This window comes from Spinacia oleracea, chromosome 6 (genome assembly GCF_020520425.1).
Source record: "Spinacia oleracea cultivar Varoflay chromosome 6, BTI_SOV_V1, whole genome shotgun sequence".
Taxonomy (NCBI): Eukaryota; Viridiplantae; Streptophyta; class Magnoliopsida; order Caryophyllales; family Amaranthaceae; genus Spinacia; species Spinacia oleracea.
Window position 1 is genome coordinate 49638895 of NC_079492.1, and position 72089 is coordinate 49710983.

At 38.0% G+C, this 72089-nt stretch overlaps 2 protein-coding genes across 6 annotated transcripts; both read right to left on the reverse strand.

Annotated features, from left to right (window-relative positions):
* Window positions 1-35099: 35099 nt before the first annotated feature.
* LOC110787424 (uncharacterized) lies at window positions 35100-53532 on the reverse strand. Of its 5 annotated transcripts, none has more exons than XM_056833562.1 (12): window positions 53242-53532; window positions 52900-52969; window positions 49649-49820; window positions 44192-44249; window positions 41807-42816; window positions 41479-41723; window positions 40933-41145; window positions 40758-40850; window positions 38438-38539; window positions 37882-38310; window positions 37713-37787; window positions 35100-35425 (listed from the first exon to the last, which is right to left on the reverse strand). In XM_056833562.1, the coding sequence occupies exons 5-11, from the start codon at window positions 42804-42806 to the stop codon at window positions 37740-37742; spliced, it is 2130 nt and encodes a 709-aa protein (XP_056689540.1). In that variant the 5' UTR covers window positions 42807-42816; window positions 44192-44249; window positions 49649-49820; window positions 52900-52969; window positions 53242-53532; the 3' UTR covers window positions 35100-35425; window positions 37713-37739. The 5 variants fall into 5 exon arrangements, with proteins under 5 accessions (XP_056689540.1, XP_056689538.1, XP_056689539.1 ...); XM_056833560.1 differs by having other exon boundaries at window positions 52896-52969; XM_056833561.1 differs by having other exon boundaries at window positions 52896-52982.
* LOC130463131 (uncharacterized) lies at window positions 45259-48792 on the reverse strand. Its single transcript, XM_056832179.1, has 4 exons — window positions 46418-48792; window positions 46031-46330; window positions 45846-45951; window positions 45259-45768 (listed from the first exon to the last, which is right to left on the reverse strand). Exons 1-4 carry the CDS (start codon window positions 48790-48792, stop codon window positions 45259-45261), a joined length of 3291 nt encoding a protein of 1096 aa, XP_056688157.1.
* Window positions 53533-72089: the final 18557 nt, after the last annotated feature.

The following is a 72089-nucleotide window of genomic DNA, read 5'->3' on the forward strand; positions in this document are numbered from 1 at the left end:
GTTGTGGCTCACACTTATGTTCCAATCCACAGGGACTAAGAAGAAGTAGAAAGTTAAGCAAGGGTGAAGTCGACCTACGAGTGGGAAATGGAGCACGGATTGCTGCATTAGCTGTAGGAACTTATTATTTGTCGTTGCCCTTCGGGCTAGTTTTGGAACTGGAAGAGTGTTTCCATGTTCCAAGTCTTACTAAAAACATCATTTCAGTTTCTTGCTTAGATGCAAAGGGATTTTCCTTTTTAATAAAAGACAATAGTTGTTCGTTTTATTTTAAAGAGATGTTTTATGGATCTGCTAGATTAGTCAATGGACTTTATTTACTAGATCACGACAAACAAGTCTATAACATAAATACCAAAAGGGCCAAAAAGGATGATTCAGATCTCACCTATCTGTGGCATTGTCGATTATGCCATATAAACTTGAAACGCTTAGAAAGACTTCAAAAGGAAGGAATTCTAGAACCATTTGACTTAGAGGATTATGGTAAATGCGAATCATGTTTACTTGGCAAAATGACAAAGCAACCTTTCTCTAAAGTTGGAGAAAGAGCAAATGAACTATTGGGTTTAATCCATACAGATGTATGTGGACCAATGAGTACAAATGCTAGAGGTGGTTTCAGCTACTTTATCACTTTCACTGATGACTTCAGTAGATATGGTTATGTCTACCTAATGAAGCATAAGTCTGAATCCTTTGACAAATTCAAGGAATTTCAGAGTGAAGTAGAGAATCAATTAGGCAAGAAGATTAAGGCACTGCGGTCTGATAGAGGCGGTGAATATCTGAGCTATGAATTTGATGACCATCTGAAAGAATGTGGAATTCTATCAGAATTGACTCCTCCTGGAACACCACAATGGAACGGTGTGTCGGAACGGAGGAACAGAACCTTGCTAGACATGGTCAGGTCAATGATGGGTCAGGCCAAACTTCCATTAGAATTTTGGGGACATGCACTAAATACAGCTGCACTCACTATAAATAGAGCTCCGTCTAAAGCTGTCGAAAAGACTCCATACGAATTATGGTTTGGAAAGCCTCCAAATGTGTCTTTTCTTAAGATTTGGGGATGTGAAGTATACGTCAAACGATTAATTTCAGACAAACTTCATCCAAAATCTGACAAATGTATCCTTGTGGGCTATCCAAAGGAAACAAAGGGGTATTACTTCTACAATACATCTGAGAACAAAGTGTTTGTTGCTCGAGATGGTGTCCTTTTGGAGAAAGATCACATTTCCAAAATGACAAGTGGGAGAAAAGTAGACCTCTAAGAAATTCGAGTCGAACAACAAACTCTAGAGAATGCTCAAGATGACATTCAGGATGAAACTCAGAGATCTTTAGAAGAATCTGGTGAGAATCATGGTCAATCTAGAAATGTTACCCCGCGTAGATCGCAAAGATATAGATCTCAACCGGAAAGGTACTTAGGTATTTTGACGAACGAGAGCTATGACGTTCTATTACTTGAAAGTGATGAACCTGCGACTTACAAACAAGCTATGACGAGCCCTAGCTCCAAGCAATGGCAAGAAGCCATGCATTCTGAATTAGACTCCATGTCTGAAAACCAAGTATGGGATTTGGTCGATTTGCCAGATGGCTACCAAGCCATTGGAAGCAAATGGGTTTTCAAACTGAAAAAGGACAAGGATGGGAAACTTGAAGTTTTCAAAGCTAGATTGGTTGCAAAAGGTTACAGGCAAGTCCACGGTGTGGATTACGATGAAACCTTTTCACCAGTTGCAATGCTAAAGTCTATTCGGATAATGTTAGCAATCGCTGCATATTACGATTACGAAATATGGCAGATGGATGTCAAAACTGCTTTCTTAAACGGCGTTTGAACAGAAACTGTGTTTATGACACAGCCTGAAGGTTTTGAGGATCCAAAGAATGCTAAAAAGGTATGCAAGCTAAAGAAGTCAATCTACGGATTGAAGCAGGCATCCAGGAGCTGGAATATACGTTTTGATGAAGCAGTCAGTGACTTTGGATTCATCAAGAACGCAGACGAATCTTGTGTATACAAGAAGGTCAGTGGGAGTAAAATTGCTTTCCTAGTATTATATGTCAAAGACATATTACTTATCGGAAATGACATTCCTATGTTGAACTCTGTCAAGATTTGGCTTGGGAAATGTTTTTCGTTGAAAGATTTAGGAGAAGCACAGTACATATTGGGCATCAAGATTTACAGAGATAGATCTAAAAAGATGATTGGACTTAGTCAAAGCACTTATATCAATAAGGTGCTTGATAGGTTCAAGATGGCAGACTCCAAGCGAGGCTACCTACCCATGTCTCATGGAATAACTCTAAGCAAGACTCAGTGCCCAAAAACACTTGATGAGCGTAGACGAATGAATGGGATTCCATATGCATCATTGATTGGTTCAATAATGTATGCTATGATATGTACACGCCCGGATGTTGCGTACGCACTCAGTGCTACGAGTAGATACCAGTCAGACCCAGGAGAGGCGCATTGGACTGCTGCCAAGAATATTCTGAAGTACCTGAAAAGGCACAAAGATGACTTCCTGGTCTATGGTGGAAATGATGAATTAATTGTTAAAGGCTATACGGACGCAAGTTTCCAAACCGACAAAGATGATTTCAGATCACAGTCTGGGTTTTTCTTCTGCCTCAACGGGGGTGCAGTAAGCTGGAAAAGTGCTAAGCAAAGCACCATTGAGGATTCTACAACTGAAGCGGAGTACATTGCTGCACATGAAGCAGCAAAGGAAGCTATATGGCTAAGGAAGTTCATAGGTGAACTTGGTGTAGTCCCCTCCATTAAAGGACCAATAGCCCTGTATTGTGATAATAACGGAGCTATTGCACAGGCAAAGGAGCCTAGACACCACCAGAGAGTCAAGCATGTATTTCGTAGATTTCACCTTCTACGAGAGTTCGTTGAAAGAAAAGAAGTCGAGATAAACAAGATTGGAACTGATGACAACATATCAGATCCATTGACTAAACCTCTGCCGCAGGCGAAGCACAACTCGCACACTGCAGCTATGGGAATCAAGCATATTGGAGAATGGCTTTGATATTCCTGTTTAATGTTTTAAAGCTTTAGAGTTTAAATCTTTGTAAAACATTATTGGTTAATCATTCACAATAAATGAAAAGAATTCATTTTTCCATTTAATTTGTGGTTTATTAAATGATGAGTCCCTTCAATTTGACAATATATTCAAGATAGACTGTCAGGACCAGTCCTGTGACTAAGAAATGTCTATCAAGTGAACTTGAATGTCAAAAGTTGAAAATGGTCCCTAGTCGGAGTTTTCTATAAAATTGGACGCATAGAAAACGTTAGACGATTAGAATGCTAGATGACTAGTAGTTCTGTTTCTTGAACTATGTGGACATGGCAATGTCATAATCATTTGCATAGATACTTACTTTGGGAAGACTACTATCGGACAAGACCTATGAAACTTTACTGTAAGAGATGAGAATCTGTCATAAGTAAATTTCATTAAAATTATTAGACACTAAATCCTCAATACCTGAGTGATTTGAGATTACTTGTTTGAGAACTGGTTGCTTTGACGTTGACCAACCGTCGCACCGTAAAAGGAGGCTATAAAGGCAACGCTCAGGTAATCACCTATCAAACGAAGTCTAATCTCAAGATCGCAAGATTGGGATTGTCCTCCCATAAAACGGGATGAGATGCTTAAAAGTTGTACAAGGCCACTCGGAGAGCTAGAAACTGTGAAATGCATGGCCGTGCTCGGATGAATCATAGGCTATGATTATCTGTTTATTTGATTAGTTGAACTCTGAAACCGAGGAACACCTCTGGACATAATAAGGATGACAACTCTTACCTTATGTTCAAGAGCAAGCATCGAGCGACAAAGGAATTAGGAAATGCACACTTGTCCCTAAGGACAAGTGGGAGACTGAAGGAAATAATGCCCTTGGTCCAAGTATGCATTCAATGTTAAGTCTAATAAATGCGGTTCAGTATTAATTAACAAGTTAATAATTCATTGAGATCAAGTGAGCTGAATGCCTAGCTAGAGGCCGCTTCAGTTCAAGTGGAATTAATGATATTAATCCACAGCTTACTCTTGACTGAACCCGTAGGGTCACACAAATAGTACGTAAAAGGATCAAGTATTTAATGGCATTAAATACTCCATCTATGGATATTCGGAATCGACGGATCTTGGTTTCAGTGGGAGCTGAGATCGTCACAGGCAAGAAATGAATACTCCGGAAACGATGATATTGCCGGAAACGGAAATATGGATCGTATCGGAAATATAAATATTATCCAAGTCGTAGATGTTGCCGGAAACGGAAACATGGTACGTATCGGAAAATATTATCGGAAATGGAAATATTGCCGGAATCGGAAATATTGCCGGAAACGGAAATATTGTCAGAAACGGAAATATTATCGGAATCGGAAAATAATTCCGGAAACGGAAATATTAAATATTGTTCGTATTGGAAATAAATTCCGGAATCGGGAATTTAATCGAAAGCGTATCGTACGAATTAGCATCGGACGAGGCTCGCTAGACGAAGGCCCAGCACGAAGCCAGGCCATCGCCCAGCAAGCCACACGCATCACCAACACACGCCAAAGCCTCGACCAGGCCCAGCGCAAGCCAGGCCCAGCCGAAGCCATGGGCGTGCGCGGACAAAAGCATGGGCCGAGCGCTGTGCGCTCAGCGTGGGCCGCAAGGCCTGCGCGGGTGTACGGTGCTCGTGCGATGCTCGTGTGCGAATCCTAAAGCTATCGGGATTCAATAAAAGATTAAATCCTAAACCTATTAGATAAAGTTTATTTAAATAGAGTCCTAGCAGGATTCTAATTAAATAAATTAGTATCCTAATAGGATTCCAATTCTCTTTCCATACCTCTATAAATAAGGGCCTAGGGTCATTGTTTATACATAAGTTTTCAAGTATTCAAAGCTAGGATTTTTAAGCACAAAATCAGCCATAACTCTTGCCCATTTAGCCGAAAATAAGTAGAACCTTAAGGGCGATTCTAGTTGGTCAATCTTAAGGCGGATCCGGACGTGCTGTGGACTATCTACGGAGGGACGACACTTGGAGTCCTAAAGACTTGTTCTTGTTCTGTTCGGGCGCAGCTAGGGAAGGCACGCAACAAAGAGTATGCATCTAAACTATGCTAAATGATTATGTGTAAATAATATGTTTTCCTGGCTTTATGGTTTTTCCGCATGATTTATGAATTGTCATATGTATCATAACCTAACAGTTCCTAAAGATGGTTGTTCCTAAAGAAGGTTGATCCTCAACGGCTGATCCTAAACAAGTTATTAAGGGTGTTCCTCATATATTATGAAGATCATCAATGTTTCGGAGAAGGAACAATGCATGAAGCGTTCAAGCAATTCTTCAAAAGGTGCCAACATAGAAGCTACAACATATGAGTTTATGTTTAGGTTTTATGTAAGTATTTTAAATATTGTTTATCCATAATATGGAACAAAAGGAATACGTGTTTTTTAATACGTTTTGAGAAAATAGTTTTTGTGATTAAAATAAAGTTTTATAAAGGAAAAATCTTTGGAAAATAAATTAAACGATTTTAATAAAATCAACATTGGATTCTGATTCGGAATTCCTTGTTTTCCAAGAAAAGGTTTTTACTTGTTCCTAAAACTACTCCCACTATTTTCTCTGAATTAAACGTGTTAAAAGTGGTTTCAAGAAGTCTTCCTGTTTCTCTCAATCAACGTGCACGTTACTGCTCCCAGTAACTGTTAGTGGCAGTTGAGGGGAACATGGGAAACTGGCCTAGGAAGTTCTTCTATAAAAGGAAAAGGATTTTCATTTCTCAAATCACAACTGACAACGTGCAATATTTCTAAAGAACTTAAGAGTTTTTATAAAAGTCAGTTTGCAAAAGAGCGTGTTCCTAAAGTTACTTTATTGTACATAAGCTTTATTAAATACTAGAGTTTTCATAATTCGAGTTGTAATTGTGGGGTTAAGGATCGAGTGATCCTTGAGTTGTGGGGTTAAGGATCAAGTGATCCTTGAGATTTGAGTGTAAGGGTTGAGTGATCCTTAAAGTGAGTTAGAGTCAAGTCAGTAAGAGTGTGTGAAAGGAGCAAGCATTGTAATCAAAGGGGATTACGGTGGGGAACTCGTGTTCAAGTGGAACTCGAGTTATTGAGTGTGTTGTATTCGAGCGATTACAATATATAAAAGAGTTTGAGGTTTTCTCTTCTTGATAAGGATCAAGAAGTTTCCTCAGTTTTCACATTCTTCGTATTAATTTGATAGTTGTTCCCTTAATTTCTAAATTCCGCAAAGGAACACCCTAAGTTCAACGAAACAATTAACCCCCCCTCTTGTCAGTGTTCCTACTGGAATATCAGTTGGTATCAGAGCAGAATCTCACAAAAATACAGGAAACCCTGTGGAGAAAAAGTTCCTGGAAAGTATGAACACTTACGAGAAACTCGAAGAAGGTTATTCAACTCAAAGACCTCCAATGTTCAACGGAAAATTCTTTACCTATTGGAAGAACAGAATGGAGATCTTTATCAAGGCAGAGAACTATCAAGTTTGGCGAGTTATAGAAGTCGGTAACTTCCAGGTAACAAAAACCAATGCTGAAAATGAGGTAGTTCCTAAACCTATTTCTGAATTTGTGAAAGAAGATTTTGAAAAATATGAAATCAATGCTATGGCTGTTAAGATTTTGCATTGCGGCCTTGGACCTCATGAACACAATAGAGTTATGGGGTGCAAGAGCGCAAAGCAAATCTGGGATCTCCTTCAAGTAACACATGAAGGAACAAATGAGGTCAAACGTTCTAAAATTGATTTACTGATGTCTAAATATGAACGTTTTGAAATGCATCCACAAGAAACAATTCAGGAGATGTTTACTCGTTTCACTAACATTACTAATGAACTTGTTTCCCTTGGAAGAATTATTCCCTCTGATGAACAGGTTAGGAAAATTCTAAGGAGCATGCCTCAAGATGATCGATGGAGAACCAAGGTCACTGCATTGTTTGAAACCAAGGATTTCACCAAATTCAACATTGAGCAACTAGCAGGATCCTTAATGACACATGAACTACATCTAGGATCAGCTGTTCCTGAGAATCCCAAGAACCGAGGTCTTGCTCTTAAGGCTGAGGAACTAGAGGATTCAGAACCGGATGAACAAGAGGCTGCCACTTTGGTAAGAAGGGTGAAAAGATTATACAGAAACCTCAGACCGGGAAATCAAAAAGGAAGGAACTCCGGAAGAAGAACAATTGGTTCCATATCCGACCAAGGATGCTTCAAGTGCGGTGATCAAGACCATCAAATCAGGGAGTGCTCTCAGTGGGAATATGAAAAAGGAAAAGGAAAGGATCAGCTCAAAGAAAGATTCAACAAACCCACCTTTTCTAAACCCAAAAAGGCAATGATTGCAGCATGGGGAGATGTTACAGACTCGGAGGACGATGATGACCAACCAGAAAAAGAAACTGCCAACCTGTGCCTCATGGCAAAGATTGATGGAACAATGCAAGATCCATCAAACGAGGTAAGTTCCACAACTTCTCAATCTTTGTCTAATAATAGGTTAATTGAATCACCGATTGAAACTCTAGTATTTTTTAAAAAGCTTAGTGTAGTAAAAGAACAAAGTAATAAGGCATTGGAGCCCAATAAAGATCACATGACCTACCTAAATAATGTTAGATATGAGGTACGAGGTAGGTTCTTGGAATTGCCTGGCAGGAACAACTCTCTTAAAGACACTTTTAGGAGAGTTAAAAATGTACATACTATTCTTGATGAAACTAATAATATTGATGAAGTTCAGGAACAAGAGGATTTCGAACTTGGTTTGATTCACTTTACAGATGAAAATAAAAGGATAGATGAACCAGTAATTCAAGAAATCAAAGCAAATCAGGGAGTACCTATGCAAGAGGAACAAGCAGAAAATAAAGGTGTTCCTATGCAAGAGGAACAAGTAGAAAATCAAGGTGTTCTTGTGCAAGAGGAACAAGGAGAAAATCAAGGTGTTCCTATGCAAGAGGAACAAGCAGAAAATCAAGGTGTTCCTGTGCAAGAGGAACAAGAAGAAAATCAAGGTGTTCCTGTGCAAGAGGAACAAGTAGAAAGTAATCTGGAAGTTCATGTTCAAGAGGAACAAGCTTATCAGGAGGTTCCTATCCGAGAGGAACAAGCAGAAAATACTGGAGTCTCCGTTCAAGAGGAACAAGAGGAACAAGGAACTCTAAGATCAAGAGGATCAAGAGGAACTCAAGGAGTTCAAAGAACAGAAGCAACTGAAGAAACTTTGGATGTTCCCATGGCTCAAATTCAACCTAAAACATGGAAACTTCAGAGTTCCCATCGAATGGAACTGATCCTCAGCAACATTGTTAGGAGAATTCAAACAAGGTCTCAACTCAGGAGCTTCTGTACTTTCCAGCCGTTCCTCTCCAAAATCAAGCCAAATAACCAGAGAGGGATAGGACTCAAATGGATGTTCAGGAACAAGCTTGATGAACATGGAACAATAGTCAGGAACAAAGCAAGGTTAGTTGTTAAATGCCAAAATCAACAGGAAGGTACTAATTTTAAACAAACTTTTGCTTCTGTTGATAGATTAAAAACTACAAGAACCTTAACTGTCTTTGCAGCCTTTACGGAAATTAAGTTGTACCAAATGGACGTCAAAAAAGCTTCCCTAAATGAATATTTGGAAGAAGACGTCTATGTGGAACAACCTCCCGATTCTGAAAATCCTGAATTTTCAAATCACATCTATAAGCTTGACAAAGCTCTCTAGGGGTTAAAGCAAGATACTAGATCGTGGTACGAAATATTATCTAAATTTCTTCTGAAAAATGATTTTAAACAAAGCAGATCTGACAAAACTTTATTCTTAAAATCAAAAGGAATTGACTCACTAGTTGTACAAATTTACGTTGATAATATACTGTTTGGTGCAAGTAATGAAAGTATGTACAAGGATCTTACAAAGTAAACAAGCAGAGAGAAGCACGAGAAAATGAGACTGGAACTCGGAACGATCAAACTAAGATAAGGAAGCAAGAAGATCCTTTCAAGGTATTACTTTAACATTAAATGCATGACTTCGATATATATAAATATATATATATATATATATATATATATATATATATATATATATATATATATATATATATATATATATATATATATATATATATATATAATTTTATGTGCGAAAGCATAGCTGAAGTTTACCATTGTTAAGGATCAACCTACAGAATAAAAGTGCATAATATATAATTACATAAACTACCAATAAAACGAGATTTAAAATTAAGTTGTTCCACAAACAGGTTAGTTGCAATATTTTATTATATTTTCCGAGATCCTCTCACATCTTTTATTATTTTTCTTTTTTTATCATTATTTTTCTTTTACGTCTTTTATTATTTATTTTTCCACATATATATACATCCATCCAAATTCCCATAAAACTCCTCATAATTTGTTTAATCCTTAAAATTTTCTTATTTCCAACAATTAAGAAACTAATGGAACAACCTATCCCAATGGAACTCACCTACCCAAGCCCCCCAAAAGAATATACACAGTCAAACATTTCCTCCCCTCCACCTTGTTCCCCTCTCACACTCTATTTCCCACCTCTTCATCTCCCTTCATCAACCATGACGAGAACAAGTATAAACACAGATCTGAAAACTAAAATAAAGAAGAAATTCACTTCCCCTGTTCCCATGGACACATCCCCAATTCATACTCCAAAACCACTCTAAACTCGTTCTCCACAAAAAACCCCAACTTTTGGAACAGTGCTCGACCCAATCCCGACGAAGAGTCGATTCTCACCGGCGACAATAGTGGTGGTTCACAGGGGGAAGGAGGAGCCGACCGAACGCCTGGGGAAGTGGGAAGTGAGTGGTGGTCAGAAAAGGAGGCGGCGAAGGTCCTCTCGACCAAGTAGGTTGATTTGGTTTAAGGTTTTGCAATAGATAAGATTGAATTGGACCGAATTGGTCAGTGATGAGGAAGAGGAAGTAAGTGAAAAGGAGGAAGAGCCTGTGAAAGTTAAAAAAAAAAAAAAAAAAAGTGAAAAAAAGGTTGAGAAACAGGTGACAGAAAAGAAGGTGGAGAAGGTTGTTCCTAAACCACCAAAAGGAGGGAAAAGGAGTATTAGGATAGCTACGAGGGCACCAAAGATAATTCGTCCTGCTTTTTATGTTGATATCTCTTGTGATGATGAGGATGGAGAGGAGGAGACAGAGATGGAGGAAATTGAAATTGAAAAGGAGGAAACGGACAAACATCCCATGAAAGGAACTCCCCCCAAGTTCCTCAACCCAAGGATGTTGTTCCTGATCCTTAACCAAAAGCTGTTCTTGTTCCTACACCATTGGTTGTTCCTATTGGTTTTATTGGTTTTAGTGGCTTTCATTCTTTTGCTAGTTCCTCTAGTTCATTGGGATCACAGAAGAATCCCTCCATTGAGGAACTCAAGGAGTAGGTTGGTCAGCTTAAGGAGAGGATTGCTTGGATGTTGAATATACAGGAAGGTATTGATGCTAGAATTATTCAGTTACCGGCACAGGTGGGTGTTTTAGTATCAGTGATCCAGGAGATGGGATCTGGTTTACATCAGCTCAATACTCAAGTCACTACTAGTTCCTCTACTATTCTTCAAAAACTTGAGATTGCTCCTTTCACCCCCTCAGCCTGATCCTCTACATTGACTGTTCCTTTGGTTTATTATTTGTTGGAACTTTTTCATATTTTCTATTAATTTTTTTTGGTATGTAACCCTCTACTGGGAAACAGCTATTTTGTTCTCTTCTTATTTTGCTTCAAACCTGTGGAACATTAATTAACGCATCTCTTAAACTTGGTTGCTTTATATATATATATATATATAATATATATATATATATATATATATATATATATATATATATATATATATATATATATATATATATTATGTTTACGATTAATTGTGCATGTTGAAACTTAACTTTAAGGCTAACTTAGTTTGCCAAACGTTGATCGTGGGGCGCTATGAATATTATATTGTTGCCTTGTATTTTTTCCTTTTTGTTAATGCCAACAGGGGGAAAAGAATGCAAACTTTCTTAGAATGATCTTATCTGTTTCCATGTATCTCATTAACTCTCTTCTCACTGTAAGTTTTTATTTACGTTCATTTTTTTAATTGTTTTTCTTCTTCGTATGTAATCAAAAATTTAAAGTGTATTTTCTTTATTGTTATTTTATATTAAACTATTTATTTAATTTAATTGTACTTGAATGCTTGTTTAGGATTGCAAATAAGTTTGAGTTTTTTGGTAAAAGTTTGCTTATGTTGTCATCACCAAAAAGGGGGAATATTGTTGATTCTGAGTTTTGATGATGACAACGCAAACTTCCTAATCGTTGTTTAAGTGTGTTTTTGTAATGCTAAGTTAGGGAGTGCCTGAGTAGGACAAACTAAGCATGTGGAACAAACACTAAGCAATGCAGGGAATCCTAAAGAATCGATCAAGTTTGCAAATGATATCGATGGTTGATCCTCTAGATGGTTGATCCTCTAAGTGGTTGATCCTCAAAGCATCTGTTCCTCTAGATGGTTGATCCTCTGAGTGGTTGATCCTCAAAGCAGCTGTTCCTAAAGATGGTTGATCCTAAGGATGGTTGATCCTAAAGATGGTTGTTCCTAACAATGGATGTTCCTAACGATGGCTGTTCCTAACGATGGCTGTTCCTAAAGATGGTTGATCCTAAAGAAGGTTGATCCTCAACGGCTGATCCTAAACTAGTTATTAAGGGTGTTCCTCATATAGTATGAAGATCATCAAAGTTCCGGAGAAGGAACAATGCATGAAGCGTTCAAGAAATGCTTCAAAAGGTGCCAACATAGAAGCTACAACATATGAGTTTATGTTTAGGTTTTATGTAAGTATTTTAAATATTGTTTATGCATAATATGGAACAAAGGAATACGTGTGTTTTAATACATTTTGAGAAAATAGTTTTTGTGAATAAAATAAAGTTTTATAAAGGAAAAATCTTTGGAAAATAAATAAAACGATTTTAATAAAATCAACATTTGATTCTGATTCGGAATTCCTTGTTTTCCAAGAAAAGGTTTTTACTTGTTCCTAAAACTACTCCCACTATTTTCTCTGAATTGAACGTGTTAAAAGTGGTTTGAAGAAGTCTTCCTGTTTCTCTCAATCAACGTGCACGTTACTGCTCCCAGTAACTGTTAGTGGCAGTTGAGGGGAACATGGGAAACTGGACTAGGAAGTTCTTCTAATAAAGGAAAAGGATTTTTATTTCTCAAATCACAACTGACAACGTGCAATATTTCTAAAGAACTAGCGTGTTCCTAAAGTTACTTTATTGTACATAAGCTTTATTAAATACTAGAGTTTTCATAATTCGAGTTGTAATTGTGGGGGTTAAGGATCGAGTGATCCTTGAGTTGTGGGGTTAAGGATCAAGTGATCCTTGAGTTTTGAGTGTAAGGGTTGAGTGATCCTTAAAGTGACTTAGAGTCAAGTCAGTAAGAGTGTATGAAAGGAGCAAGCACTGTAATCAAAGGGGATTACGGTGGGGAACTCGTGTTCAAGTGGAACTCGAGTTATTGAGTGTGTTGTATTCGAGCGATTACAATATATAAAAGAGTTTGAGGTTTTCTCTTCTTGATAAGGATCAAGAAGTTTCCTCAGTTTTCACATTCTTCGTATTAATTTGATAGCTGTTCCCTTAATTTCTAAATTCCGCAAAGGAACACCCTAAGTTCAACGAAACAATTCAACCCCCCCCTCTTGTCAGTGTTCCTACTGGAATATCACAAATGCACATTACTAACAGACTCTTTCTTTCCTTTGTGTGATTATGGAACACGTTCACAATAATATTCAGGCGGAAGCTCAGCAAACTCACATAAGAGTTATAATTGCCCTTAGCTTGTTAGTTGTTAGTGACATGTTTGTTGAGGTATGAACTTATCCGAGCAAACTATACAAAGTGAAATGGAAATTCAAACATCATTCCAGATATATTATAAGCACTACTTGAACTGTTATAGTTAACTATGGAGTATGTCATCTTGGCATCCCAAAAGGAACGCGGTCCTTATCGGATCTACATTCACCAGTGCATGGGCTGAACTAGCTGCAACAGGCCAACAGCAACCTCATCAGCACCAATTACTACTTTAGCGTACCCTTTTCAACTATTTTACTCTTCTCCAGCTGCAAATCATTCCATGTTCAACGTATTAGTACCAGAACATGCTGCATTATCAATCATCCCCAATGTCTACACAAACTATGACCAGAAAATCAGCATCTCATCACGCTCACAACTAAAATATAAAACCCTTTTCATTTCTATAAAGTATGGTATTGAAAATTTGGAAAAAAATATACTTCATATAAAAGTGCAAGTCAACTATACCAACTTCTCCATAACAAATTCAAGCATGCACGTCAGCCAAGGAAAATGTCTTTATACATAACTCAGCTAGGTACTTATCTTAACACAACTTCTCATTGGAAAGAAAGATCAAAAACTTGTTATAACTCATCTGTGAGCAGATTCTAAATTGGGATCCATCAATCCAAAATGAGAATCACAACTGATTCAAATTGCAAACAAGATGGAATTGGGTAAGAACTTAAAACCAATGATTCAAATTGCAAACAAGACGTCAAATGTCTCAATAAGACTATTTTAAGAAGATACCCCCCAAACTCCTAAAGGTGAGGTTATTCCTAGTTAATCGAAAAGTGGGACTGTTTTGAGAAGACCATTGAAATGTTGGATTATTAAAATCAAAATGTTCTAAAAGATCATGTTGCTTCTGGTAAAATTTGTTTCAATTTTTATTTTATTTATGGAAATCAACTTTTCATAATCTTCAAGAAATTAATGGTCAAAGGTGTGTATAAGGGACGACAAAAAAGGAGAAGTTGACGTTTAAAGACAGAGATGTTCAACAACGTTATCTCGGTCTCGTTCAATACCTGTACAATCCATGTTACGAACACTAATGAATCCAATATCATTAGCATTTACATCATTAGGTAATAACCTAGCGCATAATTTCAGGTTCAAATCATGTCGGAGATGTTGCAAGAACTCGAGGATAAAAATGGTAAAAAAAAACTGTGAGGCAAAATGAACACATTCATAGACACTATCAATCCCCTACAAGGCAACAAGTGCCAACACTATGTTTGGGATATAGTCAAATTATCTGTTGTTGGCTATTTGCACTTAAAACAACATGGAGATAAAGGCTTAGAGGAAGATAAATAGAAAGGTTCCTCAAATCAAAAACCTATCCCTATTCATCGAATTTGATCGTATGATAATACTATGGAAAAGATGATTCTTGACATTAATATGACATACCCTTATTTCATGTCTTTTAAAGTGAGATGCCTGACATGCTTCTAAGACTAACTATAACTTAAAGTTCTAATTAAAGTCCTAATAATAAATTCATAATTAAAGTTCCCTTTCTTATGTAGTTGCAATACTATGAAGGATTTCCAAGTAGCAAGGAAGAATGATCTCAGAAGAATGGAAACTGCTCAAAAAAACATGATGACAGAAAAAGTTGATATAACATATCAAAAGGCTAACAACACAAGAGCAAGAACACAATTATCGACCTCATAATCTAACTTAGTTTCACAACAACATTTGCACTGAATGAGGCAAACAACTTATAGTTGTTCCCAATTCATCTGCAAACCATTGTTCAAAGACAGTGCTAGCTCCAAATGGCTAAATATTTCAGTTTTCCAGGAAAGGTAATACATAATATCCTGTCAAAGTAACAGAGATAGGGTACAAATGCAAATCATAAGAACCACCCCGTGTTGTGCAAATAACATCACAAGATCATATAGTCATGTTTTCAACCATCACAGAAACAAGCAATATAAGTTCAGAAATCCATTCCAAGAAGAAACAAAAGCATACCGTGAACTTTATACGAGCACCCCAAACGATCAACGTCTCGTTGGAAGTATAGTGTCTGTGATTTCCTCTAATTCCTCCCAGCCGAATTTCTCCAACATGAATTTAAGCAAAGGTCACACCTCTTCAAGATAATCAATTAGGAGAGAATGTAATTGCACGGGTTCTATTGCAATTGCACGACTTACACTGAAAATGTGCTCAAAATCATGACAGGTTTTCGACTATAACGATCAGTCACCATTCCCCATTAAACAGCTGTCAATGTTCTCCCAATCATGAGTGCAGATCCTTCAACATACATTCAGAAAGGTATGAGATTGAAATGTCAACTCCATATGAAAATATATCCATTCACTATTGTTGTTCAAAATGTTAATGCAAGAAAGTTATGCTTACCCTCAAAACCGGCATAGAAACTAATATCTTCTTCCTGTTTTGCAATACTGAAGTCCCTCACCTACACAGTATAATACACACATTCATCAGATCATAGACCCAACAAAATTATAATTTTTGGAAAGGAAAAAACTTGGTTACAACATCCTTAATCACCCTGAATCAAACAAAAACAATTCCTCAGGCTCAGTTTTTGCAATTCGGATGATTAAGTATTTCACATACACTACACTTATGGATGAAATCGGCAGAGATGAAACAACAATAAAGCAAGTGACATTTTAGGATTACAATACAAACCTAATAAACATTCTGTACATAACTAATTTAGTTGAAAATAATCAAAATTGGGATTGTACAATCAACCACATTGCAAATACAAACTTTCATCAAATTCTTTAACCAGTCATTGATGAATATATGAGATAAGTTGAACAAGTGCTTATCATAAAAATACATGAATTGCTCGAATTTCAATACCGAAACAAAAGAAAAGATCCCAAGCAATTTTAATTAACAAAATCAGAAAAAGAGATAATCCAAATCTTCCATGGCTTCATTTCTTCTTCATATGGATTATTACTCTTTGTGCTTGTGACTTACAAGCACAAAGAGTAATAATCATAAGAAGAAGAAATGAAACTATGGAAGATTAGGATTTTCTCTTTTTCCGCTTGTCAACTTTGCAACACGGACACTCTCGTTTTTCAACAACAATGATTCTTTCTTCTCCGTCATTGTTACTCTCATTAATTAAGTAATTCTCTCCAAATCTAACCTTTAAATACAAAAAACGAATTCTAAAAACAAATATTGGAGGAGGTGGAGGGCAATAAGAAGAATGACTGTATTCCAAACTTGGTAGATTACATTCTTAGTAAGGCTAATGTCTTAGAGAAGCTTTATATTTCCTCCTTTTGTGAGCTTGATGATGGTGATGACTGTAGAAGACGTCAACTATAAAATGTTGTTAGCAGGGCCGGTCCTGATATTTTGGGGGCCCGGGGCGAAACATAAGTAAAGAGCCCCTTATATACAGTAATCTTTTTAATGCATGCAGATTCTTCTATAGTTCTATGCTTTAAAAAATAGATTGTATAACATTTGTGCAAAACACGTTAAAAAAGTTCAATGACAAGTTTCGTTCACGGTTATACCACGCTATCAACCTCACCCATTCTACCAACTGAGCCACTCTAGATTTTGTATATTATTGCAGTTTTTATTTTGATTAAACGCAAACTGTTAATTTTGGGGCCCTTTGATTCCGGGGGCCCAGGGCGGCCGCCCATAGTATCACCCCTCAGGGCCGGGGCTGGTTGTTAGGGGTTCCAAAGAGTTTCCTATCTTGTGATCGACGTAGAGTTTGTTGTTAGGGGTTCCAAAGAGTTCCCTACCATGTGACGTAGAGTTTGTTGGAAATTACATCCGTGACAAGTCTCAAAATGGATTGATTGTTTACCTTCAAAGATTAGAATCTTGCACGAGTACGTCAGTACGTGTGGTGAGACATATGACAGTCCAATGATTGAAAGGCAGGTAGGTGTTGGTAAAATAAGTGTTGTAATCAAAGTACGACAAAAAAAGAGAAATTTGTTACTCTGAAAAATAGATCTCAAATAAGCTGTGACGCGTTTTACGGCTGCCCTAGAAGCGTATTTCGCCACCACCGATACGAGGCTCTCAGTGACGACTGCTCCCCAAGGGTAACACAGCTACCTTTCAACTCCGTATCCCAATTGAAAGGCTGGAATTACTTCAATAACTGCTCAGATCTCTATATTAATAATGGAGGAAGAGAATAATATTTTTTTTTTGTATATGTTTGTACGTATATTTTTGGTGTTGAGAGGATGAAATATATATATATATATATATATATATATATATATATATATATATATATATATATATATATATATATGACAAAAGAGTTTTATCATACTACAACTCTTAGCCGAAGAGAAGAAGAGTTATCATGCATGTGGGAGACTTTAGGCTACTACTATATTTTATTTTATTTTTTTGACGGGAAAAGAGATCAGATTCATTCATTAAGGAAAGATTTATCAGCTACAACAAGGTGTAGAACGTCCACTGGATGGTCCTCCAGCCAAACTAACTCTTCACTGAGGGACAAAGAGTAGTTGGCTAGTGAATGTGCTACATTATTACATGATCTCTTAGCAAATATAAAGGTGCATAAATCAAATTTGCAAGCTGCAGCAAGAATGTCTTCCACTATTACTTGGACAGTTGATCTCTCCCTCTTCTTCCTGCTTAGAAGCTGCAATAGGTGAGAGCAATCAGACTCCACTTCCAGATGGCGAAAACCAACATCAAATGCGTAGTTAAGGCCAAAGCGAGCTGCCTTTGCCTCAGCCTGTAGTGCATCACACTTTGTTGTGTTGATCCTCTTGCCAGCCGTCATGAGAACATCCCCAACACAGTCACGAACTACCATACCTAAGCCAATCGTGCCCTCCCTTACAGCCGTATCCGTGTTCAGTTTATACATAGAGGTTCTAGGGGGCTGCCACTTACATTCTGTTGGTGTTGCGTTTATCATAGGAGAGAGCTCACGTTCGGTCGCTGCTTCGTACTCACTTAGCAGCTGCATTGTCTTATCACATGCCCATTTTGGATCACTTCTCTTCCTTTCAAAAACCCATAAGTTCCTCAAATTCCAAGCTTGCCATATGAACATCATAATAATCTGCCACATGCGTCTGAGTTTGCATTTCCCAGCCATCTCAATGCACCAGTCAGTAAAGGACAGCGAGGTTGCGGCCTCATGGTCCATTCTTGCAGGAGAGAGCATCCACAACAGCTTGCTCTCCGCACATTGCAGCACCATATGGCTAATAGACTCCAGTTTCTCACCACATCTCGGGCATCTCGGATCCACCTCCAAACCTCTACTCGCCAGCGTGCCCATAGTCGGTAGACCATTGCTCGCAGCTCTCCACACTAGGTTCTTAACCCTTTGAGGGACGTCTGCGTGCCAAATTTTCTTCCAAAGCTGAGTTTTTGGGTGGGGACTTGATCCCCCAACATCACCATGTCTTCTCTGCATTTCGAGGTGATAAGCACTACAAACTGTGAACTCACCATTTCTGGTGTGTTCCCAGGCCAAGAAATCATCCTGGTTCGCCTCCGCCACATACACTTGCTCAACAGCTTTTGCTTCCTCCACACTCAGAACTTGGTTCAGCTCACTTGTTTTCCAACTACTCCCATCTTCCGTTCTCCACTCATTGACCATACTCTCCCCAAGTTCAGTGGACCTAAGGTGCGAAAAAAGCATACCACCAGGAAACCCTGTTACCCATTTATCTTTCCAGAACCGGACTGACCTCCCATCACCAATAACCCACCTTGAGCCATGCCTCAGAAGTTCACGGGAAGATAAGATTGATCTCCACGTGTAGCTAGCATTAGGGGGAACCTTTGCATCCCAAAAAGAAGTACGGGGAAAGTACTTACCTTTAAGTACCGTCGCAGCAAACGAGTCTGGATTAGTGACAATTCTCCAACATTGTTTTGCAAGCAACGCATCATTGAACGCTCCCAAATCCCGTAACCCAACTCCCCCTGCTGCCTTGGGTCTGCACATTTTAGCCCAGCTTATGAGTGCCAGTTTATTCTCGCTTCCCCTTTGGCCCCACCAGAAATTACGGCATGTCGAATTCATATTTTTTATCACCCCATCCGGAATTTTAAAGCATTGCATAGCATAAGTGGGTATGGCTTGTGCAACGGATTTAAGCAAGACCTCCCGTCCCGCTCTTGAGAGACACCTCTCCTTCCATCCCTTAACCTTCTTCCACACTCGATCCTGGATAACCTGGAAAACTAATTTCTTCGACCTACCTACGAAGGTAGGTAGACCAAGATATTTTTCATGTTCGGTGACCGCCTTGAAATTCAACTTCGTACGAAGCATTTCCTGCGTATTAGCGCTCACATTCCGGCTCAACGAGACCTCTGATTTATCCAGATTTATTTTTTGCCCCGAGGCTGCCTCATAAGTCAAGAGAATGTCAACAATAGACTCCGTTTCCGACTCATTAGCTCGAGTAAACAACAAAGTATCATCCGCAAAGAAGAGGTGGGAGATGGGGGGAACTTGCCTACTTATACGGACCCCATGGATGGCTTTCCTTGCTTCTGTGTTCTTCAAAAGTGATGTAAGACCCTCAGCACATATAAGAAAAAGGAAGGGGGAAATAGGGTCCCCTTTCCGTAGACCCCTACTAGGCACAAATTTCTTCGAAGGGAAGCCATTGTAGAGTATTGAGTAGGTGACAGAAGATATACATCGCATAATAAGCTCAACCACTCTATTATCAAATCCCAACTATAATATCATTCCCTCCACAAACCGCCACTCCACACGGTTATAAGCCTTACTCATATCTAGTTTCATTGCCATGTAGCCTGTTATGCCCGTTTTATTTTTCCGGAGGTAATGGAACAATTCATAGGCTACTAGGACATTGTCCGTAATCAGGCTTCCGGGAACAAAGACATTCTGGGCTTCACTAATAACAGATGGTAACACACTTTTCAATCTATTAGAGACTACTTTAGATACCAGTTTATACAAAACATTACATAAACTAATAGGGCGGTAATCTTTAGTAGACTCACATGTATTTTTCTTCGGTATGAGCACAATGTTAGTGTGATTGATTTGATCTACTGGAGCACCATCATTGAGGATGTGTAGTGTATGCGAGATAACATCTTCCCCAATAACATGCCAGAACTTTTTGTAAAACAAGGCCGACATTCCATCCGGGCCTGGGGCTTTCGTCGGATGCATTTGCTTGAGAGCCTTCACCACCTCATCCCTAGTATATGGAGCCGTAAGCATTGTATTCATCTCAACAGTAACTCGCGGCTCAACAACATCAAACACAAGCGACATTTCCTCATTTGTTCCATTATTAGTGGCGAACAGTGACTGGAAATAATCAACGAAAACCGCTTCCGCCTCCTCCTCATTCTCCCTCCATGTACCTCCGTCATCAAACACCCCTTTGATAGTATTCCGACGTCGCCGCTGATCTGCTTTCCTATGAAAGAAAGCGGTATTCTTATCTCCGTCTATGAGCCAGTCTTGTCTACTCCTCTGGGCCCAATACACCTCCTCCCTTCTTTCCAATTCATCTACTTTGGCATCCAGAGTGCGCATCTCTGCAAGAGTTTCCTCAGTTGGGGCGAGTGTCATAAGGAGTTTAATTTGTTCTCTCCGGTTTTTAATTTCCTTTGAGAAGTCATTCGCCCTCTTGGAACTCCATCCCCTCAATCTATTCGCACACCATGCTAGCCTATTCTTGATACTCCCTTGCGGCCCCTCATGCCATGCCTCCAAGACCACCTCATTACACCCCTCATCTCTCAGCCATTCTTTCTCAAACCGAAAGCATCTCCTCCTTTTCTTCCCACGTTGATCCATCTGTAACTGTTGCTGGATGAAGACTTTGATGGGAACGTGATCAGACCTCCTCCTAGGCAGGTGCTCCACCTTGGAACAAGGGAACATGGTGAGCCAAGCATCACAGGCCATAAACCTATCTAAGCGCTCCTGCACATTATCATCCCCAGCCCTATTATTACTCCACGTGAAAGGGTAACCTTCATACCTGATGCATTGTAATTGACACGTATCCACCGCCGTTCGGAAACCGTTGATCTCATTCTGGTTCTTTTGTCCACCACCCCGTTTCTCTTCATGGGACATAATGCAATTGAAATCACCAAAACATAACCAAGGCCTAGAGGACTCCCCTTTCAGTTGTTCTAACAGGCTCCAAGTGTGGGTTTTCATCTCTTCCTCCGGGTGCCCGTACATACCGGTGAGCCTCCATTGAGAGCCATTATTGTCATTCACCATGAAATCCATGTGGTTTAGTGACGATGATATGAGGGTTAGGTCAAGGTCCTCCTTCCAAAACATCGCCAAGCCCCCGCTTCTACGTCTTCCTTCGCCACTACAGTCAACACAAACAAAGTTACGAAACTTGAGCTTCCTCTTAACTCCCTCCCACTCCTTGCCTTTTAACTTTGTCTCGGAGAGGAAGACAAAGTGGGGATTTTTTATTCTAACCACACCCTTGAGTGCGTTCTCTGCCCGAGGACTCCCCAACCCTCGGCAGTTCCACGCGACACCCATCATTGTTGTTCGCGGGGTTGCAATGCAACCTCCACTACTGAGATAGATTTAGCATAGTTATCCATCATGGCTGTCACCTTTGATCGTTTCTGGGCTTCATCAGCATCCACTTCAATCATATCATTTCTTTTCCCACTACTTTCTCCCTTGCTCCCCACCTGGCCAGTGTCATCTACTTCTGCCTCCTTAGGGCCAGCCCTCTTTATCCTCCTGAACTTCCTACCCTCCACCTTCCTCCCTTCCACCGAATCGCTCCCAACATGGAAGTTTAGAGACCCTAACTCAGGTGCGTGTGTGGCCTTTGCTGTGGTTGCAACCTCAGACCCCTGAGGTTCAACTGTCTCTTCTACCTCCTGTGCTTCCTTCTCGTGGGCTAATATGGCATACCCCTTGTCTACTGACAGCGAGACATTATCCAATTTCTCCACAACTAGCTCCACCCTTTTTTCTGCTTCCTCGGGTACCACCTCACTCGCTACCTTCTATTTTATCACAAAAATCTTGGCGGTCGCTAAAACATTTACCAACCGTATTTCGTGTTTTACCAACTACTTTTGGCGGTCGGGAATTAATCAATTTTTTGTAGTGAGTTTTATCATACTACAACTCTTAGCCGAAGAGAAGAAGAGTTATCATGCATGTGGGAGAATTTAGGCTACTACTATATTTTATTATCAAAGGAGGATAAACAAAATCAGTTTGTTTCACAACTTGGTTGTGGCACAAAGAGCAGGACCACGAGAAGGCTGCGGATCATGCTGACACAAGGCGCAAATAAGCTAGTAGTTTTCCTAATTAGACTAAGTCTTAGTCTCCAATCAAGAAAAAGAAAGCTATTATATTTTCTATAAGAAGAAAATACAATAATATGATTTTCCCATTGCATTATTTCCAACAATCCCCCACTAATGCAAACGGGCAGCAGATTTACGAGACCTGAGCAGTAAAAGAAAGGTGTAGTGCATATGATGTTAGTGTTCGAAGAATTGAACTAACACATTAGTGGGGTGGGGTGTCCAACCGTCTATAGAGTACTCGAAAGCTTGAACTAATAAGGTTATTGAAGGGACCCGACACCACACACTTTACCTTTAGAAACTTGAAAAATTCCGCGATCGCATGAAACGTCATACGAGGCCAACATTCCCTTGGATTCTAGTGAGTGTTGTTAGAAAGAAAAAATCTTGTTATTCATAGAAGGATGCCATCCCTTCTCACTTACATAGGTGCTCTCATCAAGTCTATTTCAACACTAGACCACCCAAGTGGGCTATAAGAGCATTAAGGACCTAATATATCCAACCTTACCAATCGGTGTAACCATCAAGTCCATTTCAATTGGACCACTCAAAGAGCTATGGATACATTAAGAACAAAATGTTCATCTTCACAATTTAAATAACGGATATTTCATGAAATACCCCCGAGGTTTAAGTTAATTCACCAGGTACCCTCGTTGTTTCAGTAATCTACCAGGTACCCCTCAGGTTTCATTTTCTCGCATGATTTAACCCTGCCGTTAAGTGGCCGTTAGAAACTTTTTTTCACCAGGTACCCTCGTAATTTATTTCACCAGGTACCCCTGAGGTTTTTTAGATTTTCACCAGGTGCCCTTGTGCTTTATGGTAATTTCACCAGATACCCCTGCTCACCAACGGCTAGTTTCACCAGGTTTTGTTCTGTAACAGTTGCTGGGGGAGGGGAATATGAAGTGAAAGAGGGGGCTGTCAAATACCCTATTAAGTTTGATGCAAGGACTTGTGGTTGTGGAGTATGGCAAATATCTGGCATACCTTGCAGACATGGCCTTAGGGTTATTTACCACCAAAGACTTGAGGCTACTGATTTTGTGTCTCACTACTTCAAAGGGCAAGCATACAAGTTAACTTACTCAGAGCACATACACCCCATGCCTGACCCAACCCAATGGCCTTCTTTTGACCTTCCTATTATCCTCCCACCACCCATGAAGAGAGCATCAGGTAGACCCCCTAACCTGAGAAAAAGAGGTAAACATGATCCAAAAAGGGGAAAGAGAAATAGCACTGTGAGGTGTGGTAAGTGCAAGGAGGTGGGACACAATGCAAGGACATGCAGAGGTGGGGCCACTGCAAAGCAAAAGAAGGCTGCTGCTGCTGCTGCTGCTGGTGCTTTTGGTTCTGCTGGTGCAGCTGGTTCTGGTGCAGCTGGTTTACAGCAAGGGGGAGATCAAGGTGCTTCCAGTTCACAGCAACAACGTAATGCATCAAGTAAGGGAAAAAGGAAGCGTACTTGATTTTGTGATTTATGCATAACTTTTTGCTAAACTTATCATGTATATCTTTTGCCAATGGGAGCAAGTTTTTGTAGAGCTACACTTAAAGTTTTTGCGTGTCGGGGGCACACTTTTGTAAAGCTACTTAATTCGGAAATGAAATATCATATTATTGATGAAATGTCATCATTCACTTTCTCATTACAAATACTAGAATAAAAAACATTACAATGCCAATTTTGATAGTTCCATGCATTAATTTCTTTTGCTTCTTGAGTTTCTTCTTCATTTGGTGAATTTCTTCATCCAAGCTTCTGTTTTCTTCAATTTCTCCTTCCTTTGTGCTACCTCTGTTGTTTCTGATTGGCAGTGGTTGCTCAATGCTTCCCTTGCACCACTTGAAGTTGTCACATAAGTCACACTTGTAATATAGTCTTTGAGGATTTTTCATTGTTTCAGAACTTCTTATTGCAAATTTTTTCCCACATATGTTGCATGTTTTGTTTGGAACTACAACGTATGAGGATTCATACGTTGTAGAAGAAGATTGGGATTGAGAATATGAGCTCATTTGAAGGTGAGTTGGGAATTAGGGAAAATATGAGTTGGTTAAGGGGAAGAACAGAAATTTGTAGTGAAGAGTTGCAGCGGCTCCCCCTTTAAATAGAGAAGGCTTACCAACGGCTAGTTTTTTTTAAAAAAACTAGCCGTTGGTGAGCAGGGGTATCTGGTGAAATTACCATAAAGCACAAGGGCACCTGGTGAAAATCTAAAAAACCTCAGGGGTACCTGGTGAAATAAATTACGAGGGTACCTGGTGAAAAAAAGTTTCTAACGGCCACTTAACGAGAAGGTTAAGTCATGCGAGAAAATGAAACCTGAGGGGTACCTGGTAGATTACTGAAACAACGAGGGTACCTGGTGAATTAACTTAAACCTCGGGGGTATTTCATGAAATATCCGTTTAAATAAAGTATCTATCAGGTCTTCTCACAACATCACTTATAACGTGAGTCTATGAGGCTAGATACGTTGAATAAAGCATACACAAACGAAATTAGGAAATTCCGAATTTTCATTATCCATCAAGTTCACCAATAGCACCATCCACGTTATAGGACTATGGACGTGTTTTATTTAAAATAACACAAAATAACATGAGAGAGATCTTACATAGGCTTCAAACCCATACCGCTTGATGAATCCTCTACTTGCCTTCTGCTTAGTCCTTTAGTAAAAGGATCAGCTAGATTCTTCTCAGTTCTCACATATTCTAATGATATTACACCATTCACAATGTATTGTCTTACCGGCGCATGCCTCACACGAATATGCCTTTTCTTGCCATTGTACACACTGTTCTTTGCAACACATATAGCAGACTGAGAGTTACAATGCATAGAGATAGATGGGGTAGGTTTTCCCCATAATGGTATATCAGCAAGCAGGCTTCTAAGCCAATCAGCTTCTTGACTAGCTAGATCTAGAGCAATGAACTCTGCCTCCATAGTTGACCTAGCAATGCATGTTTGTTTTGCAGACTTCCAAGATATGGCACTACCACATAAAGTAAATACATATCCACTAGTAGAGCTCACCTCACCGATATCAGTCACCCAGTTTGCATCACAATAACCTTCAAGGACCAAAGGGAAGCCCACATACTTCAAACCCAAATTCATAGTGCCCTTAAGATACCTCAGTAGGTGTCTAAGTGCCTTCCAATGCCCTGCATCTGGATTATGCGTGAAACGACTGAGTCTACTAACTGCAAAAGCAATATCAGGTCGAGTGCAATTCATCAGAAACATCAGACTCCCAATTATTCGAGCATATTCCTCTTGTGAAACACTACCCCCACAATTCTTCTTTAAACTGCAATCGGGGTCATATGGAGTCTTCAAAGGTGCTTCATCAAAGAAGTTGAACTTCTTTAGGATCTTCTCGACATAATGAGACTGAGACATAGAATATCCCTCATTGGTTTTGGTTACCTTTACACCAAGTATCACATCGACTTCACCTAGGTCTTTCATCTCAAATTTGGAGGACAAGAACTTCTTGGTTTTCTCAATGGCATCCATGTGTGTACCAAACAATAACATATCATCAACATAAAGACATATTATAACACATTCAGACCCAAACATCTTAGAGTACACACATGCATCAGACCCATTAACCACAAAACCAAAGCTAAGAATAGTGTTATGAAACTTTTCATACCATTGCTTTGGTGCCTGCTTTAGTCTATACAAGGATTTCTTGAGCCTACATACCTTGTTCTCCATGCCGGGAACAACGAACCCTGGGGGTTGCTCCATGTATATTTCATCCTCAAGATTTCCATTCAAAAAGGTCGTTTTGATGTCCATCTGGTGCACAAGCAATTTATAAGCAGAAGCTATAGCAAATAAAAGTCGAATAGTGGAAATCTTTGTCATAGGTGAGTAGGTATAGAAGTAGTCTACACCAAACTTCTGAGAGAAACCCCTAATCACAAGTCTGTCTTTGAATCTCTCAACAGAACCACCGGTCTTCAACTTTCTCTTGAAAATCCACTTGCTGCCAATGACTTTGCTCCCCTTTGGCAATTCTACAAGCTCCCATGTCTGATTTGCCATAATAGATTCGAGCTCGCTGTTGATTGCTTCCTTCCAAAAGCTAGCATCAACTGAACTCATGGCTTCTTCATATAATTTTGGATCTTCATCCACTTCTTGTAGACAAACCATGATTTCATCCAAGCCATCTACCTCTTCCATTTCTGCTAAGAAAGAGGTAAGAAACCCTGGACCAAAGCTTGTTTCTCTTCTTTGTCTCTTGCTTCTCCGTGGTTGAGCTTGCTCACTAGCAACTCTGAGGGGGAGCACTGGCATTTGAAAATGAGCAACTGAGTTAGTAACATTAGTTTCAACAGATTTTTTCATGGGAAATACCTGTTCAAAAAATTCGGCATCTCTTGATTCACATATGGAGTTATCGTTCAGAGACATGAATCTGTATGCTGCACTATTCTCTGCATATCCAACAAGCACAGTATCAAAAGTTCTCGAGCCAACCACCGAACACTTGAATGATGGATATCCCACCTTAGCGAGACACCCCTACACCTTTAAGTGTCCAAGATTAGGAGTATATCCTTTCCACATTTCATATGGGGTCTTGTCTAGATTCTTATGAAGAACCCTGTTGAGCACAAAATTGGCTGAGAGCACTACTTCACCCCATAAGTTGTCAGGTAGTCCAGAACTAATCAACATGGAGTTCATCATCTCTTTCAAAGTTCGATTTTTCCTTTCTGCTACACCATTTTGCTGTGGAGTATATGGGGCTGAGACCTCGTGGATTATACCTTCACTTTCACATAGGGTTTGAGAAATGTAGACCCATATTCTCCTCCCCTATCAGACCTAACTCTCTTTATTTTTTGGTCCAACTGATTTTCCACTTCTGCTTTATAGACAAGGAATTTCGACTCGGCTTCATCTTTTGATCTCAACAAATAGACCATGCAATATCTCGAACAGTCATCAATGAAAGTAACATAATATCGTTTCCCTCCACGGCTTTCAATGTTCTTAAAATCAGCTAAGTCTGTGTGAATTAATTCTAGCAATCTAGTCTCCCTTTTTTTCACTGACTTAAAAGGTTTCTTCACAAATTTAGACTCAGCACACACTTCACATTTATCATGCCCATCGATCACCAAATTAGGGAGAAGATTCATTTGTTTCATTCTCTTTAATGAACTAATGCCAACATACCCTAATCTACCATGCCACAAATCAATGGACTCAACGATATAAGCAGAAGACGATTTCTTATTAATTGAAGAGTCAATTACAATTTCCAAAACAAACAAACCACCATTAAGGTACCCCTTCCCTACATATTCATCATTGCGAGTCAATACTAGCTTATTTGCCTCAAAAACTCGTATGACCCCCACTTTGTTCAACAAAGCACCAGAAATTAAATTCCTACGAAGAGAGGGAACATACAAAACATTATGCAAAGCTAGGAGTTTCCCAGAAGTGATTTTGAGAAGAACGTTTCCTTTACCAAGCACCTCAGAGCTACTCGAGTTCCCCATGTAGACTTGTTCTCCTTTGTCAGCTTTCTCAAACTCCAAAAACATTTCCTTGTTAGCACAAAAATGACGCGAGGCACCCGTATCAACAATTCATTCGGTGTTGTTCTCTAGAAAGTTGACCTCTGAGATCACAGCAGCAATGATGTCTTCAGATTTTACGAGGTTTGCCTCACTCTTGGCTTTCTCCTTGCTTGACTGTGCGGGCTTTTGGTTGTTCTTCTTGAAACGACACTGAGAAGCATAGTGTCCTGGTTTTCCACACACAAAGCAATTTCCTTTCTTCTCGATCATGCCTTTTTTCTGGAATTTTCCCTTCTTTTGGTTTCCTTGCTTGTAGTGCTTCTTCTCAGTGCCACCTGTGTTCCTGTCAACATAAACATTAGACTCCACAAGGTTAGCTTTGACATCAAGTTCATTCTTAGGCTTCTTGGTGGTATCCTTCAGTCTGTTAGCCTCCTCAATCTTCATGTGGCTAACTAGCTCCTCTAATGTCATATCCCGTTTCTTGTGTTTGAGATGATTGCGGTAATCAGACCACGTTTCTGGAAGTTTCACAATCAAAACATTAATTAGCCTGCAATATCTCACACATCTTCATACCTTCTGCAAGAATATCAGCAACCAAATTTTCATACTCATGGACTTGATCCATGATAGGTTTTGAGTCAACCATTTGGAACTTCAACCAATTTCCAGTGACATATTTCTTCTTCCCTGCATCATCCGCACCATACTTCTTTTCTAGGTTTCCCAGATTGATTTTGCAGACTTATTAGTGATAAACAGATCAAAGATAGGGTTGGTCATGTGATTAAGTAAGTGACCCCTAACAAATTTGTCATCTTTCTCAAATTTCTTGACATCCTCTTCACCAGATTCACTACTAGTTTGCACATTCGAATCCTTCCCAGGAGTATCCGCTATAGTTATGACACCAGATGTTTTCTCCTCAGGCTTAGGAGGGTTATTAAACAATACATAATCAACTTCTACTTGTTCAAAAGAAATTAGCAATTTTTGAGACCATCTCTTATAATTAGATCTATCAAGAGGTTCAAGTTTAGACAGATCTAGCAACAAACGATTTTGAGAACTACCAGACATGATAACAACAGATAAAAATACGCTTCTAGATTGTTGGTAAAATAACTGTTGTAATCAAAGTACGACAAAAAAAAAAGAATTTTGTTACTCTGAAAAATAGATCTCAAATAAGTTGTGACGCGTTTTACGGCTGCCCTAGAAGCGTATTTCGCCACCACCGACACGAGGCTCTCAGTGACGACTGCTCCTCAAGGGTAACACATCTATCTTTCAACTCCGTATCCCAATTGAAAGGCTGGAATTACTTCAAGAACTGCTCAGATCTCTATATTAATAATGGAGGAAGAGAATAATATTTTTTTTTGTATATGTTTGTACGTATATTTTTGGTGTTGAGAGGATGAAATATATATATATATGACAAAAGAGTACATTTTATCATACTACAACTCTTAGCCGAAGAGAAGAAGAGTTATCATGCATGTGGGAGACTTTAGGCTACTACTATATTTTATTATCAAAGGAGGATAAACAAAATCAGTTTGTTTCACAACTTGGTTGTGGCACAAAGAGCAGGACCATGGGAAGGCTGCGGATCATGCTGACACAAGGCGCAAATAAGCTAGTTGTTTTCCTAATTACACTAAGTCTCCAATCAAGAAAAAGAAAGCTATTATATTTTCTATAAGAAGAAAATACAATAATATGATTTGCCCATTGCATTATTTCCAACAGTAGGCAGGTACAATTTGTTTTGTCATCGTTGTAATTTCGTTTGAAGTGTTTTTTGGTATAACTAACAAACTGGCTACCTGTTTCTCAAACATGCACCTATTTTTAAATGGACTTGGTTCACACTAAATTTATTGTGGACCATGTCTTAAAATAAAGTCAACAACTTGTTCCTAATTTATTTATTAGGATTATTATAAAAAAAAAATATCAAATTAGTGTTGTTGATACATGTTGTGCTTGAATAATGTGATTTTAAGTCATAATTCGCTTTTAAAAATATAAGGTTACTATGCCTCAAAAAATGGTTACTATGTCTAAAAATTTTGGTGTTTAATTTATTACAGTTATTATATGAACAATAAATATCAAACATGTTTCAGATAGCACCTTTATAGGTTATACTATAACTCTACCTCTTATGTAATCCGATGTATGTTACTTATTGCTTGCTTTTGTATATTGCATTTGTAACCAACTTATGAAAATGGTGTTACTATCAAAATATCAAAAAACAAATAAAGTAGTTATGGGAATTTACAAATATTTTTACCCTTTTTTATTTAATCGCGTCCATGCAGTTTCATATCTAACGAGTGATAAATGAGGAAGTACAAGCACATATCAGATATGTATGAGCAAATATATATCAGAACAAAAGACAAAAAAGAAAAAAATGACAAAAAAGAAATTAAATGGTACTTTTTTAAACAAAAATGGTACTTTTTTTACATAATGGTACTTTTTTTTTTATAGAATGGTACTTTTTTTAACATAAATGGTACTTCCTTTTTTTGTCTTTTAGCTATTTGTCTTTTAGTTGATATGTGTGTTGCCACACATATCTGATATGCGAAAAAACAATCTCACTGATAAATATCCTCCTTTTATAAGGAAGGCAACACGTCAGATCTGGTATTCGGGTATGATATTTTATACTCCTCTGACTCAAAATAATAGTCGTGTTTTCTAAATTGGGCGTCCCAAAATTATATTCATGTTTCTAATTTTGGCTATTTAGGTCTTCACCTTCTCATGTACTATATCAATTAAAAATGCATTGAAAATCCCACCCATGTACTATATTCCACTTTCCTATGTACGTTATTCCACTTTTCCATCCAACGCAATCATTATTTTTACTTTATTCTACTTTTCCATGTACTATATTTTATTTTTTTAAACTCTTGTTTTTGGTCAAACATGAATATAAATATGGGACGGAGGGAGTACTGGTCTTATATGCATCGCGTGCTTATAAGAAACAAATTTGTGTTATTACATTTAAACCTGAAATAACATGTAAAAATAATTCGTATAATATAAATGTGATGCGTGCGAATATAAGAAATATATAAGTTAGATAGAGTCGAACGCATATAAACAAATTGATTAAGATGGTAAGAATTTATTTAAGGGGCTAGATTGATTAAACGGTTTTTTCATGAAATGCCCTCGAGGTTTGCAAAAATGCACCAAATACACCCGCGCGTTTCAAATTACATAATATATATACCCCTATTTAAACTTAAAGTTCACCAAATACCCCTAGACTTAACGGCCGTTAATGCTCCGTTATTGTTATTTTACCTTTTTACCCTTACTCATCCAATATCCATACATTTAACTATTTAAAAAAAAAAAAATCATTTCTCCCTCCTCTCCTCCCCTGTTATTCGACATGTCTTTGCCCTCTTTGCCATCCTTTCTCTCTTCTTCTTTTTCTCTCTCCTCTCTTCTTCTGCCATTTTTCTTCTCGATTATGTCTTATGATATTTGAAGTTGTAGATTACCAATTATTTTTTTTTACAGAAAAATAGTAATTGTCAAGCTCTCTCGGTCTCTTTAATTTGCATCCACTTTATTATTATTTCCATTTTTAGAAATTAAGTTATTGGTATCATTGAATTTTTGCAATTGACAACTTGCGAGGAGAAATTTCATTGTTGAAAGATTGATAATCTGACATTTTGTGTGTTATTGAAGATGATTGAGTCTGGTATAAACCAAATGTCTGACCTTTCGTTTGTTGATGAAGATGCATGTTGTGGGAGGAGAAGAGGATTCGAATTGGGTATGCAAATTAGAATTGCGGATAAAGGGTCGACTTAATCTGATTTATTCAGATGAAGAAACCACTAATTCAATTATAACCCGGGATGATTTTTGCATTCTTGTTTGATTTCTCAATTCAATTTTGCATTCTTGTTTGTTTACTTAGGTATGGCTGAAATCGAAGAATTTGAGGCTTAAAACCTAGAAATTGATTCAATTAAGGCTGCAAAGAAAGATAACGAGAGAGAAAGGAAGAAAAGTGAGAGAAGGAGTCGCTGTCGCAGGCCGCAGCCTGACCCTTTCCCTCGTCTGCTGCTTCTCCGCCGCTGCAGTATCATCATCACCATTCGTCATCGTCTTACACTTTCCCTTCTTCATCAAACTTCAATTCACTCGAAAATCTGAGTTTGAATATTTGGGGGTTTGATTTTAATTCACTCGAAAATCTGGGTTTGAATATTTGGGGGTTTGAGTTACAATTGATGTTTGATGAAGATGGGAAGGCTTAAGAAAGGAAAAATTGTGGTTGGAATCACCATTTTGATACCAAAAAAAAAGGAGACGTGAGATTAAGAGGAGGGTGAGAGGAGAGAGGGGATTTAGAGTTAATTAGGATTCATTAAGTGTTAATATACGATTAATTAGGCTAATCAGTAGTTACTTAGGGTTAAATTAGGATTAGTTAGATTAATTAAGAGTTAATGTTAACGGAGTTAGACTTCCGTTAATTCTAGGGGCATTTGGTGCAAATAAGTTTAAATAGGGGTATATTGTGTAATTTGAAACGCGCGGGTGTATTTGGTGCATTTTTGCAAACCTTGGGGGCATTTCATGAAAAAACCGTTGATTAAAATGTTTATTTGGGCTTTTCCTGTTGGGTAAGTTGTCATTATATTATATTCCTTCCGTATTTATTTAAGGGATACACTTGCCTTTTCCGATCGTATTTATTTAAGAGATACACTTGTGATTTTTAGTAACTTATCAACCCCACCATCTAATTAAATAATACATCTAATTTACCCTATGACCCACCATCCTATTAAACAAATAATTTCATAAGCCCACCTCACCTCCCACCCCCCAAAATGACATGGTCCCTACTTATTTACTTATTAAAATATCTACCCAACCCCACTTGTTTTATTATTTTATTTCATTCAATTCTTCTTCTTAATACCCGTGCCCGACCAAGTGTATCCCTTAAATAAATACGGAGGGAGTATATTTTAGAAGTATGGGGTATTTTAGAAATCCAAGGGGGACACCGAAAGTGAATTTACTAAAATAACCTCACATCTTCACTTACATAATAGAGATTTTACGAACTGTTTACAACCTAGACCATTTACAACCCGATCTGTCTCAACTCTGACCGTTTACAACCAACTGTTTCAATCCGGACCGTTTACAACCCGAATTGTTTCAATCCGAATCGTTTACAACCCGTAACCCATTTACAACCCGTTTAATTCAAATTGTTTATAACCCATCTATCCCGAACTATTTACAACCATAACACGTTTTATTTAATCTAAATTAAAAGTCGTACCATGTACTAGAACGTTTTTAAAATTAATGTCGAGATAAAAAAGATAATAATTAGGCCAATAGTTAAATCAAAAAATAATATGGCTAGACACTAAAAATTTGCTATTACGACGCTTTACAAATGGCTAGGCTGTTATGATTATATATTCATCAACTAGTTATGATCATCAATTCATCACTTATTAGCTTATTAGAGTAATTAAATGTAAAATGTTATATTCCTTAATTATTAATAATGTTATAAAACTTATGAAGCTTTATTATTTTATTAGTCTTGCACTCATTTATTGACTCATACTTCGTATTCAACCGATTAATCGATAGGAAAATGATAAAGGTCGCAACATGCGACCTTTAAGCCGTGTCACAATAATGACGTGGCATGCGTATGTGTCATGATTTAAATTAGAAACTAAAATATTTAACTTATATAACCTATTATACATGTTACAAAAAAAGGTAGAAAAATCTTAGTATTCTAATTTGGTTACTTCTTTATATCGATTACCTTTTTACATATTTCCATAGTAAAAATATGGTATCGATAGTAAAAATATTCTGATAACGCATAACCTACGTGTCGCCTATATGTACCAATTAAACTCCGACACGTAAGATTGTGCCAACTAAATGTTGTCGCAACTTGCGACCTTTAACATCGCCCCGATCGATATTACTAAACTAAATTGGTCTAATTCAATAGGTTATAAGCTTATAAGTTATGACCAACGAACTAATGGAAAAACTGTGTTGTTTTAACTAAATCTTAATTTATTAGCAGTTGAACTTAATTGTCTCGTTTCATTGTTGAACATGTTAGTCTCGTCGTTGTTTAAACCAATATAAATATATTATAATGCTGTACTTAACTTTACAAATTTATTACGTATTAGTTCATCATTATCAATTACTCCCTCCGTCCCGAAATACTCGACCCGGTTTGAACGGCACAGAGTTTAAGGGACTTGAATTGACTTATTTAATTTAATAGGTAGTAGTTGATAGTGGGGTATTATTTTAATGTAGTTAGTGGGAAATGTGTAAAGGGGTGGGGTTGGGGGAGAGTAGGGGTTGAATTTTTAATTATTTTTTGTATGGAGTAGGGGGTAGGTGGGTTAATAGGGGTGGAGTGAGAACACTACAAAAAAACGCGGCACATTGTGACGCTTTTTGGGACAAATTGTGACGCTCTACAGTGTCGCTATTTCACATAGCGACGCTTTGGGAGAGGGTCGCTATTTTCATTGCCGCTATTTACCGACGCTTTAGAGCGTCACAATTTGCAAAATATCGACATATTTCTCCGTCGCTATTTGGGATATAGTGACTCTATAGAGAGTCGCAATATTTAGACTGTATAAAGCGTCACTATTTGCACGTTTATAGACACATTTTTCCGCCACTATAAACCACATAGAGACGCTTTAGACACCCGAAATATATAGACTCTTATTAGAGTCACTATATGTTCACTTTCGTGCGAGGTCCCCCCATTCCCTCCAAAATAATTTAGACCCTTTGGAGCGTCACAATTTGCATCATATTATTTTTCATATATACATAATAATTTAGACGCTTTGGAGCGTCACAATTTGCATCATATTTTTTTCATATATATATATATATATATATATATATATATATATATATATATATATATATATATATATATATATATATATTAATCTAAAATCATGAATTATCTATAAAAATATATATCGACCATAGATAATTAATCATAATCAAATACATTAACTTACTACGTACGTACACTATATATCTTAAAGCAACATATTAACTTGCTATGATTCATATATACTTAAGTAGTTAATTTAGGAAAAGTGATAAAAATCATCTATACATTAAATTAATTCGCAGAGTCTAGTCAAACTGAAATAAAAGCGATATTTTAAAACAAAAATAACTTTCTAACTAGCATTATCATTTTTTCTACAAGATAGTCCAAAACTAAATAAAAACAACTTCCTGACTACGAACAAGTAAACATATCGTTATGCTAGCTTAGCTTCAAGATAACTTGTTCATCTCTTGATCTACATTTACTATTACCACTTGAATCATCAATAATCTGCAAAGAAAATTTAATGTCAAATATAGTATGATGAACATTCCATAAAATCAAGGGAAAATTAACAGTAATCCTAACCAGCTTGATCCTAACTACTAGTCGTCTTCTCAAAATAATATCAACTATTAATCAAGGGAAAAATGCATGACTATTAGAAATATAGACATGAACAATGAATATATATATATATATATATAATATATATATATATATATATATATATATATATATATATATATTATTGGTAAATTAGTTAACTTAATTACCAAAGGTAGAAACCCAAACAACAACCAACAGTAAACAACAAGGGAACATTCTACAACGACACCAGCCAAACTCGCAAAATTTGAGTTATAAAAGGTCATTTTTTACAAATTTGCAATGCTTGTATAATAACACTTTAAACATTAACATTTGATTTTTGCCTTGTTTTTTCCCTGTATGAATTAAAGGTTAGTTCCTACTTCCTAATCAATGGCGAAGAGACAAAAGTTAAAAGTGCTAAGTGTACTTGACGTAGCAAAGACACAATGGTACCACTTGAAAGTTTTCATGATTCTTGGTATGGGCTTCTTTACTAATGTCTATGAGCTTTTCTCCATATCTGTGGTGACCAAAATCTTAGGCCGTCTCTATTACACTGAGCCAAATCCAACTAGCCCAGGGTTTATACCCATGAATGTGGCCTTGTGTGGTACCTTTGCTGGGCAACTCATCTTTGGGTGGTTAGGTGACAAGTTAGGAAGGAAAAAGGTATATAGTCTTACCTTAGTCATAATGGCTTTCTTATCCTTAGCCTCTGATGTTCATTAACTTGCTGCTTAAACTGTGACTTTCTTTAATTAGCAGGCTTGCCCATTTGAAAACCAAAAAAAAAAAAACAAGACACCAGCCCAACAAGCTACACAGCAGAACCAGACTGAACAACACAAGGTTTGCACAAAAGAACTGCACAACAGCAAGCCAGCCTGAGCAGAACAGTATGCCTGACTGACTGCAAACCTGCAAAACTACGCAACACCAAGACTGAGCAGTAGCAGCAGCTACAACAGCAGGACCTCAAGAACTTTCAGTTTTCAGATTCAGTAGCAGTAGCAGGACCTCAACATCAGGACCTCAACAACAGTAGCAGTAGCAGCAGATTCAGTTTTCTCATGTTATCAAAGCTGTAGATTCTTAATCTTTCGAGTTTAGTTCCTCTTGTCAGTTATAGATTTAGATTAAGACCCCAAGAACTTTCTTTTTTCCTTTGATATAATATTCAGGCGTGATGAGAAGCAAAGCAAGTGATGCTTACAAGTACAATAGCTAAAGAATTTGTACTTGGTATTCATTTATTGGTAATTGGTATTCATTTCTTATGATTTTCTTTTTACTGGTGATTTTAGATGGATGAGGAAATGCTAGAGGAGGAAGTTGGGGAAACAGAAGAAGAGACAAGTACCAAGAATATGTGGGAAAGTGTGGAAACTCTCACTAAATATTATAAGGAGGCTGTTTAACTGGGGATTATCAGACCATTACAGAATAGAGATCGCTGTTTACCGACTAGAAACAGAAAAGAACGAGTTGGTTGAGAAATTATCAACTTTGACAGAAGAGATAACTTCTGGAAAGGATAGATTTATCCGCCTGCAAGCTGACTTTGATAACTTTAGAAGGAGATCAGGTAAAGAGAGACTATCAGTTCGAAGCGATGCACAGGGAGAAGTAATTGAGAGTCTTCTTCCAATGGTGGACAACTTTGAGAGGGCGAAGCAACAGTTACAACCAGAAACGGATAAGGAAAAACAGATTGATACGATTTTTCTAAGATAGTACTATGAGTGAACAGACCAAAAACGAAACAGACTATAGAAGTCAATCAAACAGAAAACAAGCTTATACTATGAGCAATTTCTATGGCAACTAAAACTTTTTATAGTAGTTGATTTCAGACTTATCTCTCACTCATGGTCAGAGTTCGAATGAGGTTTTATCAGGAGAGTAAGTCGGAGTCGCTGCTGTCTTGGATTGACATTTAACACTGTGTTTTCTTTACGCGTTACAGAAGGAGCATCATAAATTAACTAACAGAAACCATAGTTTGTTAACAACCCAGACCTAACACCAAACTCGTGTTTCAGCTAATATCAACATAATACCTTATTATGATAATACTAAATCTAAACATCTACCTTCTAATCTCACCATCATCCATAAATAATCGACAACTATAAAGCTTGTTTCAGCTATAAGTTTATCTATAAAGCATGAAATGCAGTTAATTAATTCCATATGAAATTACCTTGCATTTGGCAATAGTGTCAAAGTCTCATTTCTCGGCCTGGTTGTCACCATTGCCACCAGAATCATCAGTAATCTACAAAAAGCATTTTAATATGTAAATTAGATATGCCACATTTCAGGTAATGATACATGATGCTCAATCAGAATAATTTCCAGAAATAACTAACCATATTTATTGCTGATTCCGCACCATCTAAAAGGTTCGTTGAAACATTCCCTTTGCGTACTTCCTTCAAAACTTGTCCCAAAAAAGAAGCAATCATTTTAAATGATTGTGTTGTTTCTTCAAACTTGGTGTTTAGAACTTGATTTTGTTGCGCAAGGTCCTCATTTTGCTTCTTGACAACTGATATTTCACCTTTCATGTTCTCCACTTCCATAGCATTGTTGTTAACATAGCTTGACCCTTCTTTCCTCAGCAAACCTTCCACTCCAAAGATGTCGCTTTGCTTCACTCCAAATCCATAATTCAGAGGACGTTTAGGTACTTCACCTTTATACATGAGCTCATTAAAGACTGCATTCTCAATTTCAATTACGGGCTTTGAAGAAGAGGAACTCGCAAGATTTTCTTGGACCTTTTTGTTGGCATCCTCCTGTTATATAATATGAAAAGATCACTCAAAATCTATTAACCAAGAATACTATGTACAAGCAAAGAAAAAAATAAATAGACTTCAAGAGACAAGATTGATTTATAGAATTAGCTCAATGCAATGATACCACAAATTGATGAGGAAGTGTGCCCTCTTTAAAGATTCCATCTTCTTTGGCGTAAACTGATTTGAAAAATGCCAATTCGCTAAACACTCCTTTCTTCTCTTTCTGCAATTTCAGGAAAAAAATAAATTGAAAACTGAAATTTTGAAGTTCTTAAACCGACTATCACTATATTTGTTTAACACTTTGAGTTGTTATCCCCGTAGTAGGGTTGCTGGGTGCATTGCCACTTTGCAAGGGGTGACAGAGTCGGCAACAGAGGCAGTGACATCAGCAAGCTCTCTGCTAATTGTGTCAGGCTAAGGGGAATTCAGGAGTACGTTTCCTTGTAGATGCAGGGAAGATAATAAACAGAAGAAATATCAGCCAATAGTTGCTTTATACCTGTATTCAGTTTGTTTTGTTTCTGTAACAAGTGGCAAATATTAGTTCTAGTTATTAAGATATTAGGTAAATAAGTTTTTGCAAACTTGTTTGCAGGTACATTTTCTTTGCATTGTTTTTAGTTTATCTTACATGATCCAATAATTAAAATCAATATGGACATTGATGAATCCCATGATCCCAGCTGGCCTCTATGCTTTTGACAGAGGACTAACAGATAATCTATCGATTCTTATAATCTGATAATGTAAACATTGACAGATAATTTGACTACTAAGTGAGTAAATAAAATGAAAACCCAGACCAATTGGACAACTTCGACGCTGTCCCACGGGCACCATAGGGTTCCGATTTCCCCTCATAAGAAGGAGAAGGAGAAGGAAAAGCCTAACTCTTTGAAGGTTGTGAGGGCAGCGCCGAAGGCAGAGTCGAATACCGATGCTAAGAGTGGAGTTGAGAAGTTTAGGGTCAAGCTGTTGCCTGAAAGTGGTGGCCAAGAGTGTCATGGATGTTCTCTGTATGGTATGTTGTTCTTGCAGCCGTTTACATACGTTTTATTCTGTTATTGTTGTGTTTATTGATTTTGGCTTCTGTATATCCTTTAGCGAGCTTGGATTTCCTGTTGGTTTTCAGTTCTAGAACAATGTATTGTCATCATGAAGGGGATTAGAATTTCCTGGAACATATATGGTTTCCTAAATGAATACTTTATTGGTTTCGAGTCAGATGTTTGGGAAAGAACCGGATTAGTTGGTTGTTAACTTTTTATGTCAGCTAGAATTTAGCTAAATTAGTGAGTTTTAGTGCTGAATGGCTTGATCAATTATCAAAAGTTCTAGAACAATGTATGTCATCATGAAGGGGATTAGAATTTCCTGGAACATATATGGTTTGCTGAATGAATACTTAATTGGTTTCGAGTGAGATGTTTAGGAAAGAACCATATTAGTTAGTTGGTTGTTAACTTTTGATGTCAGCTAGAATTTAGCTAAATTAGTGAGTTTTAGTGCTGAATGGCTTGACCAATTATCAAATGCAAGAACCATTAATTGCTGGCCTATCTCAAACATAGATCTCCATAACAATTTATCTGTTAACAACTACTTACTTGATCTGTTCTCACTAAGACCAACAATGTAATTTACAGGCTACACCTACAGACTAACAGCTAAACATGTTTCGTTCACAATTAATTGATTATCATTGCAGGGTTTTTGTTGTAAAAATGCAGATCGAATAATGATTAGTTATGCTTAATTATGCATAATTTTTATTCTTTGTTATTGACTTTTAGTTAGAACTTTGTGAACAATTTTTTATCGCCTGAAGTTTATGGGGATAATGTAATAGAATGAAATACTGCCTTTGTTGTTTAAATTGAATAGTTTTTGCAGCTTCATGCACTGCAGATGGACTTCATTGCCTCTGCTTTCTGATTTTTTCTACTTTAAACTTGGAGTAGCCACGCACACCCGCTCCCATCCCCAGACCACCCTCCAGAATCATACTTCTTAGTTCCTGTTAAAAGTTGACTCTATTTGACAGTAATAGTGTCAGGTAACCCCGTTTCCTGATCCTAAAAGCTCTAAGTTCATGAGAATCTAGGACAATTATCTCCAAAACGTTTGAAGAGTCACATAATGTATACTTCTGCAACATGGTTTATAACAGAAACGGAAAGTAGGAAGATTTTCCCAGCTGCTGCTTTCAATTCCATTTGCCCGCATAGCCAACTTTTCTACATTTCTCTACTTTAACATTAGAAAACTAAAGAATGTCCTTATGTGTGAGATTAGATATGCATATACGAGTAAATATTACTCTTATTTGTTTATGAATTTTAGACTTTTATATCACTCTTATTTGTTTATGAATTTTAGACTTAGCACCTATAGCAATTGAAATGCTACAAACCAAATAGCTAGGTTGAAAAGCATACCATATCAACTCTTCGATTAGCAAAGCTTGTAGCACCACTGTTGTGCTTATTGCCTTGTAAAGCTCGAGCATTTTTTCCCATTTCAGATTTTTCCTAGTTTCATGAAACCAATGTTAGCATATATAGGTGAAACAAATAAAACTTACTAAATTTAGGATATTTTGGGGTCACAAACCATGGCCTCTGGTAAAAGCCAATAATCTACCAATTCCGTCCAACTCCCAGTGGACACTCCATCAGGCACGTTGGCATAGTTCTCTTCTCGAGATTTATTCACTGGATCGAAAAAATCCCTCTTCAATTTGTATCGATGATTGTTCCATGGTTTGTCAATACGCATCACTAGTGCCTTGTTAACTAGAGGTCCATCAGGTAACACAAAATGTTTCTTCAAAAAAAAAAGGAAAAATTAAGTTACAATGTTAACAAAATAATTTGCCTAGCTAGTTCTGATCAGATCAGATCAGACTGATCTGTCTGATCTGATCAGCACTGATCTGATCAGCACTGATCTGATCAGAACTAGCTAGGTGAACTTAGTGATTCTGCAGAAACTTAACCCGGGGTCGGAACCCCCATGACCAAAAAAAAACCTGAAAAACGGGCAACTGATTGATGAACACAGATGGAAACAGAATAAATTTAAAGCTAATTACACAGTTAACCAAGCTAAAATAAAACTACAATTAACATAAGTGTTAAGAACAATAAATCCACATACCCGAATCATTGTAACAACATTAGTTTTTAACTGATTGTTCACAGCACGCCAACTTGGGACTCCCACTGGACAAAGTGAATCATTTTTTGCAATATCTCCAAGGAAGCTCACAAGGATCTTCCCACCTTTTCGAATAGGTTGGTTGAATTCATTGAGCTTGACAATGTATCTGAACCCCTTTGCATCATGCCAAACGTCTCGAGGCAGAACTGGTCCCTTTACCAGATGTCGTATTCCATCAGCATCTGTCACAGGAGCTAAATCAGACTAAAAAATCACCAAGATCGATAATTTACAGTTTGCATATTTGATGTAGAGACATGTTTACCTATAGCTATAGCCTCCACCTTCTCATCAAACTCCCTCGATTCTGGCCAATTTGGAATAATGATTCGATGTCGAAGTGTTGCTTTCTTCACAGCAGTATCACTTCCTTCTCCTTGATCAAATTCATTTTCACTCTCAGAAGCCGATTCTTCAAATTCGTCCCAGTTGTAGTTTGGCATAACTTCACTCTCAACCTGATTGGATGGAGGAGATCGCAGAGGTTGAAATGCATTCTCACTCACATGCATGTATGTTGGAGGCAACTGACCTTCTTGCTTCCCGGTTCTCTTTTTCATTGCCATGGTGTCTGGTGGTGTAGGAGATTGTGACATCACATGTTTTGTTGCTCCCAAAGGTGCAACAAATGCTCTTTTCTCTAAATGTGGTTTGACACTTGTAAAAGAAGATACCGGCTGTTGTGTAGCTTTTTGAGGCTGTTGTGTAGCTTTGTGAAGCTGATGGGTAGCTTTTTGAGGCTGATTGGTAGCTGTTTGAGGCTGTTGGGAAGCTTTGAAAGGCTGCAAAGAAGGCTGCAAGGTAGCTTTGAATGGCTGCAACACAGGCTGCATAGTAGGCTGGTGTGGATTCGGTGTTGACGCTTTTTGTGTTGCAATTTCAGTCAGATTGGGAAACGTAGGTCCTTTATACCATCTACTTTGTGTTGTTCCTGTAAGAGTGGGCGGAATTGGTTGTTGTAATGGGTTAGAGGATGGTTTTGTCTGGGTAAAGGATGGTTTTGATAATGCCTTCAGTTGTGGCTTTGAAACCATGGAAGTAGGCCGAGGCAAGGATGATTGTGGTGCAACCATGGTTTTTTTAGCAGCTACTGGTTGCTTAATGGGTTGTGATACCGTCCCAAATGTCTGTGACACTCCAAGTGTTGGAGGACTGAACGGTCCCCAGTTTTGGGTGGATGGATCAGAAGATTTTGGGGACTTGGATGCAGCAATGCTCGACCCTTCGTCAATAGCTACCAATGTTCTTTTAGTCCTGTAACTCATATTTTAGTTCCTGTTCAGAAAGTAAGAAACACAATCAGCCATGAATAAAAAGGTCATTAAACCAACTCAATTGCTACAAGAATGAATCACTAAATAGGATAATAGGTATTCACTCAAAGTGACAATCATACACGTTAAATCAGTTTAACATTTTCACATAAACAAGAATTACAATGAGCAGAAAACTCAGTAAATATAGAAGCAAAGTGCAAATCTGATTGAGAAAAAGAAATTCATCCTGGCTCTAATTGGTCGTTAGCTCACTTAGTGATCTAGAGTCTAGAATATACAAGTCATAGACTCAAAAGTCTGAAACCTTCAAGGAACTTGAAAACTTTATATTGGAAGGCCTTTTGCTCCGTTCATCCCTTTATTAAGTTTCATTATAACCTGTCACATTACAAGCATAAGCACGAAACAAGATAGAGAAGGCAAACCAGAAAGGAAACAACTAACGGAAATGCACTGAAGATATTATCAGAAAGTGAAGATATTAGCACTATGGAAACAACCAACCTCCAGGTGGCTACCAAATCTCCCTGGAGGTCGAATTAGCACTATGGCCCCTACGAATGTGGATGCGAATGAGTGTGTAGCAGCTTGGTGGAATGAGGTGGGTGATGGATGGCATTTGGAGGGATTGATCTCACATCTTTGGGTGCACGAACAGGAAGCTATCAAGATAATGAGGGTAGCAAGAATTTTGTTTATCTCCCTTGAACTCAAATTATCCCTTTATTGGTTTTAACATGTATTTTGTTTCTGCATAGATACTTGAAATTTGAAGAATCTGCAGGTGACCCTGCGCGTGTTCAGATTCTATATGAACGTGCTATCACTGAGTTTCCTATATCTAGTGATTTATGGACTGACTATGCACGCTATATAGAAAAGAAGCTCAAGGTACTTTCTCAATTTCTGATTTTAACTGTTTTGGTTGAGAAATCTGCTAGCTAGCTTATTGTCAGTTGCCAAAAAACAATTTTTTCAGTTCTGATGGATCAAAGAGATGATCTCATAGCTGGCACACTTCCTTTTTTTTGGGTGTAGTTTAGACTGAAGTTATAAGCAATATTTTAGTTGGCCTACACTCATTTACTACACTTTTGCTCTACAGTTATGAGGGAAAGGGCAAGATGAACCTGCTACACCCTCCTTTTCTGAGATTCAGACTACAGTGAAAACTCTCAATTTTTATATTATCATGGCACCAGGAAAAAGCTAAAGAACAATCTAAAACAAGTCATCAAACAAATCAGGAAGCTGTGAACCAGCAAAACAACATCAAGCAACAGTTGCATGTCTGACATGTATTAACAAAATGATTTGGCTACCTTATTAGTTATTCCCCATTCTATTTTGAAAAGAAAGGAGGGGAACCATACCTAGAATAAAGATCTTTGCTGCTTGATTCAGAGAGCCTAAATCAGTAATATCCTGAGCCTGTAGTTTTAAGAAAATGATTATCAAGAGAGTTATACATTCCATAGGAGAGAAAACAGGCGATAAAAGGATCAATATTACAATACAAATGAGCTTAGAGAAGCTTGAAAAAAGCTAGCTATAATTATATAAAGTCGGTGGTCATATATGATTCTCAAAGTCAAAAGACATAGAAAGAGGATCCAATGGGTGATCCAGCAGCTTAGTATAGTAGTAAATGGCAGCTTTGAAGAGGTGGATGCACATTGTTAATTGTTAACATGAATGCAGAACACAAACATCTAAGGGAGAATCAAGCCTAAATTGCAGAACTCGAAACAGACAGAAACATAAATGAAGAAGTAAAGAGGTAACGTGTTGATACTTGTGTAATATTGGAAACTACTGGAGTGATGTTTACTGTTATAAACAATGAAATCTAGTGAATTGTTTTTAGCAATATTTTACATTGGAGTCATTTCATGATTAACTCACAGCATTTCACTAATCTTACAGATTCAAAACCGGTTTGTCTGTGTGGTTCTCCTTAGATAGCCAGGCATGATATTTTGGCAACTCTGACAGATACGCTTTGTCAAAGGGGGGTAAAACTTTCAGAACCAAGACAGATGCATACAATCAAGAATCAATCTTTTCCCAATAAACCTTATTGTTTAGTTATAATGGACCAACCCACCCCTGACACACATTTTCTTGTGTACCACAGGCGCAACAAAAAAGGGAAGAAAAGCAACAACAACACTGCAACAACAATGAACCAAATCAAATACAAAAGGGGGAAATCACAAAAAATTAAGATAAATTGCCCCCTTTTCACGGAATAACGGTATAAAAATATCTGTATCACCATCAAAGAAACTAGTAGTAGGGTACTTGGACATTAGTAGGCAATAAAATAAGTGAGTATAGATTAAGTATATAACTCATTATTCAACCAGATTAAACAATATGACTCACAAAGTCATGAACAAATACAAATCCAAAGCAAAACAATAAAAAATAAGCATGATCAATTGGTCCCACCCTCTTCCTCTACTGGTAAAGAATCCCCTAAATCAAACACATCTCTAGGCTTGTTCTTAACAACATGCAACCATCCCTTTTGTATCTCATCTTCTATGTAAAAAACTTGTTTTGCTTGAGATGAGAATACAAATGGATCATCTTGCAACAATCGTCCAGAATGCATCAATTTAGAGAAATTGACACATACTCCGCCATTTGGATATGCTTTTACACCCCTATGAATGTCTACCCAATCACAACGAAACAATACAACTTTGTAATCTCCGTAATAATCTAATTCATAGATATCTTTCACTTTTCCATAGTAGGCATCTCCATCCGCTTCGACCATAATTCCAGAATTTTGTGTCAAAAGACGAGAATCGCGATCCGTGGAAAGGAATTTGTATCCATTGATTATGTATCCTTTTAATTTTCTACCATAAGAATGCAAACCACCAGCCAAAGCTTTTCTTAGTTTCCCATCTTCGGTGGTTGCATCTATGTAATGTACCTACGATGATACATCATTAAATCAAATACATTTTTTTTAAAAGAAGTATGTATTCACATTAAAAGAACTTAAGTAACCTTATTTTGCAGCCACCCTCCAAACTCATTGATGATCCAGTTACTTTCATCACTCTCCGTGACAGGATTTTGTAAGTTCATTTGACGTTTCTCGGTTAAAAATTCACTTCATGGAAGAAGAACAAAATTAAAAATCATCTATTATAACAATTGATAATTCAAAAGAAAACCAACATAATACTTACTCCAGATCCCCTTTTATCTCATCAGAGTGAAGCAAAATGTAGCGATGAGCTTGTTTTAAGCTTTTGTCATCAAGGCGAATGCTGACCTCCTTCCCAATAACTCGACCACCAGAATTAAACAAGTAATCATTGGGATTTGGAATGTCATCATCCATCCTTTTAGGTATGTTGAAAATGGTCTTAACACCTTGAAGATATCTCGAACAAAACCTAATTGTCTCCTCTAAAAGGAAGCCTTCTGCAATAGATCCTTCAGGTTGGGCTTTATTGGTTACATGTGATTTCAAATGGGACAAGTACCTTTCAAATAAAACATTTGTACTTAATATATGATAAATGTGAAATATTAAATAAAAAGAATATAATTTAGACGTGTAAGATATTAACCTTTCAATGGGATACATCCATCTGTATTGCACTGGTCCACCAAGTTTAACCTCCTCCACTAAGTGAATCAACAAATGGACCATGATTGTGAAAAATGAAGGCAGAAACTCCTTTTCCAACTCACAAAGAGTTAAAATAATTTCATTTTGAAGACCATCTAAATCATCTGGATCAATAGTTGTAGAGCACAACTTCTTGAAAAAGGAAGACAATCTAGCCAACAAGTCAATTACTTTTGTAGCTTTAGAGGCCCTTAAGGCAACGGGAAGGATATCCTGCATTAGAACATGGTTGTCATGACTTTTGAGGTTAATCAACTTCCTTTGCTTCATATTCACACAACTAGAAAGGTTGGATCCATATCCATCAGGAACTTTAATTTTCTGCAAAACATTTAGGAACCTCTCCTTCTCCTCCGTAGACATAGAATAGGAAGCCGGAGGCATGCATTCACCTCCGTTAGGATTAGTACTCAGCCAAAGGTGAGACTTTATTCTCCATGCTTCAAGGGCTTCTCGATCATTCCTACTATCTCTACTCTTATCCATGCTAAGAAGAGTTCCCAAAATATTCTCAGACACGTTTTTCTCAATGTGCATCACATCTAAATTATGCCTTAGAAGATTATGCTCCCAATACACCAAATCAAAGAATATGCTTCTCTTGGTACCAAAGTCACTTTCATCTTGGACATCATCGTCATCATCGTGTCCTCTTTGCCTCTTTTTCGGTGGTGCCTTCGACTTTCCGTAAACATGCTTCACCTTTTCTTGCTGCCTCAATATATCAGTGCCGCTAGGACGAGATGGGGCTTTACCCCACTCATTAGTTCCAAACTTCTCACAAAACTTGTCACCTTGACATCGATATGGGTGATCTGCAGGTAACCATTTTCTATAGCTACAATAGCAAATCTTGCTCCCAAATCTATCAGAAGGCGTGGAATCTAAGCATATAGGACATGCATTGTAACCTTTTGTGCTCAAACCAGAGAGCATTGCATAGCCGGGAAAGTCATTAATAGTCCAAAGCAAAGCCGCACGCAAATTAAATTTCTCTCCGGCAAAAGCATCAAAAGCTTCAACCCCTGTCCACAGCAATTTCAATTCATGCACTAATAGCTGCAGATACACGTCAATATCATTTCCGGGACCTGATTTTCCAGGAATAAGCGTGGACAGAATGAAAGAAGACGGTTTCATACATAACCATGGTGGAAGATTATAAGGAATCAACATCACTGGCCACGTACTATAAGTGGTGTTCATTAAACGGTAAGGATTAAAACCATCACTCGCAAGACCTAATCGAACACTACGAGGGTCTAATGCAAAATCACTGTGACGCTCATCAAATGCCTTCCATGCTAAGCCATCTGAAGGATGCCTTAAAATCTTCTTATCATCTTCACCCAATCGCTCTGTATCATGCCATCTCATATCTTCTGCTGTTGATGATGACATGTAGATTCTTTTTAGTCTCGGTATAAGAGGGAAATATCGCATTACCTTAGCTGGCACACCTTTCTTACAAGTATCCGTACCTTGATCACTTACAACGTTGCCCCTATCCTTAGTTTTCTTCCACCTCGATGTACCACAAACATGACACTTGTCTTTCTTTAAAAATTCACCCCAATACAACATGCAATTATTCGGACAAGCATCAATCTTTTCATACCCAAGGCCCAAGTCTTTTATCATTTTCTTACTGTAATAATAAGAAGAGGGAAAATCAAGTATTTGAGGAAATGCATCTAGAATTAGCTTCAACAACATATTGAAAGATTCTATGGACCAGTGATTCATACACTTCAAGTGAAACAAGTGTAACAGAAAAGATAACTTTGAAAAATTGATACACCCCTCGTACAATTTCTCCTCAGAAGCTTCAAGCAACTTCTTATATGTCACATCTTCTTCTATTGTAGAATAATCATATTCTACATCTGTGTCATAGGCCAAGGGCTCCTCAATCCATTCATCATCCTCTCGTGCTTCTAAATTTGGGCAATTGGGAGGCATATTAACACTAAATGCTGATCTTAATAGCCCTCCCATATTATCTCGACCTACAAACCCACTTTGGTTATCAAGGGATCCTTCACTAGTAATCCCTCCATCACTCTCAAACATACGCTGAAACGTATCCCCTTTACCATGAAAAATCCAATCCTTATATGGCTTATAAAATCCCTTAAACAAAATATGCCTCTCCACTTCATTTACGGAGAACCATTTCTCTACCTTACAGTTCTTACATGGACATCTAATTTTTCCTTCGACTAGATCTTGCTTGGCAAACTCAATAAATTCCATACAACCGTCGATATATTCATGATGACCAGTGGGTAGATCGATCCAACTTTTATCCATATCTATACGAAATTAGTTGAGTAATTAGTAATATACGTCGGTCGCAGAATAGGAAATTTTTATATGTACTTATTAAAATATTATAATCATTCTTAGAACCTTGATATATCACACGAGATTAATTTAAGTCACATAACACCTCCGTACACAACTCTTCTTAATTCATACCATAACTTATGGTTTTTTGTTTAATCATTCTTCCTTAGTGACTAATATTTGTGATCTATCTTCATCTTCTAAAAGTTATTACCCTATATCACTTCCATATTATATTTTCTTTTTGCGTACAAGATCATACTTTCAACTTCACATGAATTTGCAAGGAAAATAAAGCATGTGATTTTAGCGCACAAGGTGATATTTTCAACTTCACACGAAGACAACAATATAAATCCATTTTTTAAAAAGAGTAAGAGTACCTTAAGTAACGTGGCATCACATAATCAGAATTTATGGTAAAATTTCTTGGATTAAATGTAATTAAGCTAAGCAAAATTATGTAGTGGGGATAATGTAATTAGAAAAACAATACCAACACAAAATGCCAAAGCTAACAAAAATACGTACTTACAAATTTGAAGCTATTATATCAAAACATTTGAAATTAAATCAACAGGAATACAATAGAAAGATCCAACTTTTGCATGATTGACGTAAGTTATGATAGCACAATAAACGTCGGTATATGCTCATTGTATATATATTGGACATCGAGGAAATGTAAAGCCACGGAAATTATATTCTAACACTTAACAAACCTAACTTGCAGAGTTGTAGCCCTCCCTTGTCCATACAAAATTAGGGAAATAACAATTGTCCAATAAAAAACCTAAAAGGGACTTTATAGTATACATACCTCTAGTATCAAAGAGCATATGCAACGTACGAACCGATGCACGAACCTACGAACAACGCTAAAGACTTGCAGGAAACCTTGAACCGGTGTAGCAACGCACGAACTGATGCACGAACCTACGAACAACGCTAAAGAATCACAGGAAACCTTGAACCGGTGTGGTCGGCGAAACCTGATAATGTTGATAAATTATGGTCAAAATATAAGGACAACAACATTATCAGGAATTTAAAATCTAAAAAATATAGTAGATGAAGTTATCAACTTAAACAGAAAACACTACAAACATATCAATTCATGACCATGAATGCTCCATGAAAATGAACAAATGTAGGGAAGCAATGTGCTAAGCGCAGGTCAAAGAAGGGTGTTTTTTCTACATGGAAAGTAAAAGCAAATATTATCTGCAATCTACTCCGCGATAAGGGGATCAAGCAATTGAGTTTACGAAAGTCGTTATTGTGGGGCGACAAAAATACCAGAGGAGAGAGAAAGGAGATAGTGGTGAACGTAGAGGGACAGGAGAAGAAGTGAACTGATCAGAAGTGAACTGATCAGAAGTGAACTGATCAGAAGTGAACTGATCAGAAGTGAACTGATAAGAAGTGAACTGATCAGAAATGAACTGATCAGAAGTGAACTGATCAGAAGTGAACTGATCAAAAGTGAACTGATCAGAAGTGAACTGATCAGGACTGATCAGGATTGATCAGTAAGGAAAGTTCAGAACTGATCTGATCAGGACTGATCTGGACTGATCTGATCAGGACTAATCTGATCAGGACTGATCTATTTTCTATGTCGTCTGAGAGTGCAAGTGTCACAGTCCATAGAAAGCTAGCTATTCCATTTATTACTCAAAAGTGATCACCATACTCCGTATTAAGCAGCCATATTATCTCATATTCAAGGAAGTTGACAGAACACAACACATAATTAAAAAGACTCCCAAAAGTTTTATAATAATATTAATCCTACCTTGTTATGTCTAATCTAAATATTAGTCATTATAGATTACTCTTCTATTATGACTCATCAATTCCACGATCAATTATTTATAACTTGTACACCGTAGCAATCAGTATGTATTACTCCACTTCTTAAGCTCTTAGCTAGTGTTTGTTTGAATAATGAAATAAGAATAGTAATCACAATTTTGGATTAGATTCTATTAATTTGTTAAGAATAGAGTTATTCAAATAGAACGATAATCTCATGATTGAGCTTGAACTGATTTAGTGAAACACTCCTATCCGGTGCAATTGCATAGCCTCTAAAACGTTTTCTGTTAATGTTTCCCATTTTTTCCCGGTTATGCGCAACACATGATGTATATAGTTAAGGTTCGATAGTTATATTAGCAACACCAACATAAATTGGGATGTTTTCCAATTCCAATTACATTATTTATGTGTGGGATAAAGTAATTAAACCTAAACAACACCAACACAAATCAGGAGAAGAAGTGAACTGATCAGAAGTGAACTGATCAGAACTGATCAGGATGGATCAGTAAGGATTGATCAGGACTGATTTGATCAGGAATGATCCGATCAGGACTGATCTGATCAGGATTGATCAGAGCAGGACTGATCTATTTTCTATGTCGTAAATAGCCTAGGACTGATCTATTGTCATGTAATGCATGATCTATTGTCATGTAATGCATGATCTATTTTCTAAAATCAATAGAGATAAAAAGTTCAGGTATGTAATAAAAAATACTCTAAACATATCTATAGAGAAGCACTAAAAAAAGCTAGGTAACGACTCTTTACCATAATTCCATAAACCCTTACTCGCAAGTTCAAAATAATTCAACAGAAGAATACAATGTCGTTCTTTCTAACAATAGAACCTAAAGTGTAGCCAAACCATCCATCTCAAAAATTTGCTACTGTTACTTTTAACTCGATACATGTTGAAACTAACTGATATGTTATTATCAAAGCTCGTAGTCATAAAAACCATTTATGCATGCTGCAGTTTATTGGGGCAAAGATGGGGGCCTCAGGACTACAAATACAAACAGAAAGTGGCCTAATTAGCATCCCTAGTAATATCTGATGTGTTGTTGTGAAATATCTCTAGAGGTGCCCTAAAGAAATACCTCATTGATAATCGAAGGAAGAAGCTAGCTTTTAAGGTTGTCCACCAGTTGGCGCTTAATCTTTCTAGAGTGACAAATAATTTTGCAAACTCAGATAAATAATACCGGATGATAAGCTATAGTTCAAAGCTACTCTCAACTTGGCATGATAAACCCAGATAAACAATAAGCTAGTGCTGATAAGATAATATTTGGTTAGCTATGACAGTTCAAAACCGGATGATAGAAACTCAGAAATGGTTATCTGAGTTTATCATCCCAGCTATGACAGTTCAAAAATCAAAACCGGATGTTCTATCCCTTAACTCAGTTAAGCTATAGTTCAAAGCTACTCTCACTTCTCTGTGTTTTGAACTGCATATATTCAGATTAGGGTGCTTACTGCATAGGTTTATTCCTTACTCCATACAACTGGTAGTCAAACCTATATTTGGTGCCAACTAAAGCAGGGAAAGGCAAAGAAATTTATAATAAAGACAAGCAAAGTGCTGATAAGATAAGATATTTAACACTGCGATACACTGCCACTACCTAATACTACAGTTATGACATATAGAAAGCATGCAGTAGCTTAACATAACGATGACAGACAGACAATGAGCTTATCAGTCGCCTAATACTAAGTTCTGCTTTGTAAAGCTCAGTTCTGTTTTGTGCAAAGTTTGTTCAGTTCTTTTCTACTTACAGTCAGTCCATCGGTCACACATTTCACATAATCAGTCACAGAAAACAGTGTAGCCTCAAAAGAAGTTATAGATAACAGTAGAAAATGCTAAGTGAAAGGGTTCAAATAATTAGTATAAGTTCTATAGCGACAAATAATTTTGCAAACTCATCCAACATGCACATTTGATGCACCAAGTTTCTCACTAAAGACAACCTAAACTAACCAAGTACAGCTAGGTGTCTTAAAGATTGACAACAGATTTTTCATACTAAGTACCAGATATCTTGGTCAGAGATTATCACCTAAATCTCACTAAATATCTGTGTGTCTTTATACAAAGCATTGCCATGTATCCAAATTTCAAAGATTCTAGGCCAACTAAAAGTTGCAAATTTAAAACTATGGAATCACAAAAGTACAAAGTAATTCAAGAAAGATACCGCAGAAAATTAGAAACAGATAGACAATACCTACAGTAGTAACAACACGGAAGAAGAAGTCAGACGTTCACCACTTTCCAACTATCGTCCAAATTACCAACTATCTGCAATTGAAAACTAAAATAAATGAAATAGCAAACACTCTGTAAGCGGTATATAGAAAATCACAGAAACTAAGAAGACCCATTCTAGTTTTTTTCTTGAATTAAGGATGCAATATAACATGGAAAACTTAAAGGCATATGATTAACATTAGAAATTGACATGAAAAACGTGAATTAACAATATATGACGGAAATTAAAATAGTGAATCAAACCTAAACATTGTTATATGATAAAAATCAAATAGTGAAGGCGTGAAGCAGACCAAAAATACCTGGCGAATATATCCGGCAACACCGAGGATGAAGCAGCAATTAAGAAACCAGAGTATGCTTGAATTTCTCCAATTAAAAACCAGAGAGAGCAACGAATTTATCTTGAATTTGTTGGGCGAATTGTGAATTCAATAATTGGGATTTTTCATGAATTTATAGGATGAGGAGTGAGATAGCTTATACTGGGAGATTTGACTTTGCTAACGTAAAGGTTGAAGACGGAATTCATGGAATTCGTTAATGGCCGGTGCTGAAGGTGAGGAGGAGAGATACGAATTCATCGGAAATCTGACGAGGGTGGTTAGTTTCGTAAAGCAGCAAGGTATGTCGGTGGGAAGAGGTTGAGAGAAACGTGGGAGGTGGGTTGAGAGTTAGGCGGGATTCTGCGAAAAAAACAGAGAGTTAGGCGGGATTTTTTGCCCAAAAATTCAGTTGCATTGCTGCCTCACAAACACGTGCAACACACGTGTCTTTCTTTTTGTAAATAGCGACGCTTTAGAACGTCGAAATATTTTGCGGCTCTCTAAAGCGTCGCAATTTACAAATTAATATTCGCGCCCCAATTTCCTTGCGACTCTTTGTTAGACCGTCACAATAATTCCGTCTCAATATGTACCTCTTTTTTGTAGTGGAAATAATATAATATTGTTAGAATATTTCCATTTTTAGAAACAGGTCAAGTATTAAGGGACGGCCCGATAAGGAAAACAGGTCAAGTATTCCGGGACAGAGGGAGTATAAATTACTACTCCCTCTGTTTGTTTTTGTTCTTTACGTTTGGCCTTTTACACATTTATTAGCGACTAATTAATGTGCATTGAGATTCCTCTATATATTTTTTTATTTAAACAAGAAAAATTATGTTTATTTATAATGTTTTCACTCTCATCAAAATTATGATATTGGGAAAATGAGAAAATTTTAATGTCCCATTAGAAAAATGTGAGAGATTAAATGACCCAATGAATTTAATTGATTAAAATAATCATTTGACACGAATTTTGATAGAAAATTAAAGCATTTATGTGATAATATAAAATGAAATGTAAAGAACATTTTAAGACACCCAAAAAGGAAAACGTAAAAAACAAAAATAAATGGAGGGAGTACGTTATTAGTTATTAATTCATTAATAAATGTTTAATGAATACTAAGTGATAATCTATTAGTCATTAGTTCATCGTTATCCTGGTCTTAATTTGTTAATACTTTTAAAATTGAGTTAGCGCCCTTGTCTCCTAATTAAGACATCCATATTATAATTTATAAACGTATTGAAAATTGTGATTTTAGTAATAACCCGATATTGTTTATAATTTTTATATGAATTGACCTGACCCGATATGAACCTTCCCCGATATGAACCTGTCCCAGTAAGATGTGAACTTGTTACAACCTGGCTAAACCATTTTACAACCCGTCGTGTTCCAAACTGGCCTGACCCAGGTATATTCAAACCCGATATGACCCGATCCGATTGTAACCCGACCCGATATGAATCGACCTGATATAACCTGACCCGATCATACCCCGATCCAATCATACCCGGACTCGATATGAGCCCACCCCAATAGGAACCTGACCCAGTATGAACTCGTGTCTACCAACCCGAACCGAACCGAACCGAACCATTAATTTTTCAACCCGCTCGAACTGACCCGATAGTCAAATGAACTCGTTTCAAACCGAACCGATAAATTCGACCCAAATACGATCCTTTTGTCTGAATTGACATCATTAATATTTCATCATTCTCTAATAGTATCTCCCCTTAAAAAAAATATTATTACTTCCTCTGTTTTTATTGAATTAATTTTTCTTTTTATTTGAAGTTTTTCTCAAATGTGAAAGCACATGTGGGTAAGTAAAATTAGAATGGAGTACTTTATTGTCAAGGGGAAAAAGAAATTCATATTCTCGTAATAGTGGTAAGTCTCCTTCACAATTGAAGATCAGTAGTGCAGTAGTCAGGGGCGGACCCAGAAATTTATAAATGGGAGTTCAAAAAAATTTATGATTTGCTTTCTAATTTTTCATAATTGCTCTTTATAGAGGGTTAAAGGTGAGAGGGAAGTACTCGAAATATTAAAAACGCCATAATAAAATATGTGGAGGATTTATGAACTTTAATTTTGGATTTTCATAGCAATAAAACTCAACACCTAGTCAAAATTGCCAACAATAACTTGGCGCGATTTCAATTTAAAATGAAAAAAACGAGTTTTTCATACTTAAAATGAGATTTACTTTATTAGGAAATTTTGGTATTTACTACCTTTAAAATACACCACTTTTGTTTTTACTACCTTATGAAATTTTTATTTTAAATTACTACCTTAAACTTCCAGATTTTTTTTATTTACTACCACTTTACAGTTTTCTCATTTTAAAATTAAGATATCTCTTTCGTTTCTTAATCGTTTAAAGTGATTCGAAGTTCATTATTTTCCTTTTTCTATAGGGATTTCATTGAGTACGTCATTTCAAAAAAATTCGTTGAATAATTCATAAATATTTTAAAATTTTAAAAATAATATTTAATTTGTTTAAAATTTTACGAAATGTTAAAAGGTAAGATCCCTATGGAATCCTTACATATAAATGAGAATAATGAGCTTTGAATCACTTAAAATGATTAAGAAACGAAAGAGATATCTCAATTTTAAAATGAGAAAACTGTAAAATGGTAGTGAATACAAAAAAAATGGAACTTTAAGGTAGTAATTTAAAATAAAATTTTCATAAGGTAGTAAATACAAAATTGGTGTATTTTTAAGGTAGTAAATACCAAAAAATCCACTTTATTACAATAATTGCCACTAGAAGTATATCTTAAGAAAAATACAAAATATCTTTGAAGAAAAAGTAACATTACTATTTTCTTGTGTTTTTGTAAAAGCAAAATCATCAACCATTCTAGAAAAAAATCGATGAAGAAAAAAAATAAACATAAAGAATTTAGATGATCAACAAAGGGGAAAAGACAAAAAAATAAATGGAAAAAATCCATAATTAACTTCACTTAATAGGATTCAAACCCTAGTTACGTGGGTAAAATAGTATTCAAGCAACCATTATGCTTCAAGTACATTTCATTGTTTTAAATGTAAGTTAATTATACATAACTTAACTATTTCAACTGTAATTAATTCCCCCAATATCAATTTTACAGTTTTTTTCCAAAAATAATGGGGTCCCTTTGGACCCCTCTAGGGTACATAGATCCGCCCCTGGAAGTAGTGCTGCTTGTTAAAGATCAGTAGCAGTAGTAGTGCAGCAGTGTAGTGTAGGCCTTAAATCCCAATAGAATAGTACCGTTGTACTCCCTCCATTTCATTTTGTTTGTTACGTTTGGACTTTTGCACGTTTATTAACGTATAATAGAGATTCTTTTTCTTTTTTATTAAAAAATTAACACAAATAAAACCTCAATCCACTAATCACTACAAAAACCAATAAGATTGTTTTATTTATCAAAATGAACCAATAATGGAAAAGCACAAATATTGCTAACTTAACATACTTGGAAAATGGTAAATCAATTTAATGAGTTGAAAAAGTTGACCAATTAAAATTAAGAGTAGGCACAAAAAATAACACTATAATAAGTTAATAAATAGAAAGATTCTTCCATGTAACAAACAAAATGAAACACCCTAAAAGGAATACGTAACAAACAAAAAGAAACGGAGGGAGTAATAGCTAGCACATGATCCTAGAATGAAAAATTTGCTGTCTTTTTGGACTCATTAGAATGAGGTCTTTCCTAGGTAGTTTCCCTAGTGCAAGGTGGAAGCTATTTAGTGGCTAGCATGTATTATTTATTGGAGCATTTCTTCAACTTGTAAACCTAATATACAAAATAGATGAATAAGAGGACAAGTTGGTAGAATGCTGCGCCGTTTTCTTCCTGCATTGATAGCTTGTTGCTGTCTTCAAAAATGGTAAAAATTCAATCTTTTTAGTAAAAACAACATTGTTGTTGTAGGGAATACAGTTAAACATAATAACATGTGCAGAAACAATCCCCAAATCCAGGAAACATGTATAAAGCACAGATTAAGCAAACTTACATTCAAAGCGAATTTTCCCTAGTAATCTGTCAACGAACACGAACTTAGAACTCCACTTGTCGTTCCTCTACTTGGTTTACCGACACGATCAGATCCGTCTTGATAATCGCAACTTAGACAATCAATCAAGAGTTTGTGCTTTTGGGAAGAACACATCCATGGAGGCTAAGAGAGAATTAGGGTTTCTCTCTCATCCTTAGGGTTTGATGTGTGTCGACTGAATTGTATTAGGTTAGGAAAACAACTTTTATGGAATAATATTATAACCCTTAGGTTATAATACTAAACGGCCAAGGCACAAAGGCCAAGGGTCAGCCAGCATTACCCGCGCAAGCCCACACGCGCAAAGCCACACAAGCGTTGGGCCTTAGGCCGCGCTGTGTGCGCTGCTGCTGCTGATGTTCCTTGCATGTGAGCACGCCCAACCAAGGCATGGGACTTGTGCGCGCTGGCTTGTTGCTGCGCCTAGTGGGCCTTGCGCGCTTGCGCGCCTTGGCTCATTGGGCCGGCAGCGTTGCCTTCTCGTATTTGCGTTTAATGCCTTGCGGCAATTATTTATTGTATAATACTTGACGATCCAATGTCGAACTATACGATTATTTGTTTTTCCTAGCTTACGAATATACGCAATACGATATACGATTCCGATCCAACGTCATATCGTATATTTATGTTTTCCAATACTAATTCCCGAAAAGTTATTAAATGAATTTCCGATTCATTTAATCCGGTGATCTATTACATGTCATTGGTGTGACCTCATAGGTTCAGTCAGGAGTAAGTTGTGAGTCTAATATAGATTAGAACTCACTGATTGGAAGAATTGCTCCAGCTAGCTGTTCCGATCACTTGATCTCACTGAATTAATTGTTCGCAATTATTCTGAACCTTGGTATTAGACTTAATGCACCTTGGGTGAAGGACATATTTCCTTCAGTTCTTTCATTTCCTAGCAATACAAATATGTCTTTAGTCTTTATTCAGCTTGTATCCTCTCTTTTTTTATCTGAAATGACAACAATAGAAGTGACCAACCCACTGTATTTGCATCCTTCTGATGGGAGCAATTTTATGAGTGTTGAGAAACTCCAAGGGTCTGAAAATTATAGATCATGGAAATAGCCTTAAGTATAAAAGGAAGCTAGGATTTGTCACTGGTGCAGTGAAAAAGGATGCTACAGATGCAGTAAAAGCAGAAGCATAGGAGGCCTGTAATAGCATGATCATTTCTTGGATCATGCAATCAGTCTCTGATTCAATCAAAAAATTCACCATGTTTGTGAATAATGCAGAAATTATCTGGAAACAACTGGATCAGAGGTTTGCACTCACAAATGGTTCGAGAAAATACAAGCTAAACAAAGAGCTGTATGAAAAGAAACAAGGAAACAACTCTATCAGTGACTATTACACTCTCATGAGAGGATTGTGGGAAGAGTTTGAGTCTTTAAACTGTTTGCCTCCAATCACAACAATCACAGCAGAAATCACTGCTTTCCTTAGATCTCTGAATTAGCAAATGGACGAGCATAAAGTTTTCTTGTTCTTAAATGGCCTGGAATATGTGTATGAAGCTCAAAGGAAGTGGCCTGCAGCTTTCTTGAGCAAGAAGAATCCTAGAGACAAGTGTTGGACAGATGAAGGAACAACATGACAGCTTGGCCTTGTTCAGCAAAGTATCAAATGAAGGATCTACTTGCAGTGCTTGTGGGAAAAATGGACACTCAAGTGATAAGTGTTGGTTTGTGGTAGGATTTCTAGCTTGGCATCCAAAATCTATAAGTGGAAAGTCTACTCAAAACCAAAGTAGTTACAAGGGAAAAGAAAAAAGTTTCCATCAACAAAAATGGAACAATAACAAACCTAAAACAATCGCAAATGTGTCAAGCAACTCAAATGGTACAATTGTGCCTACAGTTTCAACTCAACAGATTGAGCAGTTGATGAAATTACTTCCAACACCATCAAAGTATGGAGGTCCTGACACAGATGAGGAGATGGACACAAGTTATGCAGGTATGGTATTGTAATTTTGTGAAAAATATAGATAAAGAATGAATAATTTATTTTGGTGCCTCGGATCACATGATTGGTAGTTTTGATTGTTTAAATAATGTATGTGAAAGAAAGAACGGTCCCACATTAACTTGCCAACCGGTCAAACATCTAGCATTTCACACACAAGAAATGTAATTGTTGAAAATGATTTGAGTCTTAAACATGTGTTGTATATTCCTAGTTTCAAACATAATTTGATTTCTGTGAACAAGCTGCCCAAGACATGAACTGTCAATTGTCTTTTCACTCTGGTTTCTGCAAAATTCAAGAAGTGAAGAGTGGGAAGGTGAGAACAGTTGGTCAAGCCAGAAATGGCTTGTACTACTTGATGAATGAGTATATTGAGCAGGTACTACAAAAGGTTAGAAATGAGATTATGGGAACTGGAAAAGGTGGGAGTAAATCTGCAATGGAAGTTAGTAGTTGCAGGGAGGTTCCAACTGTTGTGACTGATGCACCAGTGTTGAGCAAGTAAACCTTATGGCAGCATAGACTGGGCCATGCACCTATGTCTAAAAGAGACAAAATTTACGGACTTAAGTGTCCCAAGAGCAATGAAAAAGAAGCATGCTTAACTTGTCCACTTGCCAAATTCACTAAATTGCCTTACTCTGTGAGTGAATCAAAGGCTAGGAAGGTGTTTGATCTTGTGCATATAGATATATGGGGACCCTATAAAGTCTCTACAAGAAAGAACTTCAGGTGCTTTCTCACCATGGTTGATGATCACAGTACAGTAATTTGGGTGAATCTTCTCAAACAAAAATATGATGCCTATGAAGCTATTGAGAGTTTTGTGAATATGGCTAAAACTCAGGTTCAAAGAAGTGTGAAGATCATAAGATCAGACAATACCCTCAAATTTGATGACAGGCAGTTGTAGGGGGGTTTTTATTTTTCCCGTTTCCTACAAAGGGGGTTAACACGCGGCGGTTCGTTTAGAGAACCGTTGAATTGTTTTTGCACCTCGAAGGAGTCGCCACCAAACTTTATTTTAGGGCCCGTTTGGGAAGACCGCAAAATGACTCTATTTTTGGATGAGGCCTTGAATCCTTGAAACGGATGGGTGAGATCCGGGCTCGGGAACAAAGTTCTTATTCGGCGAGCTTTAGAAATATTCAAGTACGTTGGCACAACATTGTTTCGAAAATACACCCTAGATTAGACTATGTGGGTTTGAATTTAGAGCAAATAGAATTTCTAATTGTATGGTGGTCACTTTGCTTTAAAGATTAATTTAAGGAACCTAAGGCCGGTTTGTCCAAGAAATTATCTTTGTTAAGCGTGATATAACCTTTGTAGTTTGTTGTATTTAGCATGTTGGTGATGAAAGCAATAAAGAAAATAAAGCAACATCACAATACTAAATAAAATGTGGAATTAGTAAATACAAGACCCCCTTGAAATGGACTAGGGAGTAGGTCCACATTGCCTAGAAATGGACTGGGCAAGTAAAGGTGCGGAATTGAAAGTGCGGAATTGAAATTGCGGAATTGAAAGTGCATAATTGAAGTTGCAGAATTGAAAGTGCGGTATTGAAATTGGGGTATTGAAATGGCATTATTGAAAGTGCGATATTGAAATTGTGATATTGAAATTGCATAATTGAAACTTGTACTTGGGCACATGAGATTCGAACGCCAAGCGGCTCCTTAAAAATAAATGCGCCCGACACGAATTCAAAGCCAAAAATCTCAACTTGGGAGAGGTTGCTCAAACCAAATGTCCTAGATTTTGCATATTGAACTTGAAATTGAAAGCTTGAATATTGAAAGGTTTGAACTTGAAAAGATTGAAATTTGAAAACTTGAACTTGTATATTGAAAAATGGAGTTTTGATTCTCAAAAGATTAAACCTTTAAATGGTAAAAGGTGTCATCTTTGATTACTCCATGCTTGAAGGTGATTCTAGTTCAAAGAGATGAATGAAAGCAACTTTGAACATCCTTGAATCTTGAAAGTTTGTATTTTGTATTTTGAAAAAGCTTGTATTTTTGAAAAACGTGTATGATTGTTGCAAGTGGTGTTTTTTATGGAAAAAAACACCAACTTGCTAATCATTTGAAATCAAAATAGCATGATTGATTGAAATGGGATTCGGATTTACCTAGTTAGGTTTAGGCACGAGCTCCCAATTGCTTTTGAATTTAGGAATTTTGTATGTGTTTTTGAGGAGTTTTTGAGTTTGTATTGTGAGGAGTAATGTCGAAATTACGACGTTGTATGTGTTGTGCCCACCCTTTTTCGATAGAAATGAGGGGTATTTATAGGAGGGAATGGTGCAAAACGCCAGCACAAGCCAGCGCCTGGCGCCAGGCCAGCGTTGTGCGCTGCTGAGGTGGCTTGAATGCCGCCAAAGAAAGGACGGGGAATCGTCCTTGTTTGTCTTGTAGAGTTGTACCCGTTGTACGAATTGTACTAGGTTTGGCGTTTTGTATTTTCTTGGAGGTTAAGGCATGGTTTAGCGTCTAAAAACAAGCCTTTCTTAGGTTTTTGAATTCCGGTTTTACAGGACAGGGCACGGCATGCTCGGTTTTGTGGGTCGGCGCCCGAATTTGACTTGCCTTATATGATTTTGAGTGGAAAAGGCCTAGTAAAACCAATGGGATGGTCTACTAATTGAGATTGTACTTGGATTCTGAAATTGGATTTTGGAAGTTGTATTTTGTACCGAGTTCCGAGAGGGGAACGGCCTCGGGGATTGGATCTTGGACTTTGAATTTTGGAGATGTTCTTAGCAATTGGGATTTTCGCCTGGAGTTACTCCAATAACCTAACAAGGATAATGGTATCGTCATCATCCCAAAGGGGAGACACAAATTAGGTGTCTACAGAAGCCCCCACTTTGACTGAGCGTTCGGTTAGGAAAGCGCAAGTCAAAATATTTCGAAAGGGACAGAGAATGGTCAAGATGTTCTGCAATCGAGACCACTCTTTGTACGCCGGTACCTGCATAAAACAGGCGTTAGAAAAAGGATAGAGTCTACCACGGTGCGGTTGGTGATGACTCCGATTCGTACTTGTATTTTTCCGCCTACAGTCCAGGACGGAGCTTGGCATCGAAAATTTTGAATTTTTGAATCTGAAATTTTGAACTTTGGATCTTGAAATTGAATCTTGAATTTTTGAATTTGAACACCCAGAGTTAATCCGTTGGGATGTGCTTTGCTGGGGATAAGAGCTTTTTACTAGCCCTTAAAATTTTTGAATTTCGACTGACTTTCCCGGAGCTTGGGTCCGTTGGGAGTTGTACGCCTGAGTCGTTGTATTTTTTTGGACTTTGCATTCTTGAAATATTCATCTGTTTGTACTTGGCGATACAGGTGTATACCCGTATTTTCGATGGATGGTTTGATGCGACGTTTGATGCTTGGTGCGGAAGACCGTAGCAGCAAAGGACGTGAAATCAGCATGGGAGACCGCGCGCGCTGCATGTCCGCGCATGCAGCAGGGCAGCGAAGTGCGCTGGGGCGGTACTTGGCGCGGGGTTGCACTATATAAGTGCCCCTTGCCGTGCCATTTTTGAGGCACATTCTCTTGATTTCTTGCTTCTTTTCTCTCAAAGGTCGATTAGCTTCTCCCCTTGGTCTTTCCCTCGCCTTGTCCATGTAAGTATTTCATGTTTGCTTATGAAATAACTCTAGGATTGCATGTAGTTTTGATTTTCTCGTACTTTGAAATGATTCTCGTATGCTTAAGCTCCTTGAATCTTGTAGAAAACTGTTTGATAGCCACTTGAACTTGAACTGTTGGAACTTGTAGTTTTGATTTTTTTTTTTTTTTTTTTTTTAAGAAATCTTCTTGAATGTTGTACCTAGATGGTAGTCTCAGGTAGAGAAATAGGCTAGGATGCTTTGAGGTTACTTGTAGAGTTTTGAAATGCTGGCTTCGGCATGGATAGCCTAGGCGTTGATGTTGGACTTGTATACCTGCTTCGGCGTGGGTAGCCTAGGCGTTAGTGTAGAACTTGAATACATTCTTCGGCGTGGATAGCCTAGGCGTTGGTGTAGAACTTGTATCTTGAATTAGAGGTCCACTGGGGATTTCGTTTTGCATCGTTTGACCTTGTGTGGGCCAGTATAGGATAGCCCCTAGTTTAGAATTTTGACACTTTGTATGCTGCTTGATTTAGTATGCCTCGTCACACTCGGAGAAAGCTCGCTGAATCATCTGTGGTTCGAGCTGCTGAGGAAGACGCTTCGGATGACGAAGCGGCTGCAATAAATGCGCCAGGTGGGGGTATGGTTCCCCGAGACGCGCCTGCTTTCCCTGGTGCTGGTTGGACCCCTCTCGACCTGGTGTTTCGGCCGGATTGGCACTTGTCTCAGCGACCTCGCGCTGGAATGGTGAGTCTTGTATTGTGTTTTGAATTTTGAATTTTGTACTTGTATGGGCGTTGGGCTAACTTGTTCACCTGTAGGCTGATGGAAAGCCGTTCCGTACTTACTGGTCCTTGGTGGAGGTTCAGAGGGCCTTTAAAGATCTTCGTGCTGATGCGGAGGCTATGGAGATTTGGTCGCAGATGGGCCTGGTCGATTTCTGGCGTACCATGGGAGGTTCTCCGAGGAAAACGGGGATTAAGAAACGTTTGTGGGCTTTGTTAGAGCGGTGGTGGGATACCACCAACACTTTCCACATGGCATGGGTAGAGATCACTATTACCCCTCTTGAATTTGCTATGATTACAAGTCTTCCTTTTTCTGAGAGGAATGTGACCTTTGATTCTGAGCTGACGTGGCGCTCGGCCATTGCCAGGGACTTGCTCTGCTCTGTTGTTGATTTATCAGAGGACGACTCTCACGCTTCTGTGACGGTGCTTGTGGATGCTATCTGTGGTGAGGGTGTAGACACCTACTTTTATCCCCATTCCCGAAAGGAAAGGTTCGATGATGAGAATATAAAATCTCCACTTGGCAACGCATCTCCTATAAAATAACGAATCTCAATCACCCTTTTCATTTCAACCAAAACTGCTATTTATAGAAACCTGCTAAAAATAGTAACTGCCGTAACGGGTAGTTGCTAAAAGTGGCAAGACATAAAAGATAGAAACCTATCAGAATTAGGTGTCGCACTCCGACATAAATCCTAAAAGAGATAAAATTTGCAAGAGGAATCCTGTTCCTAGTATAATTCGAAAATCAGAGTTACGTATTAATTAAAATCCTAACGTACCTAGAGTTCGTAACGGGCCCAGACGCATTCCGTCATAAAGTTAATACGCACTAAAAGACTCGGATAAGTCTCACAGACTCCGTATTCCACGAGTCCAAATCTGACAAGGAAATACGGCCCAGACCCTATTTTCAACGCCTGGCTCTGGGCGCCGAAATCTTCGGGGCCCAGCCCTGGGCGCTGAAATTACCTGGGTACGTGTTCTCTCCTAATTCTTCTTGGATTAGAGCTCTAAAATTCTATCTTTCCACGAACTCTTCCCTATAAATACAGCCCCAAATTCGACGTGAAAAGAACACAACATACAATTCATATTCTGAGTATTGACTCTAACCCCTAAGCCTAAGCCTCACGCTACGAAATTGATCCCGCGTTCTGTCGCAATCGATCCAAAAATCGAACAGAACGTATCCTGTCCCTTGTAGCTGAAGAATTAAGCCCGGAAACTTGAGATTCGTTAAATAAAAAGGAGAAATAGCAAAGCCAAAGTGGTTAGTTTTCTGAGAACCGTGACGCACCTCTCAAGGGTGCGTCGTAATGTGTCCATTTGCATGATTTAATCGCTTTCCTCGCCTTCTTATAAAACTGTTAAACTATTAAATCTGATTGTTCTATCACGCCTAATAAAGATAATATCTGGGGCAATTGAACTATCATGCTAGGTCCCTTAAATCAATCTAAACAAGATAATCACGATCGATCTAGTATTATGTGTTGCATATTGTTAAAATCAATTCAGATTAGTTTAATAGTTAACGCATGTCCCTTCAATTATTTATGCTGAGCTAGTAAGGATATCCTGCCTCTGGAGTTATCAAAGAGCGAGTACTCCTCTCGGTAGTTACAGTCCCCCGAACCCTCAATCTCTACCTTGCGGGTGTACGTTGAGAGATCCCCACACCAGGGATCATAAGGGAACCTATGGCCGTCGTGGTCAAACATAATTGCACTCCCTTTATGTCACGATAACCGGATTTTGTCAGTTTTTCTCATTGTCGTTAAAAACTGAATGGCGACTCCTATATTACTAGTCTATTGGGTGTAAACTCACAGGAAATCCAATTACACTTGATTTGACAAAAAGAAACGTCACGCCCACGAGGGATGAGATCACGCATTAGCCTCGTGCTTTTTCGACCCCCTCACAGTGGCGACTCCACTGGGGAAAGTGGAGGAAATACTCGTGCTCGTAGGTAATCAAAATAGCCGAAGGGTGAAACGATCCTACCCCGCGTTTATTTCCCCAATCAAGTTGGGACGACCTGAAAATCAGCATATTAATGTGAACGGACAGAACCGCATAACGAATCTTGGCTCCCTTGGATGTTTCATCTCGGGAGTTGGGACTAAGGATACCCATCGCCAACCGGGGGGTGCATACGCTTCGAATGTTATCCACTCGACACTTTCGCTAGTAGTACACCCGTCCCAAACCCAATCGCTCGCCCACTAGGTCCCTCTCATTGGTGCATGCCCCCTTGGCTTACATCGTGATTGGCCTCTTGGGCGAAATTCGTCTGTTGAAGGCACTACCCCGACCGGGGCATGTGTTGGATCTGCGATAGAAGCGGTACCAAGCCGACGCAAATACTACCCATAGAAGCCTATCATAAACTACATGACATATTATTATTTTGCCTCATGATGTAATGTTAGTTATGTGTAGCGAATTATGTGATTGTGTGTGACAAATAATGCTAGAAAACCAACGACCTTAAAAATTGCCCAAACATTCATAAACCAATTGGCCAAAGAGTTATACCAAAATACGTGTTCCGCAACCCCGAACGATCACCACAAAAATAAGCAACGCTCAGGAGGGCTCGTAACGAATCCCACAATGCTGCACAACGCGTAAAGGACGTTATTAGGCAAGCACGCAAAATTAAGTCGCATATACAAAAAATATACGCGAACAGAATACGAGTACCAGTCAGGGACGCATTTTCAGCGCCCCTGGCTGGGCGCCAAATATTCTCACGCCCATCGCTGGGGGCTGAAGTTGCTGCCTGGCCTTTTGGTCAAGCATAGCAGCCTCGGTGCCCGCGCATAAAAAAAATACGTAGCAGTAAAAGAGAATTCGTGAAAATTGCTGCAAGGGCGTACGAAAAGGCACTCAATTCAATGTCACATGGGCAAAGTATTCAAAAAATAATGTTCAAATAGAGTCTTCAAGGAAAAATAATGTTCGAATAAAAAATAAATCCGAGTCTAGACTAGGCTATGCCAAAGTACAATCTAAATCCTAAGTCTTAGTTGTCTTATCCATAGAATCGGTCCTAATGCTTGGTGTCGTTCTGCAAGTTGAAAGGTTAAACCATATTGAGTCTCCCTTCCTAACATTTAAATCAATAAGCACCCATATGTAATTGTCATCCCTTGCTAAGAATCTACGGCCTCAATACTGTCTCTCACCAATAAAAAGAATATATTATAGTATTTGCAAAATGGAAACAGTCACATTCTGAAAATCATTCCCCCATAGTCGCACAACCCCCAAAGTGAACCTAAGGTGTCAATACCATTAGCAAAAATTAATGGCCTCAAGGCTTATGATCACATTGGGTCACGACTATCATAGTCCTCTCGAGCCACTCGCTCCTTGAAATACTCCTAAGTACGGACTAAAAGATTTTCCATGAATGCAACATGACGAACCATGAAAACACCCAAATCGGCATGTCATAAGGCTACCATCGGGGTAAAGCAATACACACTAAGAGGGAAGCCGCACTAATGATTCTGGTCTTGCAAAAATAAAAATTCGATCTCCCTAACCAACTACCTTGCCAACATTAAGCAAAAGGGCGCGTGACAAATGAACACCCAAGGGTTAAAATCTAAAGTGTCAACCAACGAAAGTTATGGTCCAATTAGCCTAAGTCTGAAAGTTGCTTGGTCAAGTATTACAGGCTTACGCCACGTCATTATTTTGAGTCTAGGCCACCTCCTTATATTCATACACGGGTTATAATCAGAAAGATTAATGAAAGTTCGAGTCTAAATCACAACTTCCAATTAAATCCCAGAAACTGGAGTCTGAAAAGAAACAAAAAAATATTTTTGATGTAATTCTTTCGTTAAATTTCAATAAGGTAAAAACAACATTTTGAATCTACGCTATTTGCACATTTTAAGAAACGACTAAATACGCTTGCAAAGTAAGACAATTTAAGGTTCCACCCTAGGCCTACTAAAGCTAAAGGTCCACCCTAGGCCTACTAAAGTTAAAGGTCCACTATAGGCCTACCAAACGAGGCTCACTCAGTCTCGCCTCGTGACTCAAAGACCACAACCATCTACCTTTTAGCCCAAATAAAAAATTTTGAAGGATTTATGTTGGGGAGAAATCCCAAGCAAAAAGAAAAAAAGAGAAAGAGAAAAGGGAGAGCGAAAAAAGCCATGAAATACTTAAAGAGAAAGAAAAAAGGGAAAGCGAAAAGAGCGAGCCATGAAATACTTAGCCCGTACCTCCCAAAGTGCGAAATTTACCCAAATAAACGAAGGAAAAGAATTGAGTCAACCAATCCAAACCATGCCACAAAAACTACATAAAGTTCTACGATGTCTACCCTTTCCAGTCCTTATGTTCTTAGACGCCTTCACTCTGGGGCCCCTGTTCAGCTCATTTAACCCATCCATGTTCTCATTGCCATAACCCAAGAAACCATTACCTCGACTCTTGTTCCCGAACTTGTCATCAACTACAAACCACGTACGACCATTGACAGGTGCGTCATACCCATTATTTCCAAAGCCCAAACCTGCTCTTACACCACCATTAGCATAATGACCATATAACTTGTTTGGATACATCCTGTTGATATACCCTTGAGCCGTCCCCATGCTACTCATTGGCCTTGGTTGATGTAAACTCATGACACTAGCTTGAGGCTGCAAATTGTGAGTCCTAGCAGATATAATCCTCATGCTTGACCAATACCTATACAAATTATCCTATCTCATTCAACCCATCTTTCAAACCGTCTTGAGACGAATAAAAAAAAGAAGACAAATGAAAAGTACAAAAAAAAAGAAGGATAAATAATAAAAAAGAAACTTTGCAAAACGAAAAAAGGAAGCATTTAGCGCACCAAAAAAGATCCGCCCAGAAATCACTTCCAGCGCCCAGAGTTGGGCGCCGAAATCTTTAGCGCCCCAGCCTGGGCGCTGAATCTCTCTGCTCGCCAAATTTTGTCCAGAAGTGCTCGTTATTTTATCCGCACATGCACGGAAAAATAACGAACACTTTGAGGGGTACAACACATATTCAGATATACGTACCAAAAAACACATGAAAAGATATACGTACCAAAAAACACATGAAAAGATATTTGTGCAAATACATGTACTTAAAAAATAAAACAAATTTTGGCTTACGGCAAAGCAGCAGATTAAAATAAATTTCACCCTATTTCAAACATTACGATTCCACTTGAACGTACTTGTTTAAAATCGGCATTCTAAGAAACCATTTTCTGGCTAAGAACTACGCAAGACCTGATTCCAAATTAAATACTATTTAAGGCGGATCCGTAGGCAATCCATGATTCGGTCCAACCAATTTGCAAAAATATTAAAGCCTATAGAATAACAAGAATAAAAAATAGAGTCCCTTATTGAAATTTAATTACTTGCAACCCAAGTCGAAAGAAAAAGTCAAAGGAAGAATCCAAGTCATCAAGATGCCAAAATGAGCACACATCGAAAAATAATATGGGCACGTACCCTTGCCAGAAGGAGAACTCACACTCCTAGGCACTTAGCCAATACTCAAAAGATCGCTTTGCCTCAATTGAATGGGGGCTAGCGCGAGCGTCCATGACCTCTAAAAGTACTCGACTTGACCCTCCCTAAAAGCAAAGTAACTCACTTAAAGACCTTTTTCCACCACTAGACACAGTCATAATCGCCAATAAGCAGTAAAGGCAGTAAGCTTGCAATAAAAAGGATTGTCCTACGGCATCGCCCCATCGTTCCTTTGAACTCAGGGCACCCGTTCATGGTAATTCAAATGCTTGCGAATCCCCTTTGAAAAAAAAAATCAGACATTGTTAATAGGACTTGGCACTTAACCAAGGCTCACCCTACTCAGACATATGACACGGGCATCTAAAATTGAAATCTGAAAGCATCATTAATGGGAAGACGTAATAGCAACTGGGGGCTAAAAAATTGAAATGAAAGAGCTAGGGAAGAACTAAGTATACCTTGACCTTTTGTGCAGACATACACCAAGTAAATCTAAGTCAATTTGAAAACGGTTTATGTTCCCGCAATTCTGGAAAAGATGGCCCTAAAAGCCCAAAACATGTGCCACACGGGCACAAGTAATATCTTAACGCCCGCACCCTGGCTTCCAGCAAATCCTTAGACAGCATTCCAAAAATCGTAACAGTATTCACTCATGTAATCCTGTACGAACCCTTCTATAAGTCAAATGACCTAGGACACCTCGGATTGTACACAGTAGGACTCAGATTTCAAATAATTTTCAAAGACTTCTTCGAACATAATAAAGTGTCATTGGTTTAATCTAAGTATGCGTTTATCTCGATGTTGCAAGTGAGTCAAAGATATTTCTAAATATGATTATGGGTAAAGAAAGGCACCTAGCTTTTGGTCAAGGCACACTACAACATGTGACTACCTTGACCATGGCAATGTCGCACAATACGACATTTACAAGAGAAGTAGCAAATCACTACTCGAACGTACCTCGCACTAAACGAGTCTGGTTCAAATTATTCATGATCCATGTCACCATGAATGCATAAAAACGTATGCAAAGCATTATAGCACCAGGCCAATCCCGTAGCTACAGTTGGATGCTTTAGGAAAACACTCTAAAAATGCTCGAAATAACGATTTTATCGCAAATTCTCGACGCTAATGCTATACACACGTCATAGGGGCACAATCCTAAGCTTTAATCGTGTAAAACGAACCTTAGAATGGCTACAACCCCTCCCAAATTCTAAGCACTACTTAGAATATATAAAGTCACCCCACTAACAAGGGTAATTGAAAATCGCGAGTCACCAAAACTCTGATCAAACTACTGCACATAACGCTCGCCCTACAAGCACCCGTTACACAGTCTACGTCGTTCCAAAGTAAAAGCAAAAGAAAAATCAAGGATAAAAAAAAAAAACTGTCAAATTCTGCCCAGAAATCATTTTCAACGCCCAGAGCTGGGCGCCGATATCTTTAACGCCCCAGCCTGGGCGCTGATTCTCTCGGCTTGCCAAATTTTCCCAGGTATAGAAACAAGAAAGAAAGATCTATGAATCCTCGCATCGAATGAAGCAATAAGCCGTGCACACCCACGCAGAAGGTGCTACACTTGTTCGAGCACCTGAACGAGGCGTGATGAAGTACTCCAATGCAAAAAATAATAATGATATCCCAACACCTGGAGGAATGTTCTAAGACACGCCGTTAGGCCACACAAGCCTACATCGCACCATAAGTTCAACCGTCCCACGGTAGAAGTGTAAAAAAAAAGAGTAAGGCATATTGCACTAATGCGGACACGAGCAAGAGCATGTGTAAAAGAGGCAAAGACCACTTATCGCCTAAATTCAAAATACAAGCCACATGATTGCTACATTAAGGATTAAAGGTAGAAAAATATTACCTACCACGGAAGGGATAGCTCGCACCTACACGAGCGGAACCCCAAGGCAACTTTCTCGAAAGAACCTACAAAAGTTGTACGCCAAAAGGAAGCATCCCAACATGCATACTTGGGGGCTCCAAGCTACGAAACGACAATAGCCAAATAAAAAAAAGGGTCTTAAAGCAAATGTTTGAACGATAAAAAAGGGCATGATGCTTCAGCCCACTTCATGAATGGGCTACCTTTAATGAACGCACGCAACGACAATTCTATGAACGCTCGTTCGCACAAACGTATCATCATCCTAAGTATCGAACATTCACGAACACGTTCGAAAGAAAAAATATATACAACAAAGAGCGATCAAAGTCTTACGCCTCAAGGTATGTTCCTCGGGCGATATAGACTCGCCGGACTATTGTAATAACTGTACGCCTTAAGAGCAACAGTTCCTTTAAATAATCGCCCCAAAGCGACAAACACCGTGGTCCACCAATCGGCTACGGCTTCTTGAGAAATAATCACGAGAAAGTCCTGCCTGGGAAGCACTTTCAACGCCCAGGACCAGGCGCCAGATATTCCGACGCCCAGCTCTGGGCGCTGAAAATCAGCTCAACTCATTATTCCACGTTTCAAAAATAAAGAAAAACAAAAGAGAAAAGAATACGTAGAATCTCCAAGTGAAATAAGCGAACGAAAAAGAGGCAGATCTGCCCAATAATCAACTCCGACGCCAAATCCCACACCTGACTTTGGGCGTTGAAGATTAATCCCACAATCGTTCTAAGGTAAGAAGTGGCGAACGAATAAGGAAATAATAAACACCGTTGGTCCACTATTAGGCTACGGTTTCTCGAGAAATAATTATTATGCAAAGTTAAAACAATATTCCCAGACTACGCTGTACAAAGTCCCGTGT

Bases quoted from the DNA above. Each gene is read 5' to 3' on its own strand.
- LOC110787424 (XM_056833562.1), bottom strand. From the start codon at position 42,806: ATGAGTTACAGGACTAAAAGAACATTGGTAGCTATTGACGAAGGGTCG. The intron at 41,146-41,478 runs GTATGTGGATTT...TTTTTTTTGAAG, and splicing joins ATGTTGTTACAATGATTCGG to AAACATTTTGTGTTACCTGA. The intron at 38,311-38,437 runs GTATCATTGCAT...ATTATATAACAG, and splicing joins CACTTCCTCATCAATTTGTG to GAGGATGCCAACAAAAAGGT.
- LOC130463131 (XM_056832179.1), bottom strand. From the start codon at position 48,792: ATGGATAAAAGTTGGATCGATCTACCCACTGGTCATCATGAATATATC. The intron at 45,952-46,030 runs GTAAGTATTATG...TCTTCCATGAAG, and splicing joins GAGATAAAAGGGGATCTGGA to TGAATTTTTAACCGAGAAAC. The intron at 45,769-45,845 runs GTTACTTAAGTT...GTATCATCGTAG, and splicing joins GAGGGTGGCTGCAAAATAAG to GTACATTACATAGATGCAAC.